This window comes from Durio zibethinus, chromosome 25 (genome assembly GCF_047325235.1).
Source record: "Durio zibethinus cultivar Kanyao isolate XHJ-2024 chromosome 25, ASM4732523v1, whole genome shotgun sequence".
Lineage (NCBI taxonomy): Eukaryota > Viridiplantae > Streptophyta > Magnoliopsida > Malvales > Malvaceae > Durio > Durio zibethinus.
Window position 1 is genome coordinate 7,184,198 of NC_143186.1, and position 72,089 is coordinate 7,256,286.

Below are 72,089 nucleotides of genomic sequence, written 5' to 3' on the forward strand. Positions count from 1 at the left end.
AAGCTCTCAGTAGCTTTCTTTTTCATGTTCTATAAAGATAGTCAATCAGAAGCTAAATTTATGATATGGCGATATTGAACAATGAATGCTTTTGCTAATTTTTTCCATGATCGAATAAAGTTTTATCAAGCTAGACATATCATCTAGCAATATAACTTGTTAGATTTTCTTGAAACATATAGATCATGAGCTTTTCATTATGAGTAAGTGCAACCATCTTGTGACAATATGTGATAATATGAGTCATAGGGCATTTTGTCCTATCGTATTTTTCAAATTCAAGAACCTTAAATTTAGGTAGAGGCATAACATCAGGCACTAGACTTTATTTAGATGCATCCATAGACTTATAAAAGTCCATCCTTTTATCAATGTAAGCTTGGAATTTTTTTTGGGAACTTCATATGACATTCTTCGATATGTATATGGATATACCTTATAATTAGAAAGTTGTTGTCCTTATGCCCTTTGAGATGTTTAAGCTATTCCTAAAAGAGTATAAAAGGTCTACAACATCTTAAGATAGGTAGTCTAGCCAAGCAAGAGACTCTTGTATAGCTTTTCTTTTATTCTTTTCATTAAGCATCTCTATGATCTTTTCCAATGCCTCTTTAATCTTCATTTGGGCCTTCTAAACCTTTTCAATTTGGCTAGCCTACTTTTGTTTCATAAGCTTTGCTTGAGTGCGAGTGTTATAATAATGGCTGGTAGGTTGCTCAAAATTTTCTAACGATTGAGCTATCATTGAACCTTGATTATCAAAATTTTAAGAATTAGGATGCTATATTATTATGTCAAAAAGCTTGTAAAATCATCCCAACACTTTGGAAAAGTTTTTTTTTTTTAATACATATGAATGTATGAATGTACCATTGCAAGCATTTGAGTAATTGCTATATAACAATCATTAACATAAGACTCTCAATTATTCCAGTGTAATATCCACGAAAAGGACTTAACAACAAAGTTTCATAATTACATTGATAAAAGCATAAAAAAAACCTCATAAAATTTCCTAGTTACATTTAAGAAAATATTTTAAGGTTTTGGCTTTCAAAGAAACTTCTTAATTTGTTGAATTTAGTCTTATATGTCTTCAAAGAAGTTTAATAGAAGCTATCCATACATTGCAATTGGCTGGACAATTGTCTTTAATTTGTGACCTTTTTTTTTTTTTTTCCATTTTAGTTGCCTTGTAAACAGCTCTAATGTTATGTATGAACAAGGGCTTCAAATGTTTTTGCTTTTCTATATATGTCTTACTCTAATGTTCACCTTTATCTCTGAATCTAGCATACACTTGAAGTTGTTTGATCTTCAATAAGTTTTACCATAGCTCTTTGTTGAGTGTGTAACTGATCTTTCAAGGTTGCAATAGTAGTTAAAAGTAAGTTATTATGCTCATGGATCTCAAGATGCTCATCTTTCCATTTTTGTAACTCTAGTTATAACTTTTCATTTTCTTTTCTAAGGCATTCAAGGTCTGAGATGATGAAAAAAAACATCTCATCTAAATCCATAAAGCTTTTCTTCCACATGTCACAATCTCAACCAAGCTTTTGAATATTTTAATCTCACTTTTTTAGATCATTTTGCAACACCTCTATCTTTTTCTAGAGCTTTTTGTTTTCATGTTTTAGATCATCTTTTTTTTGTTTAAAGCTTTTGTTTGGCAACTTTTATTTTTATCAATAGATTTAGAGAAGCCACATATGGTAAGGATCTTAGACCTCATTTTCAGGGAATCACAATATCTTTTTCTTGCCTAATACACTATATAGCACATTTTTGGAAAGTCTCATTTATGTTTCTTCCTATTTTCCCCCTATTGGTTTATTTTTGTGCTTTAATAGTCTTGGCTATTTTCATTGAAGCATCAGTCTCTGTATATGAAAATTATAATGCATTGAGCCCAAATGTCACTGAAATAAATTGTTCATAACTAAACTATCTCTGCATTATGATTAAAAAATAACTGATCACTCTCTAATGACCTAGAAAGGGAACCTAAAGCTTATCCTCACAACTATATAACACTAACCCATAAGAGATCCATATTACTTTTCACATTACTTTTTGGCTTGTGAGCTTGTGTAGAGCTGAAACCCTTTCTTCCTTGAAAATTTGTTCAGGTTAGGTGTTCTTATAGAATTTTTTGATAGGAACACTAGAAGCTAAGTATGGTTTACGAAATTTGCCACCATTGCACTCTAGTTACTTTTAGTCTAAATAACATCCAGTGACATGTATTTTCCTATTTCATCTCCAAGAATTCAAGGATCTCAATGCTTCTACCAATATTGCAAAAAATGGATTGACACAGAACTAAACTTTTTCAAAGAAGTTTACTACCACAACATGAATGTATCCAAGAACATTTGAGAATATCACCAACCCATAAAAAGTTAAGGCCATCAATTTCACACCTCTTTCGTTGTTAAGGTGCTTATAGATGGAACTCACAAGACACTCCAAGAGAGATGTATTTGCCCTCTCATTTTTTTTCAAATAACTATTAATGGTTTACTCATCTTCTCCAATCATATGAATGAGCATTTTATGATACCTACTTGTTTTTCTAATACACTTTGTTAGAATTTTAGTAATCAAAGTAAAGTAAGATTGAATACTCCTTGATTATTGGTACCACGTCAACTTCATTGAATGTAAAGCCTCTATATGAAGGATCTCAAAACTATATTAGGGCCATAATAGGCTGTTGATTTATAGCCATTTGAAGAAGTAATGCTAAATCTCCATATTACTTTTGGAAAACTTTTTTCTTTAAACACTTTATGGAATCGTAGAAGTGTAGTTAGTTGCTAGGCAATCACCTTCCTTGTATTGAGCTTCTTCTTATCCAACTTTCATATTGGCAAGAGATTCATTTGGTGGAATGATAGACTCAAATTGCTTTAGGTAGTCCATGGATGTAAGTGAGACTTTTTAAAAATTGTTATGTGGCATTTGCTCATTATGACATTTAATGATGTAAATGCATGTCCAAAAACAAAAATAATCAAACAAAATAACCGTAACAAAAATAAACAAAAGTTAGGATGTCCCTTGTTGTATTTTATTTTAGGTTTTTCTAGACAATAAGTGGGTATGACTCTATCATATAACTGGTTTCTTAAGTTTTTCTATAGGTTGGGTTAGGACATCTTGACAATCTAAAGGTCCAAAATTGTTCTTAACATCGTCGTCTATTATAGATTAGTAAGCACTTCTATCTTCACCCATGATAGGCTTCAAACGAAAAGAGTTCAGTTTGAGTGGGATGTTTCGCTAGCTTATATGAAAGTTATCACCTCACAAGAGTATAGGTATTAGGACAAAGCTCAGGTGAGAGCTTACGTAAGAAATGCATGTGCAGTGTGTGTACAGAAACATAAAAGCAAATAAACAAACTTTCCTATTCAAATAGATAAAACAAAAAGAACAAACAAATTATTAAACATACTAAAAATAATTTAGACCATCAAAATAAAGCTTGAAATAATGTAAGATTAACAACTGGCTCGACTCTGTAAATCCCTAGTAGAATCACCAAATTATCATAACATGTAAGTCTGGAAACTAACCCATTAGACACAACATATGGAGTCATCACTAATCTTTTTTTTTTAACTAGGTGTGATACCTAAGTGAATCTATCCTTTTTGCGAAGGTTCTAAACTTGATTAAGGGTTGCTAAAAAGAATAGATTTTGATTTTTTAAACAGATCTGGGTTCGAGAGTTCAGTTACATATAAAGAAGGTTATAGTACCCTTATAATGACCACAAATTAGTACAAATTATTCTTAAATCATCTTTTAGCCTTAATTAAAATTGTCTTAACTTACTGTTATTATTATTTTTTGTTAATTTAAATATTTTAATATTGGACATATTTTTAGGTTTTCTCTAACACCTTAGTCGATCCCTTAAAAATATTTCTCACCTCATGTTACCTTCGTGTTACCAGAGGTTAAAACTTTTTTGTTTTGTCATCTTTTTTTATTGAATTTTTACGGCAAAATTTATTTAATTAAAAAATGGGAAAAGGTCAAAAAAACCAAATGAGGGTGACACATGGATATTTCAATTGGTACCTTTTTTTCTTATAAAATTTATCTAATTAAAAAATAAAAATAAAAAATAAAAAAATTGAAAAAATGTAAAAGACAAAAGAGAAAAAAACAAAAAAAAAAACTCATAAAAAGCTTAAAATATTAATTTTTTTTAAAATTGAGGAATCAAATAATAACTTTATTAATTTAATATATATTAAAGCATATACTTTATGTATACCTTGAAATGGGATGGGGCAAAGTACCATAAGCGTGCTTTAGCCCTAATCTTGTTTCTCTTAAAAAATTATAATCATCTTAACTCGATCTCTATTTAAAAAAATTGCTCTCTATTGGATCGGTATGGATTGAAACACGTTGAATACAAATTGTTTTGATATTTCTATCCATTGACACATTTTGTTACAAAATTTATCTAATTAAAAAAATAAAAAAATACAAAAGTAAAAAAGTCAAATGGGCATGCCATGTGACATTTTCATTGGCCTCCTTTTTCATGAAATTAATTTAATTTGAAAAAGCATAAAAAAAGGAAAAACAAAAAAAGGGAAAATTGGAGCTCATTGGGGTACAACATGATATCCCAATTGAGCTTAAAATGTTTATCTATTAAATTAAGATTTTAAATACTAACTTCATTAAATTAAAAATAAAAAAAATAAAAAATAAAAAATAAACAAAGAAAAAGGAAACAAAAGGGAAAAGAAAGATTATCAGGGTATTATGTGGATGTTAAAATTAGGTTTAAAATGTGAATATTTTAAATTAAGGTATAAAATAATAATTTTATTAATATAATACATATATATAAGTATAAAATTAAATAGATAACAAAATATTTATTTTTATATATACCATGAGTGACTTGAGGTGGAGTATTTTATATCAATTTTGACCTGCCTTTGCTTTCTTAAATAAAAATTGACCCAATTTGACTCGATACCAATTTTTTTACAAAATCGTCCATATCAAATCAAGACAGATCAAAATCTATTGGATATTGATTATTTTGTCATCCCTATCAATTGATTCATTTTATTGTAAAATTTATCAAATTGAAAAACACAAAAAAACAAAAACAAAAAAATACCAAAGGAAATAAACAAATGGGGTGCTACGTAAAAACCTTTATTGATATTATTTTCTTACAAAGTTTATTTAATAAAAAATAAATGAAAAAAGCAAAAAAGAAAAAAAATTTGCCTTGCTATAAGATCAAATTAGGTCGAATCGAAACTCATTGGTATGAATTATTTCACCATCCTTATCCATCTGTTTTTTTTGTTACAAAATTTATGAAATTAAAAAATAAAAAATAGTGAAAGAAGAAAAAACCAAATTAGGATGTTACATGGACAAACTCCGATTTCTTTTTCCACAAAATTTATTTAAATTAAAAACTAAAACTAAAACTAAAAAACTAAAAAAAAAAGTTGAAAGGTTGAACAAAGTAAAAAAAAAAAAGCAAAAAAGAGAGAAAAATCCAAGGTGTTACGTCAACACCTTGAATGTGAATCAAACAAAAGTTAAAATGTGTAAAATTTATATAATGGATTGGAGAATAGATTACAACTTAATTATGTATAAATATAGTATTTTTATTAAATTAAAATAATAAATAAACTTTTATTAATATAGTACATATGTAAATATAAAATTAAATAAAACATAATTATATATATTTAAGGTAAGAGAAAACACCTTAAACCTGCCTTTAACCCAACCACAACTTTAAAAATGGAAAACCTCAACCTTACCTTGAATTTTTTTAAAAATTCACATGTACTGAATTGGAGAAAATAAAAATTCATGGGATATGAGTTATTTTGTAATATCTATATTTATTATCTTTTTTTTTTCTTATAAATTTATCCATTTAAAAAAATAAAAAACTTAAAAAAAGGAATGGAAAAAAAAAGAAAATTAAATGTGAATGTAACGTGAATTTATTAAATTAAGGTACTAAATAATAGTTTATTAATATAATATATATAAATATAAATTAAATAAATAATAAAATTTGTATTTATATATGTCAGGACAGAACGGAACACTCTAAACTTGCATTGGATCTAACCATAATTTAAAAAAAAATACCTCGTAAATTAAAAGACACACCTATTGGATCAAAGAAATGAAAACTCATTTAATACAACCTAACACATAAAAGGAAAAAAGAATAAAAAAAAAGAAAAATATATTTTTAATCAATAATATCAAATAGATCCCACATATAAAAATCTTTAAAATATAAAAAAAATTGATTGAATATTAAAAACAAAGAATAAATAAATAAAATAGGAAAAAAAAGAAAAAAAAGGAAATGTATTGAAGTGCCACGTGGCACCCCATAAAATTTCCTTACGTATGCACTATTCAAAATATAAACAAAGAAATGATGAAACAAAAAAGAAATAAAAAGTAAGCCAAATGAGAATAGCATGTGTATTTATTACATTATGATACGGGAATAGCATGTGAATTTATTAAATTATGATATTAAATAATAGTTTTATTTATGTAATGCTTACATAAATATAAAATTAAATGAATAATCAAATGTATATTTATATCACAGATTTAAAAAACAAAAAGCAAAAAAATAAGAAAAAGATAAAAAAAAATCAAATTCTAATTTGACCATGACACATATGTAATAATTTTTTTAAAGAATTATTGCAAAAAGGAAAATACAAAAAATATATTTAATCGATACTATCAAATGATACTCACTTAAAAATTTTAAAATATTGAAAAGTATTAAAGAACAATAAAAATATTTATTAAATATTAAAAATGGAAAGAGGCAAGAAAAAGTGAATAGGTAAATAGATAAAAGGAAATAAAAATTGAAAAAAATGAAGCAAATGACTTTAAATGTGATATACCCATGGTATTAAGTAAGCCAAAAAAAATTTTTAAATCTTAAAAATATTTATTAAATATAGAAAAAGAAAATAATAGAAAAATGAAAAAGATTGAAAAAGACATATATGTGGCATACCATGGTATTAAGTAGATCTCATAAAAAAAATTTAAATTTTTTTAAAAAATATTTATAAAAAATAAAAAAGAAAAGCAAAAAATTAAAAAAAAAAAAGATATAAAGTGGATCTTATTTTTAAAAATTTATCTATTGACATTATTTATCTATTTAAAAATTACAAATTAAAAAATTAAAAAAACCATAAGCTCATGAACTATAGAATCCCAAAATATGTTCATATATGGGCAAAATTTATGTATTAGATGTAAAAAAAAAAAAGTCGTGTTTGACAATATGTCCGCAGTCCATGTAAAATAGAGTTGCAGTATAGTGGATGGACATCAATTTTCTATTATGCTTGAGGTAATTTTCTTGATGTAATATAAACTTGTGGAAGGAACTGAATTAATACGGCTTCTTTTAAATCTTTCCAGGGAGATGGAACTCAATTAATGCAATCGAGAAAAAAGTCTTAAAATTTCTCAAAATATGAGAAACAAAGGTCGATCACAGTGTAAAATGTGGATCGGCACTGGCTACAAGTCGAGAACCAAGGTCAAAACGTGTCAAAAGGAATTACCTGTGTAAGATGCAAGGAGTGTCAATTATAGGCAACTAGTGTGAAATCGCGCGTTGCTGTGGTTCTATGACTGTTTAGTGTCTTGATGTCATCATTTCATTGTTTCCTTTTGTTTGTCCTGGTGACAGGGGAAAGTGAGTATGAGTAAATTTATTTTAAGACAGCAGAAGAATTATAGAAGTGAAATAAGTTGGAAGTCAATGGATTTTTTTTTATTTAATGAATTTTTTATACTGTTTTTGCAGCTATGTTCTAGAAAATAATTGATTCAAATAAGAATATATACTGTAAGATCTTCTTGCAACAAAAACAACAAAGAATCAGAGTTGACAGCATCAAAATTTTAGACATATTGAAGAAAAAAATTCATAAGTACAATTAAACAACATCAGTTACTTTAACTGAGAAGTAACTGATCAGATATGCTTTTAGTTTTCAATCAATCATATGATGTGTATTTGCTTAACATTTCAGTTAAGTGTTTTTACTATGAAATCTTAATCAGTATAGAAAATTTAGAAATCTCAATTATCTGATCATTTAAGTAGAGCATAAACTTAAAAAATTATTAAGGATTCAAGCAATTATAAAATATGCTTAACATTTTAGTCAATTTTTATTATAAAATCTTAGTCAGTATAAAAAAGTTACGATTCTAGTTCTCTTATCATGCAAACAGAGTATATACTTAAAAACTCATTATGTGTAATGATTCTATATGAAGTAAAATTACAGAGAAAGTAATAATCAAGTCAAAGAAAGCCAGCATACTATTTCAGGCTTCAGAAAGAAAGAGAAAATGCAAATTAATGACATTGAACTCGATGATTAAGTTGGAGTCTTCATTGAGAAAAGGGGTCAGAATGATTTTCATCCTTGTTAGAAGCAACCGGGAATTTGAAGGATGTTCGATGATATTTTGATTATCTCAAGGATGTGTCACTTTGATCTTGAATCAAAATGATTATGAGAAAAAGAATTAGCAATATATGTAAATTCTCAGAAATTTAGCAATAAATGATTCGAAGAGCTTCTGGAATGCAGAAAAATTCACTTTGGAATCTGATATGCTGATTGATGTTTAGAATCTGGTTTTAGTTGAATGCCTGATGGGCCGATTATAAAATCTTGTAATTGCTAGTAAAAGGGTTTGAAATGTTTCCCAGTAATTGAGTAATGATTATCAAGGCTAAACTTTTGATTCTATATACTTTTGAATGATGTAGTAGGAATATAACGACTGCATCTGAGGTGTGATGCGCAAGTGTTGCTTGTGCTGACAGGTCCTAGGGAGAAAAGAAGCTTATCTATTAAATTGCAAGAATAGGGACATCTAGGTCGATTTCAGAAAACAGTTGAACGGATAGGATTAATATACTGATGATCAGAAAACAAAAAATTTTAAATACTGCAGCAAATGTTGGAAGCAACTCTGAGATACTGAAGCAAGGATGAAATAATCGTTAAGCCTATAATTCTGATGCTTCTACTGCTGAAGGGTATAGGACTGATCTTGTGTCCAGGGGAGTGAAGGTAGCATTGATGAGTGCTTACGTGAGGAGATGGTATGCTCTGTGTTCGATATGCTGCTAGGTTGATGGAACAGAAGGAAGCAGGTTTTAAGGTTACAGAAAAAGTAAATGTTGGCCAAACTGTTACTGGAATGCGTGCTTTTCATAAGATAAAGCGGAAAAGCTGGATTTGTATAACTAGAAACATATAGTTCGAAGTCTCAGTAGCATATTATACAGCTGGGTACCTTCTAATAATGAGTTTCTCTTATATTTCTCATTGAAGCTGTAAATGCTAATATTTACTGAGATGCTGCTTGCATGGTGTTATTGAAAGAATATTACAGGAATTATTTCTGAAAGGGTTGCAGATGGGTTAGTGAGAAACCTCAACCAGGACCTGTGGTGTATCATATTTACAGGAAGTATACCTGCTTATATATTGATATAAATGCATTATTTTTCATTAATAATAAAGTGGAAGATATTTTTAATTCAAAATGATGTTCAGTGCTAGAATGGAACCAGCTGTTATGACATATTTGCAAACCGTTGCAGCAAAGAGCACCTAAGGCTTGTTTACTGATGTACTAAAATCACAAACACTGTTAATTTTCTCGTGTGGCATTATATCACTTTTTTTGGGTGGGACAGTTCATTGTTGTTGATCTATTATAACAATTTATGTGCAGTTGTATATAATGCAAATGCTTGGGTACTAATAAAAAAGGATACAATTGCAAGCAGCTTCATTCTCATATCTTGAGCATTTTAGGGACAAATGAACTTTTTTCTTAAACATTTTTTCTCTGCCTGGTGACATCGACGGCATGATTAAATGTTTTGTTCTTTTGCATACAAGGATGTATGCGCATGTGCCCTGGAGTATGTAATTCTTGTTGTAGTGCATACAAAAATTTTGTTTTACATTGTGGAATAGTTATTTTGTTCCCTGGAGTTAGATGCAGACCCCACTTTACCATACAAAATGTGTGGAATATCTAAATATTTCTTAATTAGTCTGATGGAATATTTGTATTTTCATTATATTTTTCTTATAAAATTTCAAAGCGGTTCGCGTAAGATTAAACATCTGCTTAATACATATAGAAGTAGATGAAGAATTATGGTAATAGCCTTATTATTATTTTCTGTAGAAATCTTTTTTTTTTTAAGATAATTGTGTTTTCTTATCTTTTATACAAAATACAACCAATACTATATATTGGGGAGAAAGTCTCTGTTCGTAGTCAACTATACATTGTGGCATTCTGGGTTCATTTCCTCTTTTTTGGCTGCATATATTCTGTGTATTTCTTAGTACTTTAATTATCTTATGATCAAAACAGTTCAATACTTTCTTGTTTAAGAAGTATTGGTAATAGTTGTGGAGACTATTATGATGTTATTTCTGCTTATGCAGCTAAATTATGGGGACTTGAATACTAATTTCATTGTTGGCAAGAAACCTTCACCAACCTGTACGAAATTTGGGCAAACGAAGTGGAGCTCTACTCCACCAATCATGAATGCATCAAAATTTTGGTTGGAAATAAAGTTGACAGGGTATGTCCTTCAAAATTATTAGTCTTTTTTCTGCCCCAGAGTACGTGTCACTGAATATAGACTTCAACACCCGTGATGAATGTGCTTAATCAATCATCTGAATGTTTAAAATTGATGCCTGCATACAACATGACTTTGTAAACTTAATTTTGTGTGCTTTGTGCGGTATCTGATTTCTTATGAATGAGCAATGTGCCATTTTCAGGACAGTTAGTAGAGAAGAGGGTATGGCTCTTGCACAGGAACATAAAAGTTCTTTTCTTGAATGCAGCGCTCAAACTAGAGAAAATGTGCATCAATGTTTTAAAGATCTCATTTTAAAGCTAAACTTATAAGAAATGCAGGCATCTCTCAACTGTTTAACTCTCATAACAATATTCTAGTGTTTTATTAGGCTGCGGTTGTCTCTTATTATTTGATTAAAAACTGTTCTATATGACGATCTTTGCTGAGAATAATTTCCGGTCCATGCTGGAAACTTTATTTCTTTCCGGTTTCGACCTATGCTAACGCATTCTATCAGTTTATAGATTCTTGAGGTACCTGCTTTATTGGAGAAAGGATCTGAAGCGGTCAAGAAACAGATTTTGCAACAGAAACAAGTATGCGAAGCACCCCTAAGCAATGGTTGCTGGTTTCAATGAAAATTCCATGACACTTGAGGTATGGCAAAGTACAATAATACTAGACTACATAAAGAAATTCCACAATAATTGTTGATAGTGGCAAAAGGATGGTCAGATCTTTCTGGATGCACTATGCAATCGACAGGACAGCCGGTTATACGATCTAGCTACTGGATAGTAATTAGTTCTTTTGGAGACATTGTCACTGCTTCATCTGTAATTTTCGAAAATTTCTTTTCCCAGATGTTTTTGTTCTTATGCTTGTTTATTTTTGTTGTCATTTTATGGTTTCCAGGAGTTTATTGAGGGATGGTTAGAGAATTAGAGATGTGAGAGGAACGCATGGATTGTGGATTGAAAATTTCTAGTCTTTAATCCAAAATTTTCATTAAAATACAAGGTAATCAAGAATAGAACAAAACAACATATATTAACATTCATGTTTTTAAGTCCATCCTAAGAATTGACCCAAAAAAGAAGGTCCATTTTTAGAGACAACTAACGGAGATAGTTTTTTTTTTTATTATTTATTTTTTTTCTTTAATAAGAATGTGCTGAAACTATTTTCAAACATATTAGATCAAGAGTGTGTCAGTTTTGCACTTTAGTTAACAAAGTTTTGAAGTGGTTTTGATGATCTTCATTCAAGCGAATTACCCGGTTGAGATTGGATCAAAAGACGTCTAGTTATGAATCAAGAATCGATCACATGATTTTAATTTGTGAAAGATGATTGAACTTAAATGTATTTTTTTAAAACTGTAAAATAGCTTGCTTAAAACAGCAAAAGTAAAGGATTGGAAATGCCACAAATTGTCAGATAGATTGAATGGCAATTAAACTTCAAGATAAAAAGTAAAAAGAAAGCTTACTTAATTAAGCTCTTCATCTTTGTTAACTTGTGCAAATTTGATTGAAAATGAAATGAATTCCGATAGCTTGAATGCTGGAAAGTTTATAAATGAACAAATTTAATAACTAAAAGTTAATTATTGCTTTACACTATATTTTACATTGAAATATATATATTTATATTATTAAAAAATAAAATTTCATTTCAAATATTTAAAGACATTGACATATTATATAGTGCTACATGCACATGTAGAAAGAAATAATATATTTGAAGGTGAAATGATTCAGAAACTTACTTGATTCACTAGAGGACAATTTGGGCAGACTAATTTAAGTCAAAATAAACTGATAGAAACTTAGGAGCCACCTAACGTTGTTGAATGATAGCATTAGGTCATGATTCGGACTATTTTCTGACAAGTGACTGATAAGCTAGATTCAACCATCTGGAAACTGAGCAATCTCATAATATTGTTTAGTACGAACTTATAGACAAGAAAATATTAGAAAATACTAATGCTGCTAAAGCTAGGGTTGGTAGCAAATTTGGAAATTTTGTTTCATGCATGTATATGGCTAAATATAAAACATAAATTAATTCCATAGAAGAATATTGGTGATGGTGTTTTCTTATTTGGTGACTAGATGCTTGTTGGGAAGTTGGTTCCGTGATTGATTTGAAAGCTGGTAAGGGACTGTTGTTAGTAAAATTTTGGGACACATTTCGAATAAGTTAACAAAATGTAGGAGATAAAAACAAAAACAAAAAGAGCAAATAATAAGAGAGTAAAAGATTTTGAATAAGTTATTTGTGGTCTATTCTAATCTTTTCTATTGAGTTTGTGTTAATGTGATAAGCTTGATAATGGTTTAGATCAAATTGAATTTGATCCGATTTTTTTGAGATGATATTTGATATTATATAATTTTTAAATTTAATCTAAATTTATTTTTTATTGAAATTAATGCAATTCAAATTAAATTTTATCGGTTTGGTTCATTGATTTTTTCAATTTAATTTTAAAATTTTTATAATATTTAAATATATTTTTAATGTATTATTGGATAAAATTTTTAATATATTCAAATAAATTAAATATAAAATAGCTATTTAATTTTATAAAATTTTAAAAAATATAAAAATTAATAAAAATATATAATTCAGTTTAATTTTGATATTTTTAATTTTCAATTCAAAATTTAATCTGAATTTAATAATAATATTTAATATTTGAAATTAATTTGAATCAAATAAAAACATTAATTCCAATTGAATCATATACTACAAATATAAATCAATTTTTAATTTTTTTTTAATTTTTTCTTAACTTTTAAACGTGATCAATCGATTTATCTGACGATAATTAACTATTAACGTAGTTGAGGTGTTCGCCCACACTATGATCAACGTTCTAACATAGTTAACTAAACCATCAAAGTATGATTAAGATTGACAAGCGAGTGATTTCCAAGGAATTCTCAAGTCTCCATCAAAAAGGTAAGTCTAGAATTGATGTAATTCCAATCTCATCCCAGCAATCTGTTGTGGAGGCCTTGGTTGGATTTTAAAGTTGAAGTGCCCTCTCCCCGCATTTAAACTTCTTTGTTAGAGAGCACCCCAATCTCCATCACTGAGTTTCCTAGATGCTTCTCTTACTTGCTTTCTACTGTATAAAATCACTAGAAAACAGCAGCACCAGCTCACCAAACCAGTCAAAGAACCATCATCACCAAACTATAACGTCATATCCCACCTTCATTACAGGAAAAAACACACACATTTGTAATTATCCTGTTGTTGACTTTGCAGGTTTATTCTTGTGCTACACGAATCTTTAATTTAACCATCTGCTCTTTCCACTATATGTGCCGCTCTCAGACTATAGAATTCATTTCTCATAAACAAAGCTGAAGGGACGCTAACCATGGTTTTGCAAGGCGTGTTCACTTCATTCACTGCAACAAGTAAGTCTGTTTAATCTCAGTTCCTTCACCTCTCCTTCTCCTTGGATAATAGCAAGTAGGTGCAGCAGCACAAGACATACATGCATGCACATACAGTCCAATGGAAGATCAAAATTTGGTCTTGATTTGCATCCATTAATCATTGGCCTTACTTACTCAAACTTAGTTGTCCGTAGTTATGATGGTTGAATCGAACCAAGCATATGAACTAGATCTGGATACTGTGTCACGTCCCGAGACTAAGATGTAATACGATTATATTACCTTGAAGTAAACCTCAAAGTAATATGAAGCTTTCTTTCTTAATCATTCTAAAATTATTCAATAAAGTGATATAGTCTGTTAAGTAAAATCTATATATTTAATCCAATTAATGATATATCTCTATATATCTAAATACAAACCATATAAAATACAAAATCATTTCATAAAATCTCACTAGCTAACAATACCTCTCATGCTCAAGTAATCTTTTCAATTTGATCCTTTAGCTTCTCTCAAGACTAAGCAAATTTATCATTTCAATCATCTGAAAAGAAAAAGTAAAAGGAGAATGAGAATGAGCAAATCACTACTTAATAAATAGAATCTCACATACTTTACTTAGTTTCGAATCTATGTATATATATATGTTTCTAAATGAACGAATGTTTTATTTCATTATTTTTTATGTATGAAAATAAGATTAAACATATGATTATTTTGCGTTTCTCTATATAAATGAGAAAATGGTTCATGTTTAAAGAACGATTTTATGATAGCTACGTTTTTATATATCTGAGAAGTGGGATCATCGACACCATAATTAGTTTTGTAGAGTCCCGCACTCAACCTGCTAAGTATTATCCGCTTTAACCCAAAGATCTCACGGTTTTGTCCCACAAAAAGGACCTCACAAGTTTGGGATTAGATCTTTACATATATATCATTCATTATCTACACATTCTTTCAATGTGGGATTGAGGGTGTTATAACCTTAAAGCTTGACGTCCCTATCAACACACCAACCTGATAGGTATTGTTCGCTTTGACCCGAAGATCTCACGAAAGTTTGACGTCACTATCAACACACCAACTTGTTAAGTATTGTCCGCTTGACCCAAAAGTCTCACGATTTTATTCCACAAAATAGACCTCACAAGTTTGGGATTAGATCTTTACATATATATCATTTTTTATCCACACGTTTTGATCACATCAGACACAGTGTAGCACTTAATGACTCCCACGACCGTTGATAACATGCGAGGTATTATTCGTTTTGATCTGAAGGTCTCACTGTTTTATCCCATAAAAGACGCCTTATAAATTTGAAATTAAATCTCTATATATATATCATTCCGTAAGATTGAAGCCGTTACTTCTTGCACCATGGTGTTCGTGCTTTTTTTTTTTTAAAATTTTTATTGAGATTAGAACAAAGAGTCCGACACTTACACTGCTGCACACGGCTGTTCCTTGACGTTCGTGACCTCAGTTCCTAAATTTCTTTAATTTTTTCGTAGGATTACTGATATACCTAGCGGATAATAGCTCTGTCTTGTTGGACTTGGTTTGCTTCATATTTTATGCCAAAAGCCAATTTTTGTTTTGCCTTCTTGACTCAAAAAAAAAAATAAAAAATCTTATTCTATTTTCTATTAATGCATGACAGACTTGAAGTTTCTTCAGTTCCTAGTGACATGGATGCAGCTAAAATCACCGTATTTCTGGGAAGAGGTCAACATAATTATGCAACTTGGCTTCCTTGGAATCACATTGTTCCATTTTGTTCAAAAAAATGTGTGCAAACACAGACGGATGGTTGCAGATCAAGCGGCGAAAAATTACCCCTCTGGTGCAAAACTTAGCTTTTCTTACAGAGCTAGTGTGGTGTGCTCCATTTTAATGCTGAGCATTCATTTCCTAAAGCTCCTGATGCTGCTAAATAGTATTACTGACAGTCATTGCAACTCCACATTTCAAGCTTACTTATCAGAGATCATGGCAGTGACGTCATGGGCAGTAACATTGATTGTAGTATGCAAGATTCCCAAAGAAAAGCACATTAGATTTCCCTGGATTCTAAGAGCATGGTGGGTTTGCAGTTTCTTGTTGTCCATTATCTGCATAGTTTTTGATGCCTACATAAAAACTGCAGAACATGGCAATCTGAAAATGCCAGATTATGCAAACTTCATTGGTCTCCTTGCGTCATTTCTCTTGCTGGTTATATCGGTCAGAGGGAAGACAAGTTTAGTCTTTATTGACTACAATAACATTGCTGAGCCACTTCTCCGTGGAAAAATTGATAAACATTCAAAACAAAGAAGGGAATCTCTATATGGAAGAGCAACTCTTCTTCAACTCATTACCTTTTCTTGGCTCAATCCATTGTTCTCTTTGGGGATCGAGGAACCCCTAGAACAGGATGACATCCCAGATGTTGATGTTAAGGACTCTGCTGAATTTGCCTCCTTTGCCTTTGATCAGATTCTAAAACAAATTAGGGAGAAAGAGGGTTCGACAAACCCATCTATATACAAAGCAATATTTCTGTTCATCAGGAAAAAAGCAGTAATTAATGCATTGTTTGCAGTGATAAATGCAGGAGCATCATATGTTGGTCCGTATCTGATTGATGACTTTGTGAACTTCCTAGCTGAGAAGAAAACCAGGAAATTAAAGAGTGGATACCTTCTTGCACTGGCCTTTCTAAGTGCCAAGATGGTTGAGACAATAGCAGAAAGGCAATGGATCTTCGGGGCACGTCAGTTAGGCCTTCGGCTCAGAGCTGCTCTAATATCTCATACATACAACAAGGGGCTGGTTTTGTCCAGTCTGTCTCGACAAAGCCACACTAGTGGAGAGCTCATCAACTATTTGAGTGTAGCTATCCAAAGAATTACAGACTTCATCTGGTACTTAAATATTATATGGATGTTGCCTATACAAATTTCATTAGCAATCTACATTTTGCACACAAGTCTAGGTTTGGGGTCCTTAGCTGCATTGGCTTCAACTTTAATTGTCATGGCTTGCAACATACCGATAGCAAGAATCCAGAGAAGGTTTCAATCTAAGATCATGGATGCGAAAGATAAGAGGATGAAGGCCACATCAGAAGTTCTTAGAAACATGAAGACTATAAAACTTCAAGCATGGGACCGTCAGTTCCTCCACAGGCTAGAGAGCCTGAGGAAGGTAGAGTATAAATGTCTATGGGAATCACAAAGATTGCAAGCAATTTCCACTTCCATTTTCTGGGGATCACCAACGCTCATCTCTGTGGTGACTTTTGGGGCATGTATGCTAATGGGGATTCAACTCACAGCTGGCAGAGTCTTGTCTGCACTAGCTACTTTCAGAATGTTGCAAGAACCTATATTCACTTTACCTGATCTGCTCTCAGTCATAGCGCAGGGTAAAGTTTCAGCAGACAGAGTTGCTTCATACCTCCAGGAAGAGGAAATAGAGCAGGATGCCATTGAGTATGTTCCCAAAGACCAAACAGAATTTGAAGTAGAAATTGACAATGGAAAATTCAGCTGGGACCCTGAGTCAAGCAATCCTACCCTTGATGGGGTGCAACTAAAAGTGAAGAGGGGTATGAAGGTAGCAATATGTGGAACTGTAGGGTCAGGCAAGTCTAGCTTGCTTTCATGCATTCTTGGAGAAATACAGAAATTGTCTGGTACCATAAAGATTAGTGGTACAAAGGCTTATGTTCCTCAGTTGCCATGGATATTGACAGGGAATATCAGGGATAACATTTTATTCGGGAATCCTTACGATGAGAACAAATATGACAGAACTATTAAAGCATGTGCTTTGACAAAGGATTTTGAGCTATTTTCCTGTGGTGATTTAACTGAGATTGGAGAAAGAGGGATTAATATGAGTGGAGGACAAAAGCAAAGGATACAAATTGCCCGTGCAGTCTACCAGGATGCTGACATATATCTACTCGATGACCCTTTCAGTGCCGTGGATGCTCATACAGGCACACAGCTCTTTCAGGTAAATAGTGCAAACTTACTTGAAAGGGAGAGGGACAGTGTAGTTCATATCATGAATCCTAGAATTATATGGATCATCCCTATGGCTACCTTTTTTGAATATTATAAAACTTTTAATACAGTTATTGTTTAACTACACTTTGTAGGACTGCTTGATGGGAATTCTCAAACACAAGACCATACTTTATGTTACCCACCAAGTTGAGTTTCTGCCTGCAGCAGACATCATTCTGGTAAGCAAGATACTTAAATCGCTCGAGCCATTTCAAAAGATTAAAATTCATAGTCCATTGAAAATGAAAGATTTGCACAAGCATCTAACCAGGCATCTATCTCGATTATAGATTTATACCTGACATCTATCTTGATTCTCAACAGCTGATGCAAAATGGAAGAATTGCACAAGCAGGCACATTTGAAGAACTTCTGAAACAAAATATAGGATTTGAAGTTTTAGTTGGTGCCCATAGCAAAGCAGTACACTCTGTTCTGACAGTTGAAAATTCCTGTGGAACATCTCAAGATCCCGAAAGTGTCGAGGCCGAATCCAACACAGATTCGACCTCAAATGCTGAACTGGTACAGAAACAACATGTTTCGGAGCATAAACATCCTCTAGAGATAACAGAAAAGGGAGGAAAACTCGTGCAGGATGAAGAGAGAGAGAAAGGAAGCATTGGAAAAGAAGTTTACTGGTCGTATATGACCACTGTGAAAGGTGGCGTCCTGATTCCAATAATTCTCTTGGCACAGTCATCATTCCAAATATTACAGATAGCAAGCAACTACTGGATGGCATGGGCTTCTCCGCCTACAAGTGAAACAGACCCTACGCTGGGGATGAACTTTGTATTACTTGTTTATTCACTACTTGCTGTTGGAAGTTCACTCTGTGTCTTGGTACGAGCCATGCTAGTGGCAGTGGCAGGACTCTGGACGGCACAAAAGCTCTTCATTAACATGCTGCATAGTGTATTCCGTGCTCCAATGGCATTTTTTGATTCAACCCCAGCTGGAAGAATCTTAAATAGGGTGAGTAGCAGATAGAGCTAAAACAATTTTCTCTCATCTCAATTAAAGATAATAGGGGCAGCTAAATGTTTGTAAGTTAGTACTTGTGTCGAGACTTAAGCTCCGAACCCGCGTGGCTCCGGGACCCGGGTATTCACCCTTCCGGCGTCCCAGATCAGCCTTCCGTCACGGTTCACACCCTTGTGAGGTATTGTCCGCTCTGGCCCCCTTGGCCTCACGGTTTTGTCCTACAAAAGGCGCCTCACAAGGCGGAGATGGTGTGAACCCTTTTATACCCCAGAGACCTTCCTATTATGTTCGATGTGGGATTCAGGACTCCCCCTTAGGTCCGTGACATTCTCCCGCACCCAACCTCGTGACGCCCTTGTCACGGAGGCCGGCCACCCTGCCTACCTCCCTCGAGGCGCTCGGCGTAGATCGAACGGTATAGGGCTGGCTTTGATACCACTTGTCACGGGTCGAGACTCAAGCTCCGAACCCGCGCGGCTCCGGGACCCGGGCATTCACCCTTCCGGCGTCCCAGATCAGCCTTCTCGCCACGGTTCACACCCTTGTGAGGTATTGTTCGCTCTGGCCTCCTTGGCCTCACGGTTTTGTCCTACAAAAGGCGCCTCACAAGGCGGAGATGGTGTGAACCCTTTTATACCCCAGGGACCTTCCTATTATGTTCGATGTGGGATTCAGGACTCCCCCTTAGGTCCGTGACACTTGCACTTGCACTAAAGTTTAAACTCAAACGTCTATTGTATTGGAGCTCAATAGCCACAGATCATTTATGTATGATTTCATAACAGAGGCTCATGGTCTTAAATTGTTTTATTTCCAGGCATCTACTGATCAAAGTGTTCTAGACTTGGAAATGGCAATCAAGTTAGGACGGTGTGCTTTCTCAATAATAAAGATTCTTGGGACCATCGCAGTGATGTCAAACATAGCATGGCAAGTGTTTGTCATCTTCATTCCAGTAACTGCAATCTGCATATGGTACCAAGTAAGTGACGGTCCAGATTTCTTACTAATCTAGCTAGAGACAATTACAGAGGTATACCGTGTAGAAAGAAAAACCAAGTTTGAGTTAATGTTAGTTTAAATAACAGTTTCTGTATATATACTTGTCATATTTTATATAAATCCAAATTAATTTCAGAGAAATCAGAAAATGCTAAAGCAAATGACAGTTGACAAGTTTGCATGCAAAGAATCAACTCTTGCTAACTGCCATGAAAAGAATAGCTTTACCAATTCCTTTTTATGCATAATTGTTCCAGCAATATTACATACCAACAGCAAGAGAACTGGCCCGCTTAGCAGGTATACAAAGAGCTCCTATCCTCCACCACTTTGCTGAATCACTAGCTGGCACAGTAACAATCCGTGCATTTGATCAAGAAAACCGTTTCATTGATGCAAATCTTGGCCTCATTGACAACCATGCAAAGCCCTGGTTTCATAACATCTCAGCATTGGAATGGCTTTCATTCAGACTAAATCTACTGTCCATTTTTGTATTTGCCTTCTCATTGGTTGTGCTGGTGATGCTTCCCGAAGGAATGATTAATCCAAGTGAGTATGATGTATTCTATTACCTGTTTTCTTTCTCAGAAACTTGATGTTAGTACATAGAATAGATACTGACGCATGTTAACGTGGATCTATTTCCCAAGTGTGTTATTTGCGGGCTGCCTCACACTTCAGATATAACAAGAACTGCATCTTCTATGAAAAAAACCAAGAGGTAGAAGAAAATTTATGAATGACCACTAATCCAAAAGTGATTTTTTTGTCAACAGGCATTGCAGGACTGGCAGTTACATATGGAATAAATTTGAATGTAATGCAAGCTTCAGTAATATGGGACATATGCAATGCAGAAAACAAGATGATCTCAGTAGAAAGAATTCTTCAGCACTCAAACTTAGCGAGCGAATCAGCACTCGAGATGGAAGAGTGCAGACCACCTAACAGCTGGCCGGAAGTTGGAACAATTTGCTTCAGAAATTTGCAGGTATGACCAACATGATGGTAAACATAATAAATTTGCCTGGAAAATGTTAACTGGTTCAATCAAATTTTCAACCATGCTGTTCTAAGCTTTTTGATAATGAACTTACATTTACTGACACTGCCACTGCAAATTCCTTCTTCTCACCATCCAAAATCTATTGTAAAGTTCAAGATGCATATGCTCAATTTCTTTGTCTTACAGATCCAGTATGCTGAGCATCTTCCATGTGTCCTAAACAATATTAGCTGCACATTTCCTGGAAGAAAGAAAATTGGTGTTGTGGGAAGGACAGGAAGTGGGAAATCAACACTTATACAGGCTATTTTCAGGATTGTTGAGCCCAGAGAAGGGAGCATCACAATTGACAATGTGGACATAAGTAATATAGGTCTTCATGACTTAAGATCAAGACTTAGCATCATTCCACAGGACCCAACAATGTTTGAGGGAACTGTTCGAGGGAACCTTGACCCTCTCATGCAATATTCGGACAATAAACTATGGGAGGTAATTAATCTTTAAAAAACATATCCTTAAAGTGAATTGTGGGACTAAATATTTCTCTCCCAGAACTCAAACTTCACTTGAAAGGAAAACAATGGAAAATACACATTAGAATGACTTGCTTCCAAAATTTTCATCAGATGTTAGAAAAGTGGCACATAGCTAGTAGCCTGAGCCACTATATTTCCTCAGTTGTGGTTTCTTTGCAATACAAAACTACTAATTTATATCATAATCATGGACTTAACAGTGCCCCAATGGTTTCAGGTTCTCAATAAATGCCAACTCGATGAACAGGTGCGTGCAAAGGAAGAAAAGTTGGATGCAACAGGTCAGGTTCATAAACTTGGGCAATAATAAATAGACTGAATGTATTTTGCTGCTAATGAAAGCTACTAATAATTAGAATGTCTTGAGCAGTGATTGAAAATGGGGAAAACTGGAGCATGGGACAAAGGCAGTTATTCTGTCTTGGAAGGGCATTGCTAAAGAAAAGCGGCATTCTTGTGTTGGATGAAGCAACAGCATCGGTTGATTCTGCAACTGATAGAGTGATACAGAAGATCATTAGTCAAGAGTTCAAAGATCGAACAGTCGTGACAATAGCTCACAGAATCCACACTGTTATAGACAGCGATCTTGTCTTAGTTCTAAGTGACGGTAAGTATAGATGAAAAAAGCATTTGTGTACTTACAAAGACATGATACAAACACTGTAAAATTGTTAGAAAACAAATTGAATAAATTTTTTTGTTAACAGGAAGAGTTGCAGAGTTTGACAAGCCTGCAAAGCTACTAGAAAGAAAGGATTCATTCTTCTCTAAGCTTATAAGGGAATACTCCATGAGATCGAAGACCTTTAACAGCTTAGCAAATCTGCATGGTTAGATCCTGCTTCTGGGAATCATGAATAAAACATTTGAAATTGAATGACGCAATGGAGATGATATCTATAGTAGCAACTCCATGAAGTAGATAATCCTATAAAGATGTTTGAATGAACATTGAGCAGAATAAAAGACACTCCCCTGATTAAAGTAGTATCTAACTATCTCAAGGTGCCATTCGTAGTGATTTAATCAAACAGTACTCCTTGTTTTGTGATGTTACGAAAGCTAAAATTTGTAATAATATGCACTTAGATCAAAATCCTATGATTATTCTCATACAACTAATTTTGGTGGATCATTGCCCAAAAATCTTACTATTTCAGGCATTGCTTTTCCTCTAAAAATGTAGATCATTAAGGAAGCATGATGCATAACTTGAATCAAAGTTTACTAAAATGAAATCTTTGAAAGTTTAGTTAAAACATAAGTGTCTTTTCTGTATCATCAAAGATTTATTTTATTGAAGGCAGAGTATAACTCAATTAGTTCATGTAGTTACCTTTAAGAAGTGGCATCTAGGAGATCTAAAGTTCCAATCCAAGCACTTGCAACCCCTTCCCTTGTTAGCAGGCTTCAACCTCCTATGTAGCAAAGAGGATTTAATTTATTTTCTATTATTGAAAATCACAAAAGCTTGGTGTAGTAAATGAATCAACTGGTTCATTGTGTGAAAATCAAGCCCTAGAATCAAGTAAAAATATTAAACACTACTACTTTTTTTTTATTTTTTATTTTCATGTCAATGGACTGCCTTTGCAACATCCAAATCAGTTCTTCTCTATGTTTGATAGTAGTTAGCTCTTTCTGTTTGCCCAGGAAGTTCCACCTAATTTTTTGTATTTGTCCTGAGTACTGACCTCGGTTGTTCTAAAGACTTTCCTGCAACATTAAAATTGGACCATTTCTTGCTCATTTTCTGAGATAATAAGGGTGGTCACAGTTTAGGCCATTGTAATGGCATTTTCGGGTGACTTCCCTAGGCCAATCATATCTGCATATATCATTACACTACTAATCACCATAGTTAATGGTGCTGATATTCTCCAAGAGTGGCATGTCAGTCAACACATCGGCTAAATCGTTTCCTGTAGAGCAGCCTGTAAGATTGTTAATGATCTTATCTTCTGTTAAATAGTCATTTAAAGCTTGGTTTAACTGTGATTTTACAGTTTTTGTTAATTGTTTGCATTAATGCTGATATATGTTCTTAATAGATCATTACCATCATTGGGATGTTACCTGGACCCCTTATCAACGCCACAAGAAATGACAATATTCATGTCAATGTGTTTAACAGTCTGGATGAGCCACTAGTATTTACATGGTAAAATTTAAAAATCTTTGTCTTCTTTTCATAGTATTATTGAGACATATACGAAACTTGTAATCAAGATTTTGATTTCTGTCAGACCGGAAGAGAAACATAGTGAAAAACAAAGGATGTTGATGTTGCCGGTGGTGCAGGAATGGGATACAGCAAAGACTAAATTCATGGCAGGATGGAGTGTCAGGAACAAACTGTCTAATCCAACCTGGTAAGAACTGGACTTATGTTTTTCGCGTGAAAGACCAGATTGGGACTTTCATCTACTTCCCCTCCATTAGCTTCCTGAAAGTTGGAGGGAGATTCAGTCCGATTGGAGTTAATAATCATGAAGTGATCAAATTAAGTACCCTTCCCCTAACTTGATGCTGAATTTGAACTTCTCATAGGCGATTGGTATCAGAAAAGTTGCAAGGTAATTTACAACGCCTTTTCCATAAAATTTTTATTTTTATTTATATTACATTTTTATATTATTTATATTTAGATTATATTATTTATATTTTAATTATGAATTTAAAAATAATTAATAGTTAAACATTTTAACTATTTATTTATAAAGACTATTTATGGTTTATTATATGATAATTTTTTAACTTTCCATGTACATATGTAGAAAAAAAAAAAGATAGATTAAAATCAACATCTTTTATGTCATGTCAATGATACATCAAGAATATTAAAATGAAATTGAGATTTGGATGAAATATAATGAAATAGAATCACTTTGAGGTTCCTATAAAATGAGACATGGAACGGAGCCATGGGATTAGGAAGAAAATTTCGAGTTGATATTGATCATGGGTTGAGCATGGGAATTGAACTCATTGAGATCTAATCTCCCGTAGTTCCTCAGTAGCTCAACGGTAGAGCGGTCGGTTGCTAACTGACTAATTGTAAGTTTTAATCGTACTTGAGGAGATTTGATTCATTCCGAATTAAAGATTCCTTCTGTATATTCTTTGCTTCAGTTCCAGGTGGATAAAATCAGAAACTAATTTCTCCAGTCCTAATTAACCAGTAACCATTGAGAATTTATACATAGAAGATTTCCCTGCATCATAAGAAGAATTTCTGGCTAAATCGTTTCCTGCTTCTTTCTGATATATAAAAGCAATAGGAAGTCAGGACCCATCTCAGAAACAGTTCTACAGCCTATGATTGTCCTCCTGATAAAATCCTGATGAATAGCAAGGGCTTTTATTTGGACGATTGATTCAAAGGGCGATGAATTCTTTACGGTCACAAAAGGTACAAAATGAAAATGATTTTTTCTATTTTTTTATAGGATAATTGAAAGTTAAAACAAAAGGAGAAGCCTTCTCAGTTTAAGATTTTCTATTTTCATTTTCATCCAGGTATATTAATTATCACTTAACATAATTCAGGCATCATGTTTAAGATTTAAGTTAATGGAAATACAGTTTAAAAAAATTTATGCATGAATAAAGATTACCTGTAGTTCAGTCACATTGTCAGTTCATGTCTTGATTTCATAGATCCATTTTTTCCTATCTTTGTCTTTATATGGCAAGAAAGTGACCATCAAAAGCATTGAAAATTTTACATATCAAGTTAGATGTAAAAATGAATGAAAGTTATGATGCCATACTTGGTTTTTTTATTTTATTTTTTGCAGCCAGTTCGTCCTGAAAGAGCTTCTTTTGCGACTTGGTTGTCTATTGGTGATGCAAGTGTTGCACGTCAGTTTCAGCTGTGGACATGAACAGAGTTCCTACTTTAAGCTTCTGAATACAATCTAGAAGCTGCTCAATATCAAAAGCATCTACACAAACAAAAAAAAAAATCAATGTACAGTTAAAACAAAATAATCCAATATAACAGAAGACAACAAAATCAGCAAACATCACCAAATTAATATACCTGGATGATCAAAATTATACTCGTGAATGCGCTTTAACTCTTCAGTAGTAAAATCACGGTAAAATAAGTCCTGCATCCATAAAAAAGAAAATGTGAGCTAACAGTTGATAAATTTAAGGTAATAACAGCAACAAAAATCTAGTTTGAGATATCCTGTACATTTTTACACAATTACAGGCGGTGATTGAGGATGGCAACAGCAGGGAATCTCGGCGGTGGAGGGCTTTGCAAAATCAAAACCGAAAAACGAAGGAAGAGGAGTAACATAGTCAAATTTCAGGCGGTTTTATGCGATAGAGATAAGTTTATCAGCTTTGAAATCTGAGGTTTAGATCTAGGTTTTTCCGGTTCGATTTTGAAAAATCCAAGCTGATAGATGTTAGCAGGAGTTCAATAGGTGATCGCAGAAAGTTTTTTATGAAATTCTATTGCCAACGAGCTATGGATGAGTTGCGGTCGGCGACAGATAGAGGGCGGAAGAGAAAATGTTTACTTCTTATGTAGGGAGAGAAGGATGAGAGGAAAAATGAAAAAAATTAGGGTTTTATAATCCACTTAAAGGTACATTTAGTTTAAGAAAGGAGGAAAGAAATGTGCAATAAGAAACGAAAAAAAAAAGGGTAACCAATCGGGAGGTGCAACGTGGATGGGATTAGAGAAAGTCAAATTATGGTCAAAATAAATTAATTAAGAATAAGTGCCAATGGACACAGGTCAACTTTACCACAACCACGTTTTATGGCATTGCTCACTTACCTTCAAGTTAAAATTGGTTTATTTAAATTTAATTATTATAGTATGAATCCCTATGATCAGTTTGATGAAAGCGGAGACGAAAGTCACACAAAAAGAATGAAACGATGTAATTCAAGGCTCATTCTTGTTTGGGTTGTCTGTCCACTTAAAAGAGATATCTAACGTAGTTCAAAAGAAGATGATTGACGTTGCCAAAATAGGAGATAAGAATCCTGGACTTGCCAAAAATTTTCGATTTTGCCGAAAGAAAATGACAAGGGTGGAAATGGAAATTGACAAGGATGGAAATAGGATTGCTAAGAAAAATCTTAGGTTTCCCAAAAAAAAAAAAAAACACCATAAGGTTGTAAAGGAAATGAAAAATTAGCCTTGGAGCTGTCTAGGGAGTGAAGGATATATTCTTTGGAATTTTTTAGAAAAGTCAAACCAATTATCTTGGAATTGTTAAGAAAATTAATGAAAAAATTTTGAAAATTTTTTCCAAGCAATATTATCCTGAATCATCGAAAAATTAGGATTGAACCTAGGATCGCCAAAGGATTGAAAACATGTGACTTTTTAAGGAAAAAATATGGATTTTTTAAAAAATTAATCGTCAAAAATAAGAAATAAAATAAAATATAAAAGGGAAAAAAAATGATGAAGGAGGTCAGAGTTAATGCGGGATAGATCAAATATTGCGTTGGGAGTTGGGACGTGGTTGGTGGGAGCCCTCAAAAGAGTCACCACTGCATCTGCGTTGTGACCTTCTCAAGGCCCTTGTTAATCGTCTCAAGCCGTTCGTGGGTAACTTCATACGCCTTTACAAAATGCATTTATGAAATTGGCTTATTTGAGACAGTATCATTCTTGGGGGAGAAATTCTTCAAACTATTTGGAAGAGGAATGAAATTAAGAAAAGGAGTTCTCGGTGCCCTCAAAATCGACATGAACAAAGCTTACCGTAGAATTAGCTTCACCGGAAGTTCATTAAGATGGTGATGGAACAGATGGGCTTCAATTAGAAATGGTTTAAAATCATCATGGGATGCATTGGCTCTGTCAGATACCAGATCATGATAAATAGAGGACCCTCAAATTTTATTTACTACAAAGGGGATTACGATGACCGGATCCCCTATCCCCTTAACTGTTCATTTTATGCCAAAATGTTCTTTCACTTATGTTGCTCCAAGCTGAAGAGGAAATGAAAATTCAAAGAATTAGAATCAGTAGAGGAGTTGGATTTCTTTTAGCCATTTTTTCTTTTGTTCATGACGTTATCTCAGTGGAGTAGGGAGGTCAAGTCTGTATCGAAGGATTTTTGTTACCTTCTGGTAAAAAAAAAAAAAAAAAACTACAACAAGTCTGAATCGTTTGTGATTACCTACTGTCAGAATAAGTTCAAATTTTGTTTAATGGCTTTCCAAGGGTCAAGAGCTTCACTTAGGTGTTGAGTTTGGGAAAATGCAATCCAAAAGGGAGTTCTTTCAACCACTGGTTGACAACATCAACTGCAAATTGGCAGGATGGAAAGCACAATGCCTTTCTCCATGAGGAAGATCTGGCAGACTGAACTTGTTTAAAAAGCTCTTTTGGGAAAGCAAGCCTGGCGAATTCTTTCTACACCTGATTCTATAGCCTCTCAAGCTTTAACTACAGAATAATATAAAAATCAGGAGTTCCTTATTGTTCAGGCCAAGCCCATTGACCCTTGGATATGGAAATGCATTCTGGTTGGAAGAGATGTCTGCGCCGAAGGTATGGATTTCTACATCTGGGTTGGCACTCAAACTGTCATTTGTGTTGGTAAAATCTTCTTTAAATATCGAAGGAGAGAAGATGATCCTGAGCACCTGGAAGTTTGCGAAATCATACGTCGTATTGGCAACTCATGGAACAACCTTCTTTCTTCTGTGCTTTTAGTCCGAATGAAAGAGGTTATGGAAACTGAGGCTCCCTCTCAAATTGATCATTTTCCTTTGGAAAATTTGTAATAATTGTATCCCTGTCAAGATGGAACTTATCAGACGCAATGCTAAGTCCTGATAATCTCCCTATCGTGTTTTCTGTCACAAGGCTGAGGAAACCATGGAACATCGATCTCTTCATTGAGTACTCATACCCCATTTAATTCGGGGTTTTATTTAAATTTAAATTTGTATTTTATTTAATCTTGGGTTTTTAAAAAATAAGAGCTCGAAAGATGACAAAATGGGTATTTGGATTTGAGAGGGGAAAAAGATAATTAGAATTGTGTTGGGATTAAATTGTTAGACTCATATTACTTTTCCAACAAGAATTAAATTGTTGATTGAATAGAAGTAATGTATTTTGACTTGATTTATAAAAAAAAACGAACAGAGATTGAAATTATATTCTAAAATTAACGTCTTGTTTGTGTTCCGTATAATATTGCAAAGAATCAAGGGAAACTTTATTTTCCTGTTACATGGAATCGATAAAGGTAATTCTTTTCGGTATACAATGAGTAAAAGAAAAAAAAGTGACGCCAAGTGCTTTTAATTTCCGTTTTGAAAATTTATTATTATTATTATTATTATTATTAGAATGCACGTCTGCATTACTTGCCAAAAATAGAAATAATGATATTTTAAAAATATGTAACATATTCAAAATAAATAAAATAACAAAAGTTTATTTGTAATTTTTTTTTGTCTAATGTATGACTCTTAATTAACAGTTTTTTTTCCGTAGCGCTATAAGTTATAATATATATATATATGTATATATATAATATGCAGATAAAAATTTTTTTATTTGGAGTCAATAATGATGGAATAGCAAATATAATTGGCATTTTGAAAAAAAATTGAAAATTAAAAAACAAAAGCAACATTAGAATAAAACATTGATAAAATAAATTATGAGCAAAATACATTAAGAACCATTCAAAATGGACCCATCCAAGGTTAATGAGATTATCCTGATAGACACAAACCTTGATTTTAAAGCAATTAGCTTGAAAAAAGCCAATGCAACTTGTTTTAATACTACAAATAATTTTTTATATATTGACACTTGGTTATACTGACGGTCATTTTTTGTCAATAAAAGAGACTTTTATTGACAAATTTTTAACATCGTCAGAATATATCATACTTATACTAATATTTTATTTAATCGTCAGTATAAATAAATTTTTTCTGATGGTATATGACTATCGTCTGTATAAATATGTTAATTACCGACGGTATTAACATAACCGTCAGTATAGACTCAAAACAAAAAAAAAATTGGCTTATAAAAAATTGAATAGGATTATTAAAGGCATTTTTGGCAAAAAAATGCTTTTAATAATCCATTTAAAAAATTTTAGAGGATTATTGAAAGCGTTTTCGATAAAAAATGATTTGAATAATCCATACAAAAAATTTTGAAATTGATTATTGAAGGTGTTTTTAGCTAAAAATGCCTTGAATAATCTTTTAACAAAAATATTAGAGCAGTTTAGTTGGTTAGGGCATATACCTATTAACCATAAGGTCATAGATTCGATCCAATTTTTTAGCGTTTTAAAGGTTTTTCAAGGCCAAAAATATCTTAAATAATCTTATAAAAAGCTCTCAAAACGCTAAAGAGAATGATTAAACATATAACTTTATGGTTAATAACTGTATACTTTAACTAACTGAACTACTCCAGTATTTTTATTAAAGGATTATTCAAGGCATTTTTAGTCAAAAACACCTTGAATAATCCCCTCATAAAAATTAAAGAGGATTATTCAAGGTATTTTTGACAAAAAATGCATTCACAAATCCTATTTAATTTTTTGTAAAAGATTATTCAAAGCGTTTCTGGCCAAAATCGCTTTTAATAATCCAAAAAAAAAAAATGGTAGGGGATTATTCAAGACATTTTTTACCAAAAACGTCTTGAATAATCCCTTAACAAAAGTAATAGAGCAGCTTAGTCGATTAGAATATATGGTTATTAATCATAAGGTTGTAGGTTCGATTTTTTTTTTTTAGTGTTTTGAGGGTTTTTCAAGGGATTATTTAAGACGTTTTTAGCAAAAAATGTCTTCAATAATCCCCTTAATAAAATTTTTTGTAAGGATTATTGAAGAAGGGAGGGATTGAACCTACAACCTTATGGTTAATAAGTGTATACTTTAATCAATTGAGCTATTTTAGTGTTTTTATTAAGGGATTATTCAAGGTATTTTTAGCAAAAAAGCCTTTAATAATCCTATTCAATTTTTTGTAAGAAATTATTTAAGGCGTTTTTGACCAAAAAATGCTTTCAATAATAAAAAAAAATGACAGCAAATTATTTAAAGTGTTTTTGGCAAGAAATGCCTTGAATAACCTCATTTAATTTTTATGAAGAGATTATTCAAAGCGTTTCTAGCCAAAAATATCTTGAATAATCCCAAAAAAAATGTTAAGAGATTATTCAAGGCATTTTTGGCTAGAAACATATTGAATAACCCCATTGAGTTTTTTGTAAGGGATTATTGAAGGTATTTTTGGCCAACAACACCTTGAGTAATAAAAAAAATGGCAAGCTTATGAAATTAAATCATTTTCTTTACCTCTATCTTCCATCGACTCTACATACTTAATCTTCACCTCCCACCAACTCTTTCCATCTGTCAGTACCCATAGCTTAATGTCCACCTCCCACCAACTCTCTTTACCTCTCACCGACTCAACAAATTTAAACCCATCAGCACTCATTTTGTTTTAGAGATGAATTAAAATTAAAGTCTCAAGAATCTCGTCATTTCTCAAAGGTATTTTTCATTTTTTGCATTTCAATTTTGTGTCATCGAGCATGCCTTTTTTTTTTTTTTGTATTTTTGGCTATATTGGATGAATTCAAGCTCAGAATATATATAAACGATTTGAGGTTTAATCATTAGTAATAACACCAAGAGGATTTTTTGATGCCAACTAGTTCACACAATTTGTACAAAAAACACCCAAATCTCTGCAAGTAGTAACTCAACACATTTACAACCTTGGTACAAATACAATAAAATAGTAAATTGCATTGTTTAAAAAATATTTCTTGAAATTCAATTATTAAATTACATAATTTTCATATATGTAGGTAATGATAATCAGCTTATGAACAAAATATTAGATCCATCTTATCTAGATGGTGGCTAGCAGCCCTTTAGTGATTTTTAAACAATTTTGAAGAATTTAGCAACTTCAGCAGTTGCTTGGGTTGGTGAAGCAGGGGGAGTTTATAATAGTGGACAAAATCTTGTTACCAATTCATTTGTTTATAATTTCTGGTATGCTTGACTTGACCTTGGGAACATTTCTTACGTTAATTGACTGGTAAAAACTTAATTGAAATTTTTTTATTAGGTTTTACTAAGTAAACAAGTATTCAGACTAACTTAGGATGACATCATCTTACTTTAGGGAATTGTTTATTTACTTCGAGCACCATGTTTGTAGACATTCAATCATAGATATTAATGCTTTTTTTTCTAGATTTGGTACAATGATGTTAGTTCTTAACTTATTTTAAATTTGTGGATTATAAAATAATTTGGTTGTTATTTTATTTCAAATGCTATTAAATATTTTTACCTTTTTTTGTATTTTTACTTTATATGAAACTATATCATATTATTATTATTATAAATAAATTAATATTAATAATTAAAAATATAATTAAATTTTTTTTTTTTCGATGTCTTAAAATTTATACCAACACGTTTTAGTATTGAAATATTTCAGGCTATACTGATAGTTATCATGAACCATCAGTAAAACTTAAAACGCATAAAGCTATACTAATAGGCATTGACCATTGGTAAAAGATATACTAACAGAGACATCAGTATAAGTTAAAAAAATTAAAACATAAGAGTCTATACTAACAGAAATAATCGTCGATAAAAAGTATAATACGAAACACACAATAGTTGCTATACTAAAAGCTATACATATAGTGACAAACTAAAACTGTTAGTACATCTTTGTTACATATTCTGACAGCTTAAAAACTGTCAGTATAAGTTTATATAGACAAGGGATATACTAACGATTAAAAATTCATCAAAATAGATATTTTGACCATCAGTAAAGGATTTATTGTGCTATACCGATAGATTTTTAAGTTTTATTGATGGTTTTTTTAGCAACAATATATAACAGTTTTTTGTACTATTAAGGCTTGGGAACTATGCTTTTTTAATGAATTATTCCTACAACATGCTTGTTTGTAAATCAATTATACCATATCAAACAACTTGCTTTGAATCTTTGTCAAAAGATTCACTTCCATTTTTAAAATTCACCATTAAATCCCCAATAGTTAATTATGAAAAAAAATCAATTATGAGAACAAAGAAAAGAAAAGCAAACACATTAAGACATAAAAAATTTAATGAATTATCAACTAAATAAAAAAGAATGAAACATGGATCCCATAAAATTAATTTGATCATAGTAAAAGGAAATTTGATAAGAAAAAGATTATGGATTTGAGAAGATACCTCTATTATATATGTGTCACCATAACTATCGACTTCTACCTCAATTCTCAAATAAAAGGTTCACTTTGAAAAATTGCTCTCTTATTTGTCTTTTCACTAACTTTAAAACTGTAGCTTCATCTATGAATGACCTATGACACATTCTAATCCCACCAAGTTTGCATTTTTATCCAAATTCTCATTTAATAAGAAAAATATTTTATCAGTTTCCCATATCCTAAAACAATAAAAATGTAAATCTTGTTTAAACTTATTGGTGACAACCAAAAAAAGTTGTTTGAGAACTAAGAATAATGAAATAAAATACATTTTCTCCAATAATGATAATGTTAGATTAACTTCCCAATAGAAAAACACATACTTGAAATGTACCATCAAAGTTAGAATCACTTTTACATTAATAAAATAGTGCATCAATCACCATTTTTTTTTTGTCAAATTTCATTAAATTGTTTATCTATTGTTATTACCAGTGTTCTTAGCAATCTGACATTGTTCTAAAACTTGTTAGTAAGCAAAACAGGTGAGGATTGACCATCAAATGCAAAAAATTTATAAATCTAGAATCAAACATAAGAAAATGCAAGCTTAACATGCAATAGATTAACTAACCTTGATATACACCAAGCACAGTTGCAATAAGGAATCTTGAATTTGGTCGACCCTTTACTTTTGGCTTCTGAAGTTAAACATGAACACTTTCCATGTCAGCTTGTGATTTCATTTTAGCTGTATCTTTTAAAAAAATAATAGCTATTCTGTTTTCTATTTTTAGATCTATCTAAACTATAAAAACATATTTAAAACCAGATAAGTTAACAAATTTTCCATTAAAAATGCATAGATAATTTAAAATCACCAAAAGGAAATCTTAAAAAAAATGACTTACAAAATCTAAAAGAAACTTATCCATGTTAAAATTGAAAATCACAAAATTAAAAAAATTATACACAGAATTGTAAAACTGATGTAGAGAACCATTAACAATCAATATGATTGTGTTACCTTAAACTTTGTTCAATGTCAAACATAATAATAAAATGAGACCTATAAAAAGGATTCATGAAAATATTTCTGAGATTTTTTTCTTAATATGCTAAATAATCATTTTCAAAACTGCTAGTAGGACGAAAACTAAAGTTAAAGACTTTAGATCAAATAACTAAACAAGTCAATAATACTTCTTACTTCAAACAACCAAAAAGTTCAACAATGAAAAACAAACAAAACAACCCATCATATTATCTATATTGTCAAATAGTGCCTCAACGTACCAAGAATCCAACAACATGTTTTATGTGCTTAAATTTGTCCCATAATGAACTTGCATTTTACAATTCAAGGCAAATGAAGGTAAAGCATAAGCATAGTTATAGGCCTTAAGTAAGCCATTAAAAAAATGCAAATAGTCCAGCAATATTACATAGCAACAACTCCATGTGTAAGCACAAATGATCATTACAACAAAAAAAGTTACCTCTTCTTTTGCTTGGTAGCACTAAAACTCTAACTTAGATTACCCAACCTTAACATATTGTTTATTGTTAAATGTACAATATTTATGGCTTAAAAGAAAGTTGAAAAATGATAACAAATTCAATATAACCAAACCATTTGAATTAAAATGCAAAGGAAAAACAATAAAAAAAAAGCAATTTATCTATTAAACAATTGTACATTAATGTATTAAAATGTTTGAGAAAAGATCTTCTAGATAAGAATTAAAGGCACCTGAAAACAAAGCAATTGTAAAAACCTCTGTGCATTTAATTGAAAATCAAGATTAATGGTAGTAATGAAAGTTTGTGGAGTAAACTGAGAAAAGAAAAACTTAGGTTCTTTACAATTCTTATTTCAAAGTATTGAAGAGGGTGTTGAGGCTATTAATAATGCTTTGTTAGTAAGTTAAAGGAAAATCTTTGTCAAAGGATCACCCAAATCTTAATATACTTCCCTTAAAAATTCTATGTGCCTAAAATTCAATATGACTAATTAGAAAATATTTAAAAAGATTAAAACAAACTTAAGTATAGCTAGTTTAAAAAATTAAAGTAAATTACTTATTTCTTATTGTAGGCTTTCATGTTTTTTTCATACTCAACTTTTCGTTTCTTTGCCTTAGCAATATAAGGTTGTTTTTCTTAAAACTATTTATTTTAAAATAATCAATAAGCATATTTACAGGTACTTTTTAAAAGATTTTTAACACTGAATAATAAAATACTTACAGCTTCAGACATGCTTTTCCATTTGTCTCCACCAATTTTGCCAACCTGAATTTAACTACAAAAAGAGAAAGAAAAAGCAAAATTAAATTAAAACAAAAGAAACCTGTAAACAAACAACAAAAACCATTGTTTACACTTATAATAGCAATAGATTTATTTTTAGAGTGATCTTTCTAGTATTACAAGCATACAAATAAGGAAAAGACATTCAGTTTTGAAGCAGACAAAATGTCCCCTTATTAATTTATAAGAAAAATAGGTCAATGCTTTGAAATAGTTTTTTTTTTTTTTTTTGAAATTACACTAATAATCAAATGTTACATTCATATAATGAATTGTATAATCAACTATTACATCATAATCAACTAATGAATTGTGTCTATTTAACTAAATAACTAAACTTATAGAAAATAAAATTTAAAATTAAGGCCTTAAATATTAAACATAGTGAGACTTGAACCAAACACAATGCCTTCAGAATAGTTACTTCATACTAATTACAATATTATTATTAAGTATAATAGTTTATGAGAAAAGTGGAAAATATGGTGATAAGGATTATTAGTAAAAATTAAATAGATAGAGCAGAGAAGGTCTTTCAATTTAAACTAAGTATATACTAATTAATTACTTAATGACTAATTAATTACTTAATGGCTAGCATATGCTAAATTTGTCTCAAATTAATCAAACGCTTTATTATAATTTAACAATCCAAATTTCCTTACTCATAGCTTTTAGGAAAAGAAGCCACATCACCATTACTATTAGTTTGTGCAAGTTATTTACATTATAGATAAAGACATTTGCTATTTTAAAACTTGTAAAAATTGTAAATTTTAGATTGAGTAGTGAAGCTAAAATTTTCTATACCAATGTATATATATAAATATATATTTAAATACATTATTTCTTATAATCATTTCAAAATCTATTTAACTAAAGATGAAAATTTTAATACTATCGGAGAAAATCTTCTTATTTCCATTAAAAAGTTTTTCATCCCTAAAATTGTATTGCAGGCCAGAGCAACCAGACCATAAAGCAAGAATCAATTTGCCATTTGGTGAGTATAAAATAAAATTCTATTATATATAAGTGGGTTGATTACAATTAATGTAATTAATAGTTACAACAATATCACATCACTATTTGAATTAAATTTTATTGGATAGCTTTTTAAAGTGGTTTTTTTTTTTAATCCTAGTAGTGTTTCGGTAATATAATCAGTCAACAGGATATGTAAAATTCTAAATTTGTTATTTCTTCCAACAACCAAAGACTTTTCATTAAAAAAAAAATAAAAACTTAATTTCTTATACATTTACATTTTACGTATTGACACCACTTTAATTTTTTCTCGAGAGAAAGGCTACCAATTGCCTCAAATTTTGAAAGCCACAACCTTGCATGGATTTTAGAGAATAACGGATTAATTGATGTTGACAAAAAAAATTGAAAATTAAAACCACCAATTGGCATGGAGTGATGCAAATTTCCCTTCAAACAAAAGCTTTTCATCAATTAGCTTTCGAAATATAAAAAACTTTTAAAAATTAATAAATCTAAAAAATTATATACAAGCAAAATAAAAAAAATATACTAAACATGCAAAGAAAGAAAAAAAGGGGAAAGGAAAATTACCCATTTACAGTGAATTCAATCTTAGATAGACCATTGTAGAAAACCAAGTTCAATGTTGATTTTTGTCTACTTTTTTTACCTAAAAGATAATATATTATATCAGTTGATAGTACATGCAAAGAAATCCATACATGAAAATAGAAACAACTTACAACACAAACTCAAACCAAACTTATACTCAAAACTCACCCCTATCTACATCAAACAAAAAGATAAAAAAATAAAAAGATAAAAAAAACAATTAGATAAACAAATCAAACACATTCAAACCCATAACACATTTTCATACACATTTTTTTTGCATGTACAAAATCAAATCAAGTAAATGAAATAAAATTGCAAAGAACAAATGGTTTAAATTTATTGATTGATGATTGAATTGTCTTTACTTTACCCTAGAAAATTTCAAGAAACTATATACTAAATCTGTCACAAAAGTGTAAAGAACAAACAGTATACTATAAAGAACTTGTCATAAGATTCACAATAAAAAAACACACAAAAAAAAGTAAAAATCATAGTCCTTGCAAATTGTGAAGAACCCGACAAAAATAGAATATAAAAAAATAATAAGAGGCAATTTCAGTCAAATGGTGAAAGGCTTAGATTGTTGGGGCAAAGATTTTATTGATGAAAGAAGAAAAGAGAAGAGAAGAGAAGGAAGAAAGGAGAAGGAGGAAGAGAAGAAGAATGATGACCAGTGGCTAGGTAAGACCCATATTTGACTAGGAAAGAAGAAAAAGAAAAGAGAAAAAAAAGAAAGAAAAATAAGGAAAGAAGAGAGGAATGAGATGAAGGAGAAAAAAAGAGAAGAAATAAATGATAAAAAGAAGGAAAAGAGAGGAGAAGCTTGTAGAGAAGTTTTAATTTTTTTTTCCAAATTTGCCCTCCAAATTTTTTTAATGACATTGATAAGCTGTTAAGTAAATTTAGTTGCGGATAAGTTTTAATATAAGTATAGATATGATGTGGTATTGCTTAATGCATAAGTTAGAGCTTAAAGGAAAAGCAAATTAAATTAGATTATTGTGAATATTGTTTTTATTTATTTTTAAAATTCATTTTATTCTCATGCATATTTAAAAATTTTAAATTAGGAACATATTTTAATAATTTGATAACTTTAAAAATAAAATCTAAAACATATGGATTAGCAAAAAAATTTTGTAAATTTAATTTTTTTTATATTTTATCATTTAATTTAATTAATTTTATAAAATTAATTATAAGTGAAAGTTCTCCTGATAATGAAATTAAGAAGAAAATAAGAAGGTGATCATTTCGAAAATTTCTAAGTTAGAAATTTTTTCAAATTAATTTTACTAAATATATTAGAAGGATTATTTTAGAGATTTTCCAATACATGAAAATTTTATTTACTTGTCCCAAAATATATTTAATTAAATAATAAATTAAGTTCCTATGATTAAATAAAAAAAAAAGAACATGAAGGTAACATGTGATCACCTCAAAAATTTTTAAATGAGAAATTTTTCGAAAAAATTTTATCAAATCTATTGAGAGGATTTTTTTAGAAATTTCCAGTTGTAAAATAAATTTAGATTAATAAATAAATATGAATAAATAAGACAATTAAATTAAGACTAATATTATGATAATATAAGATTAATTGAAACCAATGATGGACTGCTAGTATAGCTTGGCCCCCTCCAAGATTTTGAACACCCTATATTATATATTACAATTATTACATTTAAATTAAATTAAATTAAGTTGGTTCACATTAAAATTATTATTTGTTAATTTTATTTTTAATTTTTAGTTTAGTTTTATGCATTGTAATTTTAAAAAATAAAATTATATTATAATTTATTTATTATTTATTGTACTCATTATTCACAAACCTTTAAAATAATAAATTTGTTACAAATATTAAGTCACATTTATATACATTTAAAAAAATAACTTTTTTAATTTTTTTAACAAGATTTCAAATATTCAACCAAGTACCAAAATTATATATATATATATATATATATATAGAGAGAGAGAGAGAGAGAGAGAGAGAGAGAGAGATTTTTCAGCTAAACACTTACATTTTAAATCTTTGTAATCTTTTTCAATTTTTTTTATTTGATAAAATCTAAAATGAACTATTTTAAATTTTTGGATTCTTCATTTTTCTTGAAATATCTGTGTTCAACACATTTGCAATAAAAGTATAAAAGTTGAATAGTTCAAATATATAAAAAACTTTAAAATGTATATATTGGTGTTAAATACACACTCAAATATAACATTTAGTCTGCATTTAAATAACATAATAAATAAAAATACATATACAATTTGGCCCCTCCAAAATCAAACATCAAGATTTGGAATTAATTTTAAGATAAACATTAGGGGAATATTATAACAGTCTATAAACATAATCGAATTTTTTAATTTAATTCTGAAAAATCAATAGAAATTTATTCTTTCTAATGATCTTTAACCAAACTTAAGATCTTCTTAATAGAGGTATATTTTTTAAGTAACCAATCACATTTAATTAAAATAATTGATGACAGCTTTTAAATTTTAAATCTAACGTTCGAATTCATGAACATTATGAATATTTGGTTTTGCTCGGATCTTTCCATAGATAAATTCACCTAGGAAATTGTTCCCGTAGTGATCTGGAAATGGCTTTCGAGCACAGAGGTTCACTGGGCTGAAGCTAACTGGTTTACATGGCCTTCGCTCGCTTTCTTTGGGCTATTTGGATCCACAGAAACCAAAGGTTATTCCAAAATGTTTCTCCTAACCCGTGGACCATCCTCTCCCACTATAAAGCCCAGGTCTCTTCGATCACTAGCCATGGATGGAAACCTTAAAATACTCAACTTCAACCCAAGACCTAAGTCAACATCGCCCCTTTATCACAAAGCAGAGATGACACTGGAGAGGGAAGAGATTTTTGAACAATCTTTGTGGAAACAAAAAGGAACAGGAACAAACAGTGGGATGGCACTTGCGCCTTCATGATTGACAAGGGAAATTCTCAGGTCTTTTGTAGGACGGACATCGCTGCCTTCAAAAGTCGAGCACAATTAGAAGTAGTCGGGGAGGGTCTTATTAAACTCAAAGAAAATAAAGTAAGCACTGGTTACTGCCTTGGTAGGCATATATAGTACATGGTGCAAATTGTTGGAACCAAGCTACAAGACTCATTGGACCATCCACCCAGGGCAGGTAGAAGTGTTCATGAGTCAGACCAGATTCAAACTAAGTTTATATCTAATATTAATAGTTTATATATTCAAAAAAATATAGTTTAATTTGAAATTTTAAGTCTTAAAATTTTTTAAAATTTGACCTAAGTTAAAAAAATAATTTCGAACTTATCTATTAAATTTAATTTATATAATAAAAAATTAAAAAAATGTGATTAAGTTAAGTTTAATGAGATTATATTTAATTTATCTATATATAAAAATAAAATAAAAATTACATAAAAATAAAATTAAGTTTAATAAAATGTACATAATTTTTATTTTTAATTTTATATATATGTGAATTAATTTATATATAATTTATATGTAAAAATAAAAAATTTATATGTGTGAATTCAGATCGAATGGATTAAGCTTAAGTTTTAAATTTTTTTATCTAAAATTAGATTTACAATGTAAATAAATTTAAAAATTATATCCAAACCTATTTAAAAGATTTTAATTTTTTATCTACACTTTCTTAAAATTTGAACAAAATGTCAAATTTAGACAAATAATTCGTCCATTGAACTGTTTACTAGCAGGCATCAGACTAATGGTGGTGTAGACAGAACGTTAATCTCATTTTCCATAAATCATGGCACCCAATTATGAAGGAAGTCAAACGGCTATCAAACGCTGCCAAAAATTATTTTATATTCTTTAGTTGGCCTTATGCTATTTGTTTTTTGGGGAACTTTCTAATGCTTTTCTATGTGTAATCCCTTTTCTTTTTTTTTTTTTCTTAAAAAAAACCTGTTTGAATATTGAAACAAAATGAAATAGGATTTATGAGTTGACAGATCATGCATGTAATATATATATATATATATATATATTTAATAATATTAATTTATAAATTTTATATTTTATTAGTAAATAATATGCTATTATTTTATTAATAAAATAAAATAAAAATATTAATTTTTTATATATTTATTTTAAAAATTAATATTTATTAATTAATAAAGTAATTTAATTTAATTCATTAATATTATATAAAATTTATATATTAATAATACTTTAAATATAAATTATATATATAAAATATAGGTACGTATGTACCTATAAAGCCCATAGAGGAGTGTTGGCAGCCTTTGGAGGGAAACTAATCGACCTACATATCCATATACGTTTCCATGATCGTGACACCCACACATTTTTTACAAAAGAAAATGGAAGAAAAACTTTACATGGAATGAAGCAGGTGAACTCTGCCGACTGATAGATGAAAGTTATGATGGTGATACAAATGAAGACAACTTGCGTACTTCAGGATGGCGGCGTTGAATAGAATTCGAATGGGAAAAATAATAATTTGCAAAAGGAAATACAAGTAATGTGAAAGAGACAATCAACTCGCCAGTAAGTTTGGATTTTACTGGATAATAGTCAACAATGCTCATGATGTTTACGGTACAACAACCGATCCATTTTGTTGATTAAGTTGGTCCAATAATTTTAGTTGATTTTGAACCACAATGAATTAAATTGAGGTCAATTTTTTAAAATTTTTTAATTTTATTTGGGTGATTCAAGTTTAGACCATTTTGTTCTAATTAAATTTAGTCATTTTGTTTTAGATCAATTTTATATAAATTAAAATTTAGACCTAAGTTAATTAATTTTGACCATTTTACTTAAAACCATTTTAGTTAAAATTTTTTGTTAAATATTTTGCTCCAAAATTGATGGCTTCATTAAGTAAAATATTAAGCCTAGTTAAATGGGTAATAAATAAATTATTTGAGTAATATGTTTAGCCCGATTTCAATAATTAAAATTTATCTAATCTGTCAATAATTCATTTAATTCTATAAAAGCCCATTTAATTAATAAAATTGCCTTACTATTTGAATATTCACTTTAAATAAAATTAATTGATTTTGTCTAACTTATATTTTTAAATATGCATCAGATATAGAATATTTTAATTATATTAAATTTTGGTTTGATAATTTTGTGAATATTGTTAAATTTCAAAAATCATTAATTGAAATGATCAAAGCATGCGTGTTGTGGGAGTAATCATGAAGATTTTTGAGAATTTTCTAGTAATTTATTTTGAACTAATAATAAGACAATTCCTTATGATAGCTACAATATTTACCAAGATCTATAAATATAGTAACACTTTCCCTATTAGACTTGTTATTATTTTGAAAGATGCTTAGTAAGGAAAGAATTCTAGTTAGGATATAACGTGATTTAGCTATCTTGTCAATAGCAAGTCATTCCAGGCTTATATCCAACCAATTTTGTACTATCTTTTGTAGTATGCTATAAGAAAATCTTAAATTCTGAATTTAATAGAATAACTATTATGGCATGATTTTGTTTTGAATGCTTGATACAATTTGAGTTATTCTATGAAGCCTCAAATCTCGATTTTGTCATTGAAACTATAATTTAACAAGATCATTTTGATAAATAAAATGAATCACTTTCCACAGTTTTGGGCATAATGAAGTCGAAAACATCCTTGAGAGTTGATCACCTTTAGTACCACTTTTAAGAGCTTGATTAAGGACTAAAGGATAGTGTGTTTCCTAAAGACACTTTAACTCGAATTGTTTGATGATATATGGGTATACCATTAGTAAATTCTTCATATGGAGTGTCTTGCACACTAATAATTAAGGATGGCATTAAAAATCAATTTAACAAAGTTTCATAATGTTGAAATAATGAAACACATAAATCGTTCACTACTATCATACTCGATACAACAAGTGGTTTTTGTGAGTACATTTTGAAAATGATCAATGTTAAAATAAAGAACCAATTCTTACTATGGTAGATTTTTACATTGTTTTCTTATGGGGTAATAATGTACAATCCACTCATAAAGTACAAAGGAAGCATATAGGATTCAAATATCATAAGTGTTATAACCATTTAAGAGGATGAGATATCATAAGCCACCAATCTCATTTTGTCCTGTAGATGGTACAGGCTAGCACTATTGCCAAATGGAATGTCATGGGGAAAGGTACTAATAAAAGGTCATTTAAGAAAAAAAATTTGGAGAAGCCCACTTCCCATTTTGGTTCCATGAGTGTTTTTGAATTTTGAAATCAAAGAAATTTAGAAATGTGTCTCACTTCTGTTATAAATCAAGTATAAAAAGACAATCTATAAAATTTTTCTAGATTAGAAAGGCATTTTGTTAGCCTTTTTTTCATTTGAATACAATCTAGAAAATGTGCCCTCTGACATTTTATGGTGGATATTAGTGTAATTTATGAATATGGACAATCCTTCAGTTGTGTATATAGTAAATAATGTTGTCATTGGTTTTAATCTTGATAGAATAGATGAGAAGTCTACAATGTTGTGGCATTGGCATTAAGGACATTTTGAATTTGGACATATAGATTACATTAAGAGACATCTCGCTACTAATATATGATCATGATTAGCAAATATAGAGAAATTAAGGAACTGATTTATACTAACATTTTTTAATTATTTCTAATTACTACTTTTAGTGGATATTAGCACTTCATCACACCCTCATTAAATACCATTCAAGTTTCATCATGTGGAACGAGAAATCTAACTCTAAGGAAGCTTTAAGTTTATTTCCAAATTTGCTGCCAAAGTTTTTAAAAACACAAAATTAAGGTAATGAGATCTGACACAGATGATGAATACCATAGTCGATATAATGAAACTAGGTGCAATCTTGGATTATTTTATTGAGTCTTTTGCAGGATTGTGCTGTTGATGCCTAATTTGCTATACTTGGAATGTCGAAAAAGAATTAGGCTGCAGTAAAAGGCAATTGCACACTTTATATATAGTGTAGTATATGCTAAGTCATCCTATATTTCTAGATTTCACATGGACTAAAACATTTAAGATTGCAACATTCAGTTTAAGTAAAGTTCCAAGTGAAATCAATTCTTAAAGTTATTATAAATTATGGTTAGATAAGAAGCTGATTTGTAAGCCACTTTTTGTGTTTACGTTTGTGATAAGGACCTACAACCCATAGTTAAGGAAACTTGACGAAAAACTTATTAGTGGCATTCTGTTAGTTGTTGCATCAACTTTAGAGGTTCTAGATTCAATCATTTGTCAAACAACACTAAAATCATCAAGTCTGACTGTGCAGTCTATCTAAAGGATAACTTAGATAATAGGAGTATTAGGGTTTGAACTCCACAAAGCCATTCTTATTGAAGGATATGTTGTTGTACCAATCCCTTGTGTGATTTAGTCATTAATGAAAAATACCACAAGTAAAAGAACTAAAAATAAATCTCAACAATTTCATTTTCAACTTTGCACCTGACTTACAAAGGAACATAAATGTGGTGTTCATGTGTCTTATGATTCTATTACATTTTCAAGAGGTTTTTGATGATGCTAACTTTTAGTTAGACGTTTGCCATGCATGATGAAATTGTATATATGTTGCATAGTTATGTGTGGGATCAAGATGAATGATTATGTCATTGTAATCCAATTGATTGTTAATGAATTTATAAGATTGAAAGGTTTTCCATAGGCCAGGTAAAAAAGTTTAAAGCCAATCTTCTAGCATAAGACTTTAAATGAAGAGAAATAGTTGATAATAAAAAATCTTTCTAGTTTCTGCCATTGATTGTTTTAAAATCTTTATAGCATTGGTGGATCATTTGATTTAGAGCTACATTAGTTAGATGTTATAATATATAAATAGAGTAACCTAAAGATTTTATAGTTTTTTGTTATGGAACGTATAGTTTATAAACTCGAAAAGTCCATTTGTTGACTTCAAAGGCATCTATTCCATGGTATTTAGAAGTTGATGAGATTGCCACTTTAAGAAAAATATTCATGGTTTGTGCATATGTTTGGAGGTTAATAGGAACGATGTATTTCGGGTACTCTACATACATGTTGTTGTGTCACTTTAGGTGAAAAATCTAAAACTGCCATTTTGGTTTAGGCATTGAGATTATTCGTCACAAATATAGAGGCATATTTTGTTGGTCTTAAAACCTACATTTGATGTGTGTTGAGTATATTTGACATGCATTTCTATTCTTGTAGTAAGGCACTTACTGTGAAAAGGTAAGATATTGTTAATTTCAAAGTCCTGATATTAATAAGTGAAAGAACTAATGTTGATTATTCAGTATACCTCAACTGTAGGTAGTCTGATGTATGCTCAAGTCAGTACACCTTTTGATGTTCTATTACTGTAGGTGTACTTCAGAGATGCTTGAGCAAATTTGTATTTAGACATCAATAATCCAACATTTTGGATTTAGTTAGATATTCAATCTTGATTCTATATGCTTTTGGATCCCAATTTCGATAATATAGGCTAGAAGAACTATTTTTGGGAAAGTGTAAAATGAACACTTACAACGTTCTCGATTATAGAGGCTAAGCATATAGCATGTTATGAAGCTACATGTTAGATTGTTGGCTATAGAATTTCATCTCAAGGTTGGGTTTTGTGGTGCCTATTCCGAAGTCGTTCAAAATGTTTTGTGGTAAATCTATAGTAGTGGTTTTGTTTCAAATACTAGGAGTTCTTCACACTTCAAATATATAGATATCATCATTCAATCTATTAGAGAGAAAGTAATGGAATCCATTGTTTGAGTAAATTGTAGAGCACATAATTTATAGAACTCATTTTGGTGTAAACACTAATTAATTTTGGCTACTAAAGTGTCTTAAAGCATGACACCTATATAGGGCTTGTAGAGCCTTTTCCTATATTGAGTTATTAAGAGCTCTGTGTAATAAAATGAGTTGCAATTATGACGAATGGATTACTATTTGCCATTATGATGGATGGATTCCTATTTGTCATATGCACATTCTATTTTGCATGCATTTTGTTGGATATAGCATTCTATTGGATGAGACATTCTGATTTAGTCTCATGTGCTTCTTTTGAAGCAATGTATCATTTGATTTAGACGCAAAGACCTAATGAGAATGGATATTAATTTCATTTTCATATAATTTCCATTTCAAACTAGCATACTACATTTTTTAAAGTATTTATTAGTCTATATATATGTAAGTTGTTGGTATGGTGTATTCTAGGGACTTATAAATGCTTGTTGTTGTTGGTGGTGAAGTATTCATAAGTCTATGTGCATTTATCCTGTGGATGCAGTGCATTCTAAAACTTATAAATACTTTTTATTGTAGAGGACAGGTAAATCCACACATTTGTTTCTTGTCAGTATATGTATCTTGGGGCTTATAAATGCTTATTTTATTGTATGATGATTTGGTGTTTACTCTTATATGACAATTTTGGTCATTACGATTTTATTAGTCCGGATTTAGTTTTTTAAATGTATAAGTATATATATTATACTATTTTTTAAAAAAAATTCAAAATTGACTTGTGTTATCTAAATGGGAGATTGATGCAATTTATCTCATATTGTGAACTAACACAATCACCTAATCTGGATTTAGGTCCATTAATGCCAAATTATGAGTAATTATAGTGCTACCATATTGTAACATACCTGATCTCATAGTATGATATTAGTTAAGAGTGATTTCGGTTTAATTTTGTATTTGGATCCATAATAAGATCAGTCAATTTTAACTAACATATTAAAGGATGTCCATGTTGTCACCTTTATATATATGAGGTCGATCCATAGGTTTCATAACTTTAGTTTTTGGAGGTAGAGCACAGTTCTCTCTCACTCTCTTGTGTAGGTGGCCATTTGGAATCCATTGAGAAGCACAAAAGAGCAGTAAAACTTCTATATACCTTGGTTTAGTGGGATTGAGCTCTCTCTTGCATCCAATTCAGTTTTAATTTCAATTATAAATTGTGTTAATAACTCAATAAGGAACTCACAAACCAAACAACTTAATTTGATCATTCTTCTTCAATATTGAATCTTTATTCTCTTATAAATATATATTTATTTATTTATTTCAAAATGTGAATGGAATAAGCTACAATATAATCTTATTATGATGTCATATCGTTGATTTTTTTGTGCGTAGTTGTGGGAGGTTTTTGTTTTGAGTTATATTTGCTAAAGAATTTTGGTGTCTGACGTGTGATCTTGTGCCCTGCTCTATTTTGTTTTTCTTTTTGGAATTTTCCAGATGTGGGGGAGTATTGTTCTCATATGCAAGTGGTCATGCATTTGTTCTTTCTAATAAAATTCCTGGCTTAGAGAAAAAAATTAGTTAATATCATCTCTTAGAAAAAAGGACGTGTGTACAGGAGCTGCGCATCCTTTTACTAAAGACAACACAAAATAGAAGATTTGTATGATTTCCAAGTCCAAGTAAGTTTAGAAATTAAATACAAAATTTAGACCATATGTCATCTTTGATGTTATTAATTTTAGACTGCCTCAGATTTAACTCCTAAAATGAATAAATTAAACATTTCAGTAATGCTAGCCCTTCATTTTAGAATTAAACAAGCATTTTTTTTTCTTTTGTAACAGTATATGCATTCTTCAATCAGAAATGTAAGGTAAAGACCCTTGACTAGTTGTTTTGTCTTGAGTTAATTACATTTTTAATGCATGAATTTTACAAAAATGTATATATTGATATTTAAAGAAATAAAATGTTCGACCAATGATGGATCCAAGAATTTTTTGAAGAAATTTATTTATAATATTAATAAAAAATACTGACAGATTTAGTTATTTTATTTATGAAAATGATGTCTAGGGAAATTTTTTGGGGTATATATTCAGGAAAAATTCTTCTTCAAATTCTCTTTTTTTTTTTTTTTTTTTTTTTTTTCACTCCTTAAGGATGTTTAGGAAAAAAATTTTAGAAGTGTTTTGAAAAATATTTTTCCTTTGAATTTCTTATTTTTTATTTTTTAAGATGTGCATGGACATCCTAAGTATCCATTTGGATCTGTCCCTATATATAATTTACACCTTAAACTTTTAAATTATGTATTATGTTAAGAAAACTCTAAGTTGCCTTACTATATTAGTTTATATATGTGGTATTTGATAAATATTATCAAATTATGTATTCATCACATATATTATCAGTAATTTTTTTAATATAAATTTAAGAATATATTTTTATTTAAATAAAAAATTTTAAAATTGATTTATTATTACTTGTCACTTGGCAGTCATATGGCATCCATACGATAATTTTACAAAATATTTAATATTTTTATTTAACAAATGACATACATATAATAAAATTGGACTTGTTAAGATACCATATAGGCAAATTAAATTAACAACATTAAAATTTTTATTAAAATAATGCATTATTTTAAAGTTTAGAGTATAAATTGTATATTTTATTTTTTTAGGTACCAATTTATACAATTTTTTTTTTCAAAATTTTTGTGTAATTAACTTTTCGTCTTCTACTGTTCTCTTGTTTTTTCTTTTCAAATAAAATTTTCCAACTTACCAATGCAATGTAATTAAAAAAAAAAAACACTCATTAAAGATTTTTCCAAGTAAACATTTGCGTCGTTGGCAAGTTCTTAATTAGTTAGATGATTAGAAGCTTGGGAAACTTAACCATTTAAATAGAATCTAGAGATATTCATGTTCGAGTTTGCATACTTGAGTTGTGTTGTTTTACCAGATTGTATAACTTGTAGCAGGGTTTTTCCGGCTCTTAATTTTTCTGGTACGTAATACTTATCCAACAAAAGAGAGAGAGAGAGAGAGGTTCATGTTCGATATTTTTGAAGAACTTCAAAGTTTTGAGTTGCTTGAATAACTTGGGGAATAGTGATCTCAATATGGTGAGGCAACCATCCTGGAACAAAAACTGCTTTCTAAAGAAAGGAGCCAGCAGCACTGACGAGGATCAGAAGCTTATTACTTATATTATGAGACATTGCATTTGGAATTGGAATGAAATGCCCAAATATGCTGGTATAAGACATCTCTAAATTAAGTTCAACTTTTGTAGACTGCCACTGATTTTAACTCCTAAAATGAATAAATTAAACATTTGAATAATGCTAGCCCTCCTTTTTAGACGATGTACTGACTATATCTACTTTTTTAATTAAACAATCATCTTTTTCTTTTGTAACAGTTAACATGCAATGTACAATCAGAAATGCAACGTAAAGACACTTTACTAGTTGTTTTGTCTTCTTGTGTTCTCTTATCCTTTTTTTTTCCAAATAAAAGTTTCTAACTTGCCAATCCAATGGAATTAAAAAATGACTCTTTGAGGTTTTTTTTTTTCCAAGTAAACATTTGCGTCTTTGACAAGTTCCTAGGTTAGATGATTAGAAGCTTCGGAAAATTGACGATTTAAATACAATCCAGAGATTCATGTTAGAATTTGCATAGCAGGATTGTGTTGTTGTTTTTTACTAGATTGTATAGGATCTCAAGATGGTGAGGCAACCATCCAGGAATAGAACCTGCTTTCTACAGAAAGGAACATGGAGCCCTGACGAAGACCAGAAGCTGATTGCTTATATAAAGAAATATGGCATTTGGAATTGGAATGAAATGCCCAAATATGCCGGTATGAGAGCAAGAGCAAGCTACCAATTTAATATAAAACTTAAATTACATCAGGATTTTTTTGTGTGATTAGGAGTACTTACATGCAGTTCGTTTTGATTTCTAGGCTTGTCGAGATCAGGGAAGAGTTGCAGGCTTCGTTGGATGAATTACTTGAGGCCTAACATAAAGCGTGGAAACTTCACCAGGGAAGAAGAAGAAACTATAGTCCAGCTGCAAAAGATGCTAGGAAATCGGTAAAAAAACAGCCAAGTCTACAAAACACTAGATTATAGATTTATAGTTTCTGATTTTTTCAAATTTTGATTATAAATTTTCAGATGGTCAGCAATTGCAGCAATGCTTCCTCAAAGAACTGACAATGATATAAAAAACTACTGGAACACTCGCTTGAAGAAAAGAGTAGTACTGGAGAACAATTCAGCATCAGCAACTACACCAGCTACAGAAATCAATTCCGGTATCAAATCTGATGCTAATTCCTTATTCCTCGATACTTTGTTGGACTCACCAATTCCTAAATTGGAGGACTTCCCAGAACCAGCCACTTGCACTTTTTCTGCATCAGGCTCGAACCATGCTGCCGTGGGGGATAACACTTGCACCGTGGACGACAATTTTGTTTCATCTGAAAAGTATTGGAATATACAGAGTTTTTCGGACAACGATTATTGTCAAGCTCTGTCACCAAATTCTCAGCTGTGGCTCTATGAACCCATATATGAATGTAATTCCAACTATGATCCTGTCGATGATTTCTGGGACAGTCCCTTTATTTAGTACATAAACAGTGAGGGTTGATTCATACAATGATCCTTTCGATCGTTATATCTTCGATCCTTATTGTGTCTCGGGATTTCGAGCAGTATCAGTAATGTTTTTCTATACAAATGAGAAATTCAACGTCAGTAAGTATTAGATGTGTGGAGGCTTAAAGGGATTATAGTGTGCAAGTACGAAAACATAGAGAATAGAGATTGTTAAAATGTTTAAATTTGTCATATCGACGATAAATTCTTGTTGTTTCTATTTGTTTATAAGTAGCTAGTTACAAGTCTTGTTCGGTTCTATAGATCAAATATAACCAAGAAATTAGATTTATAAGTTAGAGACTTACAATTTAGAAAAACTATTGAGGCTAAAACCAACTTTTGGCTCTAATTTTTACGCAAACCTAAATTTTAGGATTTCTTCTTTCACTTGTTTCGGTTAAAACTTAAAGTTTTAATATTCTTCCAATTTAAGATTTTCTATTTTATTTTGACAATTTTTAAAAGTTCTATTTCTTTTTTATTAATAGATTTTGTTTGATAGCAAAATCTCATTATTTTAATTCATTACATTTATTTGTAATTTTCTATTTTCCAATAAGCTTTTGGATTATAATTAGCAGAGAAATTCTATTTGCACTCAAAATTTTGCTCATTACAACCTTTTTATTAATTATGCGGATATTTCAAACTAACTCTTAAAATTTACTTAATACTAACCTTTTATGTTGTTCTTTGTATTTATATATTGTTCCTTGTATATATTTTGTGTATAGTAACCATTTTTTTTACTATTCATATATCCACTTCATTAGATTTATCATAAGGAGTGATTACAACAAAATAATTCTAATAAGGAAAGTTTTAGTTACATCTATGGAAAGCCTAACAAAGTCCTCTAATGGCTTGGAAAGGGAACTCAAAGAGTTGAAGCTTGCAAACAAAAGGCTAAAAGGGAAGTTCAAGCACTTGAACAAGAAAAGGATGAATGGAAGACTTTGTTCACTAACCTTAACACAACATGGTTAACCACTAATTGAAAGCAGGCCCAACTTTTGAAAAAAAAATGGACGCTTGTAAGCAAAGCTACAAGAAAAAAAAAGGCACTCTTTGAAGTACAAAGGTACATTCAAATGTTGAATGGAGTGGTGGTGACAACTAGAATGCAAATGAGAGCTGTGAATGAAGAATGTGAGTAATTAAAATAGGCATATGAGAGAAAGCATAACTAGTTGGAGTTTTTGCTTAACCAAATCACTATGACTGCTTGTGAAGCCAAAAGCATGGTAGAAAAGGTTGAAGAATAAAAGATAAGAGTGCCACCAGTGGGAGTACATGGCTAAGATTTGCTAGGTTTCCTTAATGAAGTGCAAAGCTAGTATTGACGAATTAGGGATTTCTTTCCTCAGTAAATTCTAGACTTTTCATGAATGTAATATTGGATTTCATTAGAAATAACTTTTAATTCAATAAAGATTTTCTTTGATAACAATTGTTATGTGGTAAATTCTCTTTATTACATTGATGCATTTTTTGTAATCATTCTTTTGCATAATCTAATGGTTCCATAAACATCATTATAAATTCGCACCCTAATTGTTGGAAATTAAGGTTTGACGATAGCTCAACACTAGTATTTTACCTCAACCTAAGCTAGAAGAATGGAGCAAAAAAATGCAAGCAGTGTCAAGAAGTTAAAGAAGGCACAAGAGAAAATTAAAGGGGAGCTAAATAAGATCCTAGAGGCACTAAATAAGTTGAATAAAGGAAAGATTGTAGAAAAAAAAAAAGCTAAACCTAAAAATCATCCATTGCAGGAAGTTGTTGATCTTTTGCATCATCCTAGTTATGGCCCACATCAGGTCCAGTCCACTTAAGGCATTTTATCACAATAATTCACATTTTTTGTATAGTATACTTATACAAGAATGCCATACACACCAATTCAAGGGCAATTTCAAAGCTCCGTTAATCTTATATTCCTAGAAAAGGCCATTAAACCAGTCCCGATTCTCAACTTAGATGACTTCAAAGATAATGAGAAGTGGAAATTAAAGGTAGTTGAAAGTTTGGAAGACTTTAAAGCTAATTATATGATAAACATGCTCGAAGAGAGACTACGAGCTATGGAAGGCATTGATTTTTACAATTTTATGGTTGTCACTGAGCTTTATTTGGTACTAGATGTGGTGTACCCTTAAAGTTTAAGGTACTAGAGTTTGAGAGATATGACGAAATAAAATGTCTTATCATGTATGTTATAATGTATTGTTATAGAATGGTAGCTTATGCTAGTAAAGAGAAGTTACTTATGCATATATTCCAAGATAATTTAACTAATTTTGCTGCAATGTAGTATGTTTAGTTGCATAGAACCCGCACCCGATGCTAGAAGGATTTGACTCATTATTTCATTAATCAATAGCATCACATCATTAACTTGGCCCTTGATTGCCTTTCTTTACAGAGCATGAAGCAGAAGGCTATGAAGTCCTTCAAAAAATATACCTAACGATGAAGGGATATGGCTGCTCAAGTTCAACCTCCTCTGATTGAAAAATAAATAACATTATTTTTGTTAGCACCTTAAAAGCATGCTATTATGAGAATATGATATAGAACGCAACAAAGAACTTTGTTGACATGGTGATCTTTAGGAAGTTTATTGAAAATGCCATAAAAAATGACAATCTAGAGAAAGAAAAAGCCAATAGTGTCAAAAAATGGGGGTTGCCCAAAAAGAAAGAAGCTGAAACCTAGGTTGTGAGTTTTGAGGGCCTACAGTTTAGAGGCTATGCTTTATATCCACCATCTGTTTATCCTGCTTACTCCTTGCAATTAATAATATTGCACAAGTTTTTTTCTAGCCCTATTACCCAACCATGAATAACATGTATCCAAGCTTTTATCAACCAACTTTCAAGTACTTACATATGGGCCCAATCCTATTACTACACTAGTTTGAAGGCCTAACAATCAAATAAATGGTTTGAAAAGATTCAAGTGTAACCAAGAGAGAGATTGCATTGATCTATCCTTATAACCTATACTGAGCTATTCCCAAAATTGTTCAAGAATGACTTGATATCTCTAGTCCTTTTGAAACCACTGAAGCCACCCTATCTCAAATGGTACTATGTTAATGTCACATGTGATTACCATAATGAGAATGTGTGTCACTTAATAGAAACTTATCTTGCTTTCAAGCAGAAGGTGCAAAGATTAATTCATGTAGGTTCGATGAACTTCAACGTATCAAGAAAGTTGAATGTCCATAAAGATCCTTTGCTTGATCACACAGGGTTGTAATTTTGGGAAGGCTGATTGGAATTGCTTATCATCTTAGGATTTCTTCATAATAATGATTTCTTTTATTGTACTAGAATTTCATCTTATTGTTCATCATTTTAATAAAAATGGCAAATTTGATACATTTTCATGATACTTCTTTTTTTATGTGAATCACCACTATATACTTTAACCTTTTCATATTTTTTCCTATATCCATTCTTTATAATGAATGTTCAAATAATCATGAAATAATTTAGAATTTGATTTTAAAAACATCATTCATATTAATATGATTGATAAGTTGAGATTATTAATTGAAATTCTTGAATACGAAAATACACATATGGCAAAACATTTCACTTTGAAAGATGAAACTAATGTAGTACATGATCTTTGCAATGATTAATTCAAAGTTCGTTCTTAGTCAATAAGTGTTCTTTATTGAGAGTATTCATGTTTAAAATGATAAATAGCCATTTTTCTTCTACCTTTCACCAAAGGAGTAAAATTAACTTTTGCTACACCATTTGAGCTTGTTAAAATTTTCTTTTAAGGAACTCTAGCCAAATATCATCCTACATTAGGGCAAAGTTTGAAAAGTGTCATTTACAAAAAAAAAAAAAAATGAAGACCTTAGTGATTTTTAGGGTAAAGCCCTTTTATACTTAAATTTTTTTAAAAAATGATAAAAAAAGGAAAAAAAAAAAGAAAGAGTAAGAAAAAAAAAGAAGAAAAAATTGATTAGGCAAAATGTCAAGGTGCCTTACATGGAAAAAATGATCCTTGGTTTTGATTATCCTTCAAATATAGTTTGCATTTATTTTATTAATTTCTTTCATAACCCTTCACCCTAGCCTACATTATGTCCTTTAAAAATCCATTTTGATTTAATATGAATACTCGAATTAGAGAACTATGAATTGAATTAAAGTAAATTTGCCATTGGATTGATTGGGATTTCGATCAATGTGTCACTGATGGATAAAGGAAAAAAAGAAATGAGAAGAAAGATGTGTAAAAAAAGGCAAAAAAACAAAAACACAAAATAAAAAACACAAAAGAGAAAAAAGGAAAACTTAAACTAAAAACTTGAAAGGGCGGTTTAAGTAAAAATAGAGATTCAAAAAAACAACTTCATTTGAAGATCCCAATAATATGAATGATAAGTGGCTCAAAGATTGAAAATATCGATAGAATGTATTTTGAAAAAAAAATTTGAGTTAGAGTTCAGAATTGCCTAAACAATCATTATTTTGGATGTTAATATCCCATTTCCATAGTATGTTTTTTTTGTTCTCCTTTAATTTGCTATTGGCTAGACTTCTGTTTAATAATGAATACCAATTTTTCTTGTTTGCATCCTTTGAATGAATTGAGAAAATGTATCATATGTCATAAATTGGAATGATGAAAAATAAATGAATGGCAATATTTGTAAAAGATTTTTCCATTCTGTTGAAAGAAATCTAAGGTGAAAAAAGTGAAAGAAGCCTGAAAAAATGATTTAAAAAGGGCAAATAAGATGACCTAATGATGAACATAGTGATAGATTAGTCAATACAACTTGTGAGTTGTGATTGGATGAGAAAAATGACATAGATCAATTAATGAAAATTTTTTTGAGATCATTAATGATGAAAAGATAAAAAGGAATGGTGGAATCTTGATAACCTTATTACCACAATTAGAATTTCATGACATCAATTTAGTGACATTTGCATTACACACATTGTGTTTGCATTGTGTTTAAATCCTTGATAATTATATTTGCATCATTGTTGAGGCATGCATTTGCATCATGTAGAGAACATTTGAATTATAGTAGGACATTAGCATTGACAACATTTAGTGAGAATCTGGATTATGGCATTTGCATCATTTAAAAGGCCTTTACATCAGTAGCATGACATTTGTCTTTATTGAGATAAACTGTTTGACTTTTGATTCCTCGAATGAGGAATATCTAGCATGATGAGTGTTTTTTTTTTACTTTTGATACCTTCTTATATTCATAATATTTATTTATGTGAAAAGTTAAAATTAAGTATCAACATTCCAAATTGTGTGGGATTGTTGGTAATTTTGAATATAATGTGTCTCACATTGAATAAAAATATTTAATTATTGATGAATAAAATTAATTTCTGTATTAATTTTATTCATATTTTAAATAATTATATTTAAATAGAAACAATTATCACATTACAAATGGTCATAACCATTTGAATATAAATAGATTATTATTCATAAAGATTATGATTATACAAAACGTCATAATCATTTGAATATAAGTTTATATCTGTTCATTCATTATAAATAGATCTTTCAATATAACCATTTTTACTATTTCTACTTGAAGAATTTTGAGGCTTTGTTGTATTCTAAAGATATAATTGAATTTAAGAAAATGTTTTTCATGTCTTAAAGTCAAAAATTTTTTTATTATTTCTTTTGTTTTATTTATTTTTTCTAACAATATATTTATGTTAGAAAAAAATAAATAAGAGAAGAGAAATAATAGATAAGAATTTTGGTTTTAAGGCATGAAGAATACTTTCTTAAAGGCAATTATGCCTTTAGGATATAACAAAGCTTCAAACTTTCCAATCAGAAGTAATGAAAATGATTATACCGAAAGATTTATTTATAATGAATGAACAGATATAAATTTCTTTTAAGATAGTTATGACCTTCAGTATAATCATGACCTTTATGAATAATAATCTATTTACATTCAAATAGTTATGACCATTTGTCATATGGTAATTGTTTCTGTTCAAATATAATTATTTAAAATATGAATAAAATTAATATAAAAATTAATTTTATTCTTTAATAATTAAATTTTTTTATCCAATGTGGAATGCACCGCATTCTAAACTACCAACAATCCCTTACTAGTTTGGAATGTTGGTGCTTAATTTTTACCTTTCACACAAATAAATATTATGAATACAATAAGGTATCTTTCGATTTAAACTTTCAATTAGTGTATATATTGTAAAATTCTAATAAAGTTGATGGTGTCTACAGATTAAACCTTAACTCCTAATATTAGAATTGAAGATATAACACATATAATACTTATTTATTCTTCTGTCAGAGGTTTATAACCGCTTTTAGCACTATTGTGGTCATGTGCTTATCTTATTCATAAACATTTACAAGAGAGAACCTAATTTTTCTTGTTGAAGTGGCATCACTTCTATGTTTATATAGGTAGTGTTTCCATTATGTCTCTATTGCTTTAGACATTTAAAACTCTATTAAAAGTATAAAACTCATCCTCCCCAGGCAATGGATCACACTAGTTTCTAAATTTTGAATGAATTTTATTAGTGTTTAATAGATACATAACACTAACTTGTTTTTACTCATTAAACTTTGTAATTAGAGGTTACTAATTCAAAGTTAGGTTCCTATTATTGGTGTCTAATGGTAAGGGTTTAAATCCATTATACTTGTAGTACTACTAACCAAATATCTAATAATTCAATTTTCTTTTATGGTATAGGTAAAAGATCTGATCAAACGATCGCTATAGCTACCTTAACAAGTGGACTCAATGATAGAGGGTATCACCTAAAGCTAACCTTATCATTAGAGCCATCTAAGACTTTGCCAACATCTTACTTGTAACAAAAAATATATAAATACTGAAGTAACAAGGAGAAACAATCGAGGTAAGAGAGGCTTATCCTCTCTCATCGGTCATAAAAAAGATAAAGATTTCTATGATCGCCCCTAAGAGAGAGACGACATAAGGCCTAAAACCCAATGGAAAAAGAAATTGTATTGTACTGAATACCTCCCAATAAAGGATTCTGATGCAAATCAAGTGAAATCCAAAGCTCAAGTGGTCGAAGCCACTAAGGTAAAATATGTTAAAGGATCTGACTATGATATGTGCCTTCGTAGGGACATTGGCCACAACACCAGGGAGATAATAGGTCGATCTCATTTTTTAGGTTTGAAGAGATGAGCAAAGACAAAAATAAGGCCAAAACTGATAATAATAGGTAAATCACTGGAGTAATTAATGTGATTATTTGAGAGAGTTCAACCTCGACCAAATAAAAGTCAAACCTGGGTATGATCATGGCCATTGGCTCTTTAGTAAAGAAAAAAAAGATTAGAAAGATAAGCCAATCTTATTTAGCTTGGAGGATTTGAAAAGAATCCAACATCCACATAATGATGCTATAATACTTATGGTTGTGGTATACAATTATGTGGTCAGAAGGATCCTGTTCGGAAATAGATGTTCGACCGATGTTATGTACTATGCCACCATGGAAAAAATGACTATTAAGGAAAATCAATTACAACTGATCATCACAACCATGGTGAGATTTGGGAACAACCAAGTACCTATGAAATAGACTATTAAGCTACCGATCTCTTTGGGAATGAAATCAAAGATAGCCACCTTAGTTATAGAATTCATGGTGGTAGATATGTCATCTGTATATAAATTTATGCAGTAAAAATATAAATATGTTTTAAGACTTGGATAACACAAAATCAATTAGTTACATCTTGTAACTGTACATCCAGGGTACTCTTAGATCTAGTTTTAGTTTTATAGATTAAAATCTACTTTTTATAGATGCCCGAGTTAAACTTAGGACATCCATTTGTAATAGAACAGATTCAATTAGGTGGCCAATCGCACCTAAATAAAAAATATTAGTGGTGACTCCTAAAATCATGTATAATGATAGATACATAGAGCTATACGTTATGATAAATTCTTAACAATGAAAGTTAGGGAGATGACATATGTATCTTTGAAAAAATATTGATCTTCTATAAATCATTGTTTTTTTATTTCTTTAAACATTCTCTTTTTATCTTTCAAGTTTTTTATTTGTGCATAAATTTCATATATTCTATATACTTTCAATTTTCCATTTGCATTTATTTGAAATTTATTTTTGAGAAGAAATTTAGAGATAAATTAAATTCACTCTTTCTTGAATTGTTATCTACATTTAAACTAACAAAAACAAAAAAAAAAAGGTTTTATGTAGAAAATTTTAAGGTTTTAAGATTTTGAGTGCAAGGATTTTTGGGATGTTGGGCTACTGACGATAGAAAAGGCATTGTAAAGGTTTTAGGGTTTTGAGTTCAACAACTTTGGCTTTTTTTTAAGTTTTTTTTACCTAGGATTTATAGGGTCTTAGGAAATGCTAATTAATGAAAGGAGAATAGGATAGAGCAATTTTGGGAGTTAAGGTGTTTCCTTTAAAAAAACCAAAGGGACGATATGGTGAACCTTTTTAAATAAAACCTAAAAGGTAGACTTTTCCTCATAAGTAACCGGACTCTCGGATCTAGTCTTAATTTGTAGATTAAAATCTACTTTTTAAAGATACTTGAGTTAAACTTAGGACGTCTCTTTAAAATGGGACAAATTCAGTTAGGTGACCAATCGCACCTAAATAAAAAAGATTGGTGACAACTTCTAAATTAATGTATACTGATAGATCCATGAATCTATCTACATTATGATAGATTTTTAACAATGAAAGTTAAGGGAGATGACATATATACCTTTGAAGAAAGATTGATCTTCTATAAATCTTTATTTTTAATTTCTGTAAACCTTCTCTTTTTATCTTTCAAATCTTTTATTTGTGCATAAATTTCATATATTCTTTATATTTTCAATTTTCCATTTGCATTTATTTGAAATTTATTTTTGGGAAGAAATTTGGAGATAATTAAACTCACTCTTTCTTGAATTATTATCTACATTAAACTAACAAAAATAAAAAAGAAGGTTTTATGTAGATATTTTTAGGGTTTTAAGTGAAAGGATTTTTGGGATGTTGGGCCATCAGCAATAGAAAAGGAATTGTAAAGGTTTTAGGGTTTTGGGTTCAACAACTTTGGCCTTTTTTCCTAACTTTTTTTTACTTGGGATTTATAGGGTCTTAAGAATTGCTAATTAATGAAAAGAGAATAGGATGAAGCGATTTTGGGAGTTAAGGTTTTTCCTTTAGAAAAACCAAAGGGATGAGATGGTGAACCTTTTTAAATAAAACCTAAATCTAGGCTTTTTGGTAAATATTCTTGAAAAATCAATTCATTGAAAGTGTTAAAGAGATTGAGAATATTTGAAAGGATGCTTTTTGGAATTTTTTTACATCAGTGTACAATGGCTAGCCCAACCCACCTACCTTGAGCCCGCGACCTAAAAATCTATAATTTGTTCCAACCTTTGATTAGTTTTGACCTAGGCCTAAAAGTTGATCTACACCCAGTGTCAAACTTTAACATGATATGAAAATGGGGTAGTCTAGAATTTTGGTATTTTTTCTATTATTATCATCATCATCATCATTATATTTATGCACTTATTTATTTATTTGATTTCATGTGCCTTTTATATTAGAAAAATATTTTTTTATAATAATATATAAAATACCAATTAAAATATGATTTAATAAAATAAATTAGTAAATTTCATTTTCCTTGTATAATTAAACCATTATTTGTTTCATTTAATTTACTTATTTTCTTCAAATCAAGAAATGGCTTTCGAGCGAGCAGCACTGGTAGACATCAGAGTAATATGCAGACAAAACATTAAATCTCATTTTCTATTAACATTGCACCCAATTAAGAAGCAAGTCAAGTGGTTAGCCAACAATGCCAAAGATCATTTTAATTATATCCTTTACTTGGCCTTAAGCTAGTTTTCTTTTCTTATTTTTATTTTTGCTACCTTTCTATTGCTTTTCCAACTATAATCCATTTTCTTGTTTCTCTTTAAAAAAGAAAAAAAAAAACGGTTCAAATATTGAAATAAATTGAAAGCGGATTTATGAAATGACAAATTAGATATATAATATATGTTGGTAGTTTAGAATGTGATGTATTCCATATTGAATAGAAAGATTTAATTATTAATGAATAAAATTAATTTTTGTATTAATTTTATTCATATTTTAAATAATTATATTTGAATTGAAATAATTTTCATATTACAAATGGTCATAACTATTTGAATATAAATAGATTATTATTCATAAAGGTCATGATATATAAAAGGTTAGAACCATTTGAATAGAAGTTTATATTTGTTCATTCATTATAAATTGATCTTTCAATATAACCATTTCCACTACTTCTGCTTGAAGAGTTTTAAGGCTTTATTGTATCCTAATGGCATAATTGCCAATAAGAATGTGTTCTTCATGCCTTAAAGTTAAAATTCTTTTATATTTTTTTTCTTCTCTTATTTATTTTTTCTAACAATTTAAAGGCAATTATGAGAAATTTATATTTCGCATGAGGAATATACAAGGAAAAAAAATTAAGATCAATATTAGAGAAGGCTCAAGGTGTTAAAGCATTATTGTTTCTATAGACCAAAATATTAATTTTCATAAAGATCTTCATTAGAGGTATGTATTTTATTTTTTGTATAATTGCTGGTAAGAAGATTGATTAAATGAGATAAACACGTTAACAATTAATTTCATTAATATGTAAAATCAAAACACAATATGCAAAATATTGATTACATTGCATAAGTTTATGCCTATACTAAAATTGACTCCACAATTAGGTTTAATGAATTGTATTATATTTATTTAAAAAATTGATACTTATAAAGGCTGGGATGAGAAATAGCCTGATAACATAAAAAAGAAATATATGAATTGATCTACGACCAAAAAAATTATCACTTGTTATCAAGTAACAAATTAAATTGGATTCTAATGAAATGACCAATTGTTTAATTGCCATGTCTTAGTTATATATAGAACAAGCAAATTGTCACATGATTTCTATGAAAACAATTGGAAATGCTAAAAGAATTTACCATGAAAAATTAGATGTAAGTGAAGAATATATGCAGAAAAAAAGATTTGGCTACAAGATTAGTTTTATTTTTAAATCATGGCACCAAAATTGAGATAATAAGTTGAGTTAAGCTATTTGTATGATTCTATCTTTGTTGGTTGTTTATAAATCAAAAGTTGATTTTTTTAAAAAAAATTTATTATTGGTTCAAATTTTGACTAATGTTTAATTTTCATAAAAACCAATTAAAATTAAATTGATATATATATATATATATGAATAATTATTATTAAGATATGGTGTTCATGGATTAATTGTTGGATAACAAAACCAAATAATTGTTATTATTAGAAACATGGGCAATGTGACATGTATTTTGCCTACTAGGTATATTACACTAGAAGTGATTTTACAAAATAAAATTTTATTATGAATAATCATAAAGTGAAAATCATAAATAACTGTCAAAGAGTTAATCAATAGTTACACAAAAGCATTATTGCTTTTTGCATATAGGATATTGATTAAAAGGAAAGGCATGTCATAAACATTAAGACACTAGCCAGTTATCATAGGTTTGAGGGAAACTCATCCAATGTGTTATCAGTCATGTTTATGAATTTGAAAAGTTCTATGTTGGAATGCCATGGAGAAAATGACATGGTTTGCCATTAAAATAAATAAAAATAAAGTTTATTTTAATGTAAACAAAGATAGCTTCAATTGCCAAAATGGTTTTTTGGTGAAATAAATACTAAACACAAGATAAGTTTCTTATTACTATCTTTCTAATTTTTATATTCTGCTAAAAGAACTGATGATTAATAATTCATTGGAGACCTTGAGTCTCATTTAATTTTTCTTTCATTATTGACTATTCTTTTGATCTTTTGATTCTGAATTAAATTATTTAATTTATGATTTTATAGTATGTTATTTGTGAATTTTCTTAATCATAGAATTGAATGGTCATGAGTATAAAATGGACATGGAGTACTTGCTAGCTTTGGTTATGAATCTTTTATAGCCTTGTTATATTTTGGTAAGACCATGGTTATCAAATCAAAATGATAAAATTTTTTAGAATTATTTTAAGGCATAAAAAAATTGTGAATTTATAAATCATTTCTAAAAAGAAGCAAATATTTATGTTCTTATCATAATATCATATTTTATGGTCTATATTCCATGACTGCATTTTATTGACAAAATAATCATGTTTCATGACTTGTTTTGGTATGGAGATCTGGATTTGAATATATTGATCACAAAATGGTTGTAAAAGTATTTGAAATTTGAGGTTTTCAATAGTTATGAACTTGTAATTAGCAATTAGGTAGTTATTATGTGCATAAAAAACTCATGGATAATATTTAAGATAGTTGGTTTTCACTAAAAATCATAAGTATAAATGAGATAGCATTAGTAACCAAATCTACATGATTTAAGATATGATATCGATTATTGTGATTAACTTAGAATAACCATAAGCTAAAATTGATGCCATAATCTTGATCACATTGTGCTAATTTTTAGTTATATACATGGTCTAATTCATAACTTGTATAAATTATTTACATCTCATGGTTTTATTAAAAGTTTTGAGATATAGTGAAAGTATAAAATTATATTTACTTTGGAAGCCATGAGTGATTCAAAGATTTTGTCAATAAAAAAAATAGCAAGGTAAATGCTATTTGACTCATTTGGGTGATGGACATAGTTTTGCTTATGGTAATAAAGTGATTAATAGTGTCCATGATGAAATAGATTCATATGCTCCAAGAGTTGGAATAAGAGTCTTAAAAGGAGATTATAGAAAGCATGAGTTTACCAGTTTTGAGGGTGATTATATTTAGTATATTCTTATTGATGCATACTTTCATATTGAGTTGAAATAAAAGTTTTAGAACTTTTATGAAAAGGATATATTAAGATGTAAAATATTTGCTAGTTATCTTTCAGTACAGGTAAATTTAGAGGCCTTCTACTAGAAAAAAAAAAAACCTTCCTAATAGTGAAAAGATAAATAAAATGGCAACTTGATTAAATATATATTATATCTTCATAATTGAATGGGACATTCTTTAATAAAAGAATGAGTATTTGCACATGGTGGGAGTGATAAGAATCAAAATAAATAAAACTCGCCATCACAGTGTTGTAAGATTTTAAGTATAATTTTATGAGCAAATTATACAAGCTAATAATTTTAGTATAACTTATTAAAATAACATTATAAAAAAAAGTCCTTACATAACTTGAAAGTACTAAAATGGTTTGGTTTAGTCATTGATTTTATCCAATTCTACTAAAAGTATGATTGTATTAAAGATTTATAAAAGTATGGAAATAGAATGGATAATTTATGAGTATAGAGTTATGGCCACAACCAACTATTTCATAAAATGATAAAAATGAGCCAATAATATCTAGAGCATATTAATAATATGCAAAATGAAAAGTTTAGATACATTAGCCTAAAGTGATTATATTAAAAATTCAATCTTAAGTGGGATAATTACCATAAAAGAAAATTGAATTCTAATATATTTTGTTAGTAGTACTACAAGTAGAATAGATTTAAACCCTTATTATTAGACACCAATAATGGAAACCCGACTTTGAATTAGTAACCTCTAACTACAAAGTTTAATTGGAAAAATCAAGTTATTGTTATGTGTTTGTTAAGCACTAGAAACTAATGTATTCCATTGTGTGGTAAAGACTAGTTTTTAAACTCTTAATGGAGTTTATTATTTAAATGTCTAAAACAATGGAGTTATAATAGAAACTCCACCTACATAAACATAGAAACAGTGATGCTTCAACAAGAAAAATTGAGATCTCTATTGTAAATATTTATAAATAGGATAAGCACATAGTCATAATAGTGCTAAAGCAGTTATAAACTCTGATAAAAGAATAAATAAGTAGTATATGTGTTATATCTTCAATTCCAACACGATGAGTTGAGGTTTAATTTGTAGGCACCATTAACTTTATTAGAATTTTAATGTATATATACTAATTGAAGGTTTAAATCGAAAGATACATTCTTGTATTCATAATTTTTATTTGTATCAAAGGCTAAAAATTAAGCACTAACATTTCAAACGGTGGGGATTGTTGATAGTTTAAAATATGATGCATCACACATTAAATAAAAATATTTAATTATTGATGAATAAAATTAATTTTTGTATTAATTTTATTCATATTGTAAATAATTATATTTGAATGGAAACACTTATCACATTTGAATAAAAATAGATTATTATTCATAAAGGTCATAATTATACAAAATGTCATAATTATTTGAATAAAAGTCTATATCGGTTTATTCATTATAAATAGATCTTTTAGTATAACCATTTTTACTATTTCTACTTGAAGAGTTTTGAAACTTTATTATATCTTAAAAATATAATTAAATTTTAAAAAATATTTTTCACATCTTAAAATCAAAATTCTTTTTTATTATTTCTTTTGTCTTATTTATTTTTCTAACAATATATACATATATATATATATTTATAAAGCCTCTAGATGAGTTTTGCGCGGCCTTTAAAGGAGACAAATTGACCTCCATATCCATGAGTGCTCCCATGATCGTGACACTCACACAAGTTTCACAAAAGAAAAAGAAATAAATATTACATGGAACCGAGCAGGTGAATTCTGCCGACTAATCGATGAAATGCATGATGGTGACGCAAATGAAGACAACCTGCTTACTTGAGGATGGCGGCTTTGAATAGAATTCAAACGGCAAAAAAATAATTATTTGCAAAAGGAAATACAAGTAAAATGAAAGAGACAATCCAACTAGCCCGATATCTTTGAATTTTACTAGATAACAGTCGACGCTGCTCGTGAGTAGGTTACAACAACCAATTTCATTCTTTTTCTTCTTGATCTAAGAACATTAATTACTTCAGTGCAAACATATTTCATCTTCATCTTTCCAAGAAATTCATGTAATAAGTTAAGTTCGGTGTTTCTTGTCCCTAAAGTTTGGGACTATGAATCATAAGTTCTTGACACAACTTGGCCTAGCCCACGACACATAGTCCAAAAAGTAGTTGGGTGAAAAGAATTTATTATTAAAGGAGCATGCATATAAGGTTAAAGAGATATGGTAATCATAGGCGGATCCTTTCAAGAGCCTAGGTGCCATGGCCCCAAAAATTTTGAATTTTTTTATACATATTATTTTCATAATAAATTTAAAATTTTCTTTTATAAAATAATTAGTTTGACCCCTCATACTTAAATTTTTATGGTATTGATATATATTTTATTTTATTTTATGTATTTATGTTAGATATATAATTACAAAAATTATTTGTGTTTAAATATAACAACTCTTAATTTCTAAAAAAAAAATTACAATTCTTTAACTTGTATTTACTTATTATAAATGATTTTCAATTTAAAATAAATAAATTTTTCTAACACTATATTTTCACAAACATGTAAATTTAAGTTTAATATATACATATATTCAAGTATTATAATAGCTAAAATTGACTTGACAAATATTCAATTGTGATTCTTTTTTCAACTAATTTGTTTACTATATTTTATTTTTGTAAAGAATATTATTAGTGATTTATAGTTAAAAATTGTAAGATCAATTGTTTAATATATTTATTCTGTTCTATGTATAAATTTACATATTAGTATACTTATAATTATAAATTTTGTTATTATATGTTTACATCTATTTTTTTATTATTATTAATAGATTTGATATATTTTAAAAATTATTATAAAATATTACTTTGCTCCCCTTAAAATTAAACATCAAGATCTGCCACTAATGATAATATAGTTTATATTTGAAATATTGTTAATGTGTAAATGTTATACATTGTCAATAAATTATATAATAATATATAAAAAATTAATTTTAAAAAATAAATACCTCATCATGCATTAAGTACATATCCTGTTACTAAAGACGACACAAAATAGAAGATTCGTTTGATTTCCAAGGTAGTTAAGAAAATACAAATCATCCTTAAACTTGGACCATGTCATCCTTAAACTTATACTGCCGCTGACTAAAATGAATAAATTAAACATTTGAGTAATGCTAGCCCTCCGTTTTAGACGATACACTGACTATATTCACATTTTTAATTAAAAAATCATTGTTTTTCTTTTGAAATATACAATCAGATATGCAACGTAAAGATACTTGACTAGTTGTTTTGTTTTCTTGTGTTCTCTTATCCTTTTTTTTTTTTTTTTTTCAAATAACAGTTTCTAACTTACCAATCCAATGGAATTAAAAAAACACTCATTGAGTTTTTTTTTTTTCCACGTAAACATTGGCGTCTTTGAAAAGTTCCATAGATGATTAGAAGTTTCGTAAATTGACGATTTAAAGAATCGAGAGATTCATGTTCGAATTTGCATAGCAGGATTGTGTTGTGTTGTTTTACCAATTGTGTAGGATCTCAATATGGTGAGGCAACCATCCTGGAATAGAACCTGTTTTCTAAAGAAAGGGACATGGAGCCCTGACGAAGATCAGAAGCTGATTGCTTATATAAAGAAATATGGCATTTGGAATTGGAATGAAATGCCCAAATACGCCGGTATGATAACAAGAACAAGCTACCAATTTAATATAAAACTTAAATTTCATCAGGATTTTTCCTTTTTTTTGTGATTAAGAGTATTTAGATACAGTTCATTTTGATTTCTAGGCTTGGCGAGATCAGGGAAGAGTTGCAGACTTCGTTGGATGAATTACTTGAGGCCAAAGCGTGGAAACTTCACCATGGAGGAAGACGAAACTATAGTCCAGCTGCAAAAGTTGCTAGGAAATCGGTAAAAACACAGCCATATTTACAAAAAACTAGATCATAGTTTCTGATTTTCTCAAATTTTGATTAATTTTCAGATGGTCAGCAATTGCAGCAATGCTTCCTCAAAGAACTGACAATGATATAAAAAACAACTGGAGCACTCGCTTGAAGAAAAGAGTAGTAGTGGAGAACAATTCAGCATCAGCAACTACACCAGCTACGGAAATCAATTCTGGTATCAAATCTGATGCTGATTCCTTATTCTTCGATACTTTGTTGGACTCACCAATTCCTAAATTGAAGGACTTCCCAGAACCAGCCACTTGCACTTTTTATCCATCAGGCCCGAATCATGCTGCCCAGGTGGGTAACACTCGCACCATGGAGGATAATTTTGTTTCATCTGAAAAGTATTGGGAAATACAGAGTTTTTCGGACAACCAGCATCGTCCAGCTCTGTCACCAAATTCTCATCTGTGGCTCTATGAACCCATTTATGAACGTAATTCAAACTATGATCCTGTCGATGATTTCTGGGATAGTCCCTTTATTTAGTGCATAAACAGAGATGGCTAATTCGTACAATGATCCTTTCGATCGTTTTTGTGTTTCAGGTTTTCGAGCAGTGTCAGTAATGTATTTCTCTACAAATGAGAAATTCCACGTCAGTAAGTAATAGATATATGGAGGCTTAAAGAGATAATGGTGTGCAATTACGAAACATAGAGAATAGAGATTGTTAAAATGTTTAAATTTATCATATTGACAATAAATTCTTGTTGTTTCTATGTGTTTACAAGTAGCTAGTCTTGTTCGGTTCTATAGATCAAATATCTCAAGCAAAAAATTAGATTTATAAGTTGAGACTTACAATTTAGAATAACTATTGAGGCTAAAACCAACTTTTGGCTCCAATTTTTACAAAACCGTAAATTTTAGGATTTCATCTTTCACTTGTTTTGATTAAGACTTAAAGTTTTAATATTCTTCCAATTTTAAATTTTAAATTTTATTTTGATAAGTTTTAAAAGTTCTATTTCCTTTTATAAATAGATTTTATTTGATAGCAAAATCTCATTATTTTGGTTCATTACGTTTATTTGTAATTTTCTATTTTCCAGTAGGTTTTTGGATTATAATTAGCAGAGAAATTCTATTTGCAGCCACAATTTTGCTCATTACAACTATTATATTAATTATACAGATATTTCCAAACTAAATCTCTTAAAAATTACTTAATACAGAAAACTTTTTTTTTACTTACATTATAGCCCTGGCAATCAAAGTACACGCCTTTGCACTCACAAACCAACACATCCAAAAGCATCTAAACTCCCGACCGTAGACGGCATCAATGGCGCTCCCAACGGCTGGGCATACATGAAACAATTGAGGTATCATTTTTCCCTCTTGCAATTTGTCATTTGAACGTTGAATCTCCGTTTAAATCAAATTGAAAAATCTAGTTGAATCACGCGACCATGCTTGGCTACAGAAATAGATTATCTGGACTTAGTATTTTTGTTAAAACCTTCCCAAATATCAGGTGGACCTTTAGATTTAGACTAGTAGTCCAACTTTAAGAAAGTTATTTTTGCATCCTATAGTTCCACATGGAATAAATGGTACTTGAAACTACTAATTTTTTTAAATCAGATCAGAGGTTGAACCGATGGAGATTTCGATTTTCGAATCAATCGTTCGGTCATGTAAGGGGAGAATATCAGCATTGAATGCATATTTTAATATTACATATAAATATAATAAAAATATGGCAAAGCTGGATGCAAGGGACAACATGAAAAGTTGGGAAAAGAAAAGAAAAATCTACAAATAAAAATAATGAACCCAAAATAATGAGACTTTGTGATCAAACAAAAATGTACCTAGTAAAACAATATAGAACTTCTAAAAATTATTAAAATAAAATGCTAAATCTTGAATTTGAAAAATATTGAAACTTTAGATTTTTAATTGGTGCAAATGAAAGATGAGGTCCTAAAATTTGGCTTTTGTGTAAATTTAATTCCCAAAAGTTGGGTTAGCCAAAGTTATATAGAGAGCATTAGAATAGGTTAAGTATTTCAATCTTGAAATGTTTCTTTTATAGATTGAGTATCACGAAAAAAAAAAAAAAAAAAACTTTATAGGTCTAATATCTCAATAAAAAAGGTTTTATAGTAGTCATGAACAAATTTAATAGAAAATATGTCTAGTTAAGCCAAGTAGGGTTGTTGTGATTCAATCAAGATATGTTTGAAACTAAGAATTTTTTTTTCTTATTATGTGGGTTATATCCGCTATCATATCTAAAACACTATGGCTATATTTGGTATACAAAACAATAGATAGTATAGGATAATAATTATCTTATACTATATTTGGTTTATATAAAAAAAAAAAAAAGATAAAACTATAAGGAGTATTAATTAATTATCTTCTTGATATAAGATGATTCAATCCTATCAAAATAGAAAGGATTATTTTTAACAGTGTGATTGGACTTGTATATTCTATTATACTCTTAAAAATTACTTTAATAATTTAAATTTTATAAGGTTTCAGAAAGAATCATTTTAATCAATAAATAAAATTATCCTATCTTAATATTCTTACATACATCAAATACATAATAAGATCACATTATATTTATAATTTCATTTTATCTTATCATAATCTTATATATCAAATATTATATATTAATTGAATTTAATAATTAAGTGCTAGGCTTGATGTTTTAAATTTTTTTGAATTAACAAGATGGTTAAATTAAAAGTCTAGGCCCTACAAAATTTTGAACTCTAACTAAAATTTAGAAACTAATAAGCTTAAAAGGCTTGAACCTCTAAAAAGTTTAATCTTGACAAGATTTAAAGTAAAAATAGAAGGACATTAGTCCATTTGTAAACATTCTATTTTGTCTCGATATTTCAAACGGATTTTCCAGATGATTTCAATTTAAACGAACTTAATTATCTATCAAATTATTTTGCCTGGTCTCGAATTTGTGTTAATTCGAATTTAATCTAAATTTGGCTTTTGAAATGATTAAATTCAATTTGAAATTCACCGATTGAATTCCTAATTTGTTTTTGGACCTTTGAACCTTTAAATTCTTTTGTTTAAGCCTTGATATTTATTTTGGGCCTTTTAAATTATTTTCGGGTCTCAAAAATTGTTAAGTGAACCTTTGATTTATATTTGGACCTTTGAATTTGTCAACTTGTATTTTTAATAGATTTTAGGTCCAATAAGGAGACCAGCTTGGGCATCAAGGAAATAATGAGTCAAACCTGTTTTGGAGTAGCTTGGAATCAAAGGAAACAAAAAAAGAAGTAGAATCAGGATCGGATCTGCTTCCATTCAATGAAAAATCCAAATTTAACCACTAGCAATTCAATCAGCAACAGAAGGATCCAGACATAATAATCACAGGATGCAAAAACAAGAATCATAAGCAATACATATGATCAAAAGACAAGCAACATTGATTGAACAGCACAAAAACACAAAAAAAAAAAAAAAAATTCATGGCAAAACAAAATGTTACCCATAAATTGATAATGGTTTTGAAATGACTAAAATTTTAATGTAGTGTTTGATATCTTTTGTAAAATTATAGTAGTAATGTAATTATCAAGATGATCTTATTACTAAAGTGATTTTAACACTCTTGATTTAAAATCACATTGTTTGATAACAATGATTAATTTGAAGGAATTAAATATCACCATGTGTGGTATTACTAAAAATTAAATATTGTTTTATTTAAAAGAATGAAAATAATCACGCATATTATAATCATTAAATAAATTAATAATTTTAAAGTTGTTTAAAAATAATAATTTGTAAAATATTAATGATATTTATTTATTTTATAATAAAATATAATTAAATTAATAAATATATTTGTTAATAGGTAAATTGATTTTTTTAATATAAATTATGTAAGAAAGATTTGAATTAAAAAATAAAACCAATTTACTAAATTCATAATAAAAGAAAAACAAAAAATTATATTATTTATAAAATCTTAAAAATAAAAAATACATAAATTATTTTGAACTTGTTACAATGAATATTAGTTTAAAAAATATAAAAATTTATAATATAAAATAATTACAATTTTAAAATACAGTAAATTTTTAATTCATATATTAAATGGGTAAAATTAACTATTATTAATTTTACATATAATTTCTTTTTAGTGATAAAAATTTCTCATCTTTTTGTATGAGAATTAAATTATCTTTCAACGCAGTGATTTGATCACTCTCGATGATCCAAAATCACTGTCATGTAAGATTATCAAGTGCTTGCCAAACACAATGTTAGTGATCTAATCATCATATATAGATCACCATGATTTTTGAAGTAATCACCACATACCAAACACTAGCTAAGTGTTTTTACAACTTAAATTTGTTTTAGATGTTTTTGTATTTCTCAACCAAAAATATACAAAAACATGCTCTTTACAAATTACTTATTTGAGCTTAAATAAAAGTTTAATTGTCATTTTTAAAATGAATTTATTTATCTTGAATTCTATATAATTTTGATAATATTGGTTTTGAGAAATTAATTAACTAAAGAAATTTGTTTTGCAAGAAAAAGATTTTTGCAACATTGATTTTAATTTATTTTTTGTACAGATTTATAAAGTTTAATACTCAAATTATATAGAGTTGGAAACCCCTCAGAGTTTACTTTTTAATAGATCAAACAAAATTTAATTTCGAATTTTTTAAATAAAGATATTTCACTTTTACTAAAAACTATGTAAAATGTCTAAAAACT

The 72,089-nt window shown here is 29.5% G+C and overlaps 3 protein-coding genes and 1 long non-coding RNA gene across 12 annotated transcripts; 3 read left to right on the top strand and 1 right to left on the bottom strand.

The window, feature by feature from the left end:
• The first annotated feature begins 15,607 nt into the window (after nt 1–15,607).
• On the top strand, nt 15,608–23,079 carry LOC111276381 (putative ABC transporter C family member 15). Its single transcript, XM_022862117.2, has 10 exons — nt 15,608–18,162; nt 18,308–18,394; nt 18,540–19,193; nt 20,020–20,184; nt 20,462–20,756; nt 20,984–21,198; nt 21,400–21,705; nt 21,970–22,033; nt 22,123–22,362; nt 22,463–23,079. Exons 1-10 carry the CDS (start codon nt 15,811–15,813, stop codon nt 22,588–22,590), a joined length of 4,506 nt encoding a protein of 1,501 aa, XP_022717852.2. The 5' UTR covers nt 15,608–15,810; the 3' UTR covers nt 22,591–23,079.
• On the bottom strand, nt 21,102–26,331 carry LOC111276627 (uncharacterized). 9 transcript variants are annotated; one of them, XR_016333722.1, is made up of 6 exons: nt 25,960–26,331; nt 25,801–25,870; nt 25,529–25,702; nt 23,092–23,173; nt 21,305–22,245; nt 21,102–21,234 (listed from the first exon to the last, which is right to left on the bottom strand). It is a non-coding gene; the product is annotated as an uncharacterized LOC111276627 (long non-coding RNA). The 9 variants fall into 9 exon arrangements; XR_016333718.1 differs by having other exon boundaries at nt 21,305–21,454; nt 25,373–25,702; XR_016333720.1 differs by lacking the exon at nt 21,102–21,234 and adding an exon at nt 25,373–25,437 and having other exon boundaries at nt 22,116–22,245.
• Nucleotides 26,332–49,453: 23,122 nt separating this feature from the next.
• On the top strand, nt 49,454–50,485 carry LOC111276380 (transcription factor MYB14-like). The gene is made up of 3 exons (XM_022862116.2): nt 49,454–49,589; nt 49,695–49,824; nt 49,909–50,485. The coding sequence occupies exons 1-3, from the start codon at nt 49,454–49,456 to the stop codon at nt 50,366–50,368; spliced, it is 726 nt and encodes a 241-aa protein (XP_022717851.2). The 3' UTR covers nt 50,369–50,485.
• A 16,436-nt stretch (nt 50,486–66,921) lies between these two features.
• On the top strand, nt 66,922–67,955 carry LOC111276379 (transcription factor MYB14-like). Its single transcript, XM_089754345.1, has 3 exons — nt 66,922–67,076; nt 67,188–67,311; nt 67,385–67,955. Exons 1-3 carry the CDS (start codon nt 66,941–66,943, stop codon nt 67,842–67,844), a joined length of 720 nt encoding a protein of 239 aa, XP_089610471.1. The 5' UTR covers nt 66,922–66,940; the 3' UTR covers nt 67,845–67,955.
• The last annotated feature ends 4,134 nt before the right edge of the window (nt 67,956–72,089 follow it).

Excerpts from the sequence above, each read along its gene's own strand:
- LOC111276381 (XM_022862117.2), top strand. The coding sequence starts at position 15,811 with ATGACAGACTTGAAGTTTCTTCAGTTCCTAGTGACATGGATGCAGCTA. Across the intron at positions 18,395-18,539 it reads CTGCAGCAGACATCATTCTG|CTGATGCAAAATGGAAGAAT; the intron begins GTAAGCAAGATA and ends GATTCTCAACAG. Across the intron at positions 21,706-21,969 it reads CGGACAATAAACTATGGGAG|GTTCTCAATAAATGCCAACT; the intron begins GTAATTAATCTT and ends CAATGGTTTCAG.
- LOC111276380 (XM_022862116.2), top strand. The coding sequence starts at position 49,454 with ATGGTGAGGCAACCATCCAGGAATAGAACCTGCTTTCTACAGAAAGGA. Across the intron at positions 49,590-49,694 it reads TGAAATGCCCAAATATGCCG|GCTTGTCGAGATCAGGGAAG; the intron begins GTATGAGAGCAA and ends TTTGATTTCTAG. Across the intron at positions 49,825-49,908 it reads CAAAAGATGCTAGGAAATCG|ATGGTCAGCAATTGCAGCAA; the intron begins GTAAAAAAACAG and ends ATAAATTTTCAG.
- LOC111276379 (XM_089754345.1), top strand. The coding sequence starts at position 66,941 with ATGGTGAGGCAACCATCCTGGAATAGAACCTGTTTTCTAAAGAAAGGG. Across the intron at positions 67,077-67,187 it reads TGAAATGCCCAAATACGCCG|GCTTGGCGAGATCAGGGAAG; the intron begins GTATGATAACAA and ends TTTGATTTCTAG. Across the intron at positions 67,312-67,384 it reads CAAAAGTTGCTAGGAAATCG|ATGGTCAGCAATTGCAGCAA; the intron begins GTAAAAACACAG and ends ATTAATTTTCAG.